This window comes from Anoplopoma fimbria, chromosome 15 (assembly GCF_027596085.1).
Source record: "Anoplopoma fimbria isolate UVic2021 breed Golden Eagle Sablefish chromosome 15, Afim_UVic_2022, whole genome shotgun sequence".
NCBI classification, from domain to species: domain Eukaryota; kingdom Metazoa; phylum Chordata; class Actinopteri; order Perciformes; family Anoplopomatidae; genus Anoplopoma; species Anoplopoma fimbria.
In genome coordinates, this window is record NC_072463.1 from 25,568,188 (window position 1) to 25,627,469 (window position 59,282).

General features: G+C 36.4%; 4 protein-coding genes across 4 annotated transcripts; 3 read left to right on the top strand and 1 right to left on the bottom strand.

The window, feature by feature from the left end:
• The first annotated feature begins 1,059 nt into the window (after window positions 1–1,059).
• On the top strand, window positions 1,060–4,803 carry col10a1a (collagen, type X, alpha 1a). The gene is made up of 2 exons (XM_054614568.1): window positions 1,060–1,204; window positions 2,969–4,803. Exons 1-2 carry the CDS (start codon window positions 1,075–1,077, stop codon window positions 4,801–4,803), a joined length of 1,965 nt encoding a protein of 654 aa, XP_054470543.1. The 5' UTR covers window positions 1,060–1,074.
• A 3,875-nt stretch (window positions 4,804–8,678) lies between these two features.
• Window positions 8,679–11,640, bottom strand: marcksb (myristoylated alanine-rich protein kinase C substrate b). Its single transcript, XM_054614218.1, has 2 exons — window positions 11,215–11,640; window positions 8,679–10,205 (listed from the first exon to the last, which is right to left on the bottom strand). The coding sequence occupies exons 1-2, from the start codon at window positions 11,296–11,298 to the stop codon at window positions 9,627–9,629; spliced, it is 663 nt and encodes a 220-aa protein (XP_054470193.1). The 5' UTR covers window positions 11,299–11,640; the 3' UTR covers window positions 8,679–9,626.
• Window positions 11,641–15,340: 3,700 nt separating this feature from the next.
• On the top strand, window positions 15,341–33,978 carry fyna (FYN proto-oncogene, Src family tyrosine kinase a). The gene is made up of 12 exons (XM_054614639.1): window positions 15,341–15,435; window positions 22,344–22,600; window positions 24,647–24,743; window positions 25,971–26,069; window positions 26,279–26,382; window positions 26,932–27,081; window positions 27,225–27,389; window positions 28,194–28,373; window positions 28,793–28,869; window positions 29,489–29,642; window positions 31,260–31,391; window positions 32,431–33,978. Exons 2-12 carry the CDS (start codon window positions 22,354–22,356, stop codon window positions 32,637–32,639), a joined length of 1,614 nt encoding a protein of 537 aa, XP_054470614.1. The 5' UTR covers window positions 15,341–15,435; window positions 22,344–22,353; the 3' UTR covers window positions 32,640–33,978.
• Window positions 33,979–36,017: 2,039 nt separating this feature from the next.
• Window positions 36,018–38,653, top strand: LOC129103045 (E3 ubiquitin ligase TRAF3IP2-like). Its single transcript, XM_054613291.1, has 7 exons — window positions 36,018–36,230; window positions 36,460–36,656; window positions 37,696–37,784; window positions 37,878–37,946; window positions 38,095–38,199; window positions 38,283–38,357; window positions 38,483–38,653. Exons 1-7 carry the CDS (start codon window positions 36,073–36,075, stop codon window positions 38,651–38,653), a joined length of 864 nt encoding a protein of 287 aa, XP_054469266.1. The 5' UTR covers window positions 36,018–36,072.
• The last annotated feature ends 20,629 nt before the right edge of the window (window positions 38,654–59,282 follow it).

Consider the following 59,282-nt stretch of genomic DNA (forward strand, 5'->3'; position numbering starts at 1 on the left):
TTTGGCCAACCGGCTGGACAAGATGTAAATTTGCAGATGTGGCTAGTACTGTACATCCTCAATGCAAGCTTTGTGCAGCAACACAGGTGCCACTGCAAATCTGGTGTTGTTTTTTATAGATGGTTTGACTATTTTTAAGACGTTGTCATGTTTAAACACAGTGTCTTATAAGCAATCAATAATACAAACATATCCTGAGCATACGAAAAGTAAAATGTTGTTTGAAAAAGTGTATTAAGATGAAAAATAAAAAAAGAAAGGTGTTTAGATTAGATTAAGTTTATTACTCCTTCATAGCTAGTTTGTGTTCTTTGTTTATGCATTTGATTCTTTTTGCTTGGTACATGATTATTTTCTAGTTCAGAAAAAGACTGAAATAAGTGATAATCATGTGTCTGGATATTCAAGACATGGAGGCACGCTGATGTGACATGCCCGCTTTGGGCAGATCTGTCTGCTAATTACAGCCCTAGCTCTGAGGAGGGAGGTACTTGCATGGTGGGGGCTTTTTTTTTTTTTTTTTTTTTAATGATGCGAAGGGTAGATATAGTATAAATACCCGCATCATTGTACTGGAAAGCAGCATATCCTCAGTTGTGCTCCTACCCTAAGGATATACAGCAGTACCAGGAGATCACTGGTGCTGAGGAGATTGTTTTTACCCTCTTTGGAATCTGGTATGTGTATTTTCTGTTCCTCTCTAAACAACTCTATCTCTTTAGGATTTTAGTCAACATCTAGGCTTTGTCTAGGCCTTGAGTTTGTTCCTGGCAGGCTGAGGAAGGGAGGCAGATATTTGGCTGGCTTGGAGCATCCTGGCTGATATTCAAAGAGTCCAGAAGGATGCTCAGGCTAAAAGAAAAAAATTGAATGTACACTCTGTTACTCTAACTTATCCCATTTTATTTGCTGTCCATTAAGTTTCTGTAAAGATGCCCAGCCTGTAAACTTAGCTGAGAAAGTTAAACTCTGTAGCATAACTTAAAACTAGAGAGAAAGCTTGCTGCCACTTTGTACCTCCAGAATTGCTGTGCTGACTGTCTCCTTTCTTCTTTGTAGATTTTACTTTGCAAGATGGACGTCCGAGTAGCAACCATCTTCGTCCTCATCGTGGCCTTTACATCTGCCCATGGCGACCGGTATGTGATGAAGAAGCTGGTGAAGGCCGCCCCCCAGTACCAGCCCTACTCTGTGAAGAGCCATGGTAAGAAAACACAGCCTCTATCCAATGTGTTTTTGACAACACAGCATTCTAGCATTTCCCCTGTTTTTGTCTAGTTTGTCCTTACAAAAGTTGCCTCTAAAGTCAGATCTTCTCCTCTAAAGACAATACTGAGCACAATTTCGTGACAGTCTTCCCTTACCTTTGAATCTTAGCGTTTTTGTTGTGGCAAATATCAGCAGCATAAGCAGCCAGACAGATGCCAGCTGCACTTTACTTTGAAAACTGAACTCGGCCTTGCTCTGGAACTGCCTTGTTCTCTGATTGGCTGCAACAGTGTGCATGCTTCTCCAATCACAGAGTTCATTCAGATGTAGGATTTGAATAACAAGGCTTATTTACACAGTGCAGAACTTTAAGGTTTTTCTTTTTCTAGAAGTCATAGGATTCAATACATGCACCTAGAAGTGGGGCCTTTTTTTACTAGGTTACTTTATCTGTTCTTTTATTCAAAAAATGCTATCACATCAGCAACATTTTCTAAATCAAATGATTTAGGGACTTTATCATAGACACAATTTAAATGCTTTTTTTGAGACTGCCTTTGTTGACTATCTGGTTCAAAATGTTCAATGCATGATCATCAATTCAGAGAAACCACTCATGTACTCTGAAGAAGACCATTATTTTCAATATATGTAGTATGTTAGATTTGACATATATGTTTCTCATTTTAGTCATTTTAGCTGTAAATGTTGCCTGTTCTTTTGCTTTCAGACACTCATGCTAGTCAATGCACATTCCAGTTCATTTCAAACACTAGTTAACTTTGCTTTTTGTAAAGATTCCCCAAATAAGAAAAAAGATCCACATTTCTAGAATATTCAGAGATTTAGTGCACTTTAAATATGGTAATTATGGCATGAGCTTGAGTGTTGGCTAAAATGCAATATACAATGTGAAATGTTGCTTTTGTGTGAAAAGCATACTATTCTTATTTGAGAAAGTAGCTGTTAGTGAATTATTTTTAGTTTGTCACTGTCAATTACAGTCCAGTCACCCAGCAGTGTGGTTTGTTTGGGTGTGCCTGCTTCACACAGAAGTAGAAACATCTGTTTGGCTTTATCCAAACTCAGCTACACTTAGCCAAGGACTGAGCCTTAAACACATGTGACCACATTAAGGCAGCAAATAAAAATAATACTCCTTCTTATTTAGACCAACTGTTTGACAAACAAGTCACAAACTGCCTCTTGAAGCTCTGTGACCTGCACAGTTTGAAAATAGATCAAACATATTATTTAAACAAACTATAAAACATCTAAAAGAAAGCAGAGACATGTTTCAACATCTGCAAGTTCAAGATTTGAAGAAAGGATTTTATAAAACTGTGCCAGTTACTCATTACTGTTGTCAAACCTCAGGACTACAAGATTGGTTCCTGAGATTACAATTTTCCCCGCCTCCAGGAATCAAATATCAATATTTGATAATTATTTTAAAATAGTAGTCCCAATATTTATTTTGACTTTATTATGAAATACTGAAGAGCAATGAATGAGAGCAACATTCATTGGAGCATTTTTCTTAAAGTGTGATTTTTCTTCTCACGTTTGATTGTTATTGTAAATAAAAGGTTTTGTAATGTACTCTTAATGTACTCTTAATGTACTCTTAATGTACTCTTAATGTACTCTTAATGTACTTGGCCCAAGTTCTTACTAGCCAACTGCTAGTTATTTAATTTGAGCACTTTTTGTTTCTTGTATTCGGTGGTACTGATGAACTCCGTTTCCCTCTTCACAGTGGTGTCAGTGGCAGGTGAGCCTGGTGCTCCAGGTGAGCCTGGCCCTGAGGGACCTGCTGGTCCTCCTGGCCCCCAAGGTGAGAGTGCTGAAGGTCTGCCTGGACCCCAAGGACCTGCTGGACCTCCAGGAGCTCCTGGACGCTCCAGCGCTGGCAAACCTGGTTCCCCAGGTGGACCTGGCAAACCTGGCAGCCATGGAGCACATGGTGAGAAGGGAGACACCGGAGCCCCTGGCCTTCAGGGACCAAGGGGAGCCCCTGGATCCTCTGGAAGCCCTGGACCCGCTGGCCTCTCTGCTACTGGCAAGACTGGACCTTCAGGTCATCCTGGACCAATGGGACCTAGAGGAGAGTCTGGTCTGAAAGGACACCCAGGTGTACCTGGACTGCCAGGTGCTAAGGGTGATAGAGGGGTGGGAATTCAGGGACCTCGGGGTGAGACAGGGCCTGAGGGACCCATGGGTGCATCTGGACAACCAGGTGAGTCTGGAGTTGGAAAGCCAGGTAGAGCAGGTATGGCCGGAGAGGCAGGAAAGTCAGGATCCCCAGGTAGGGATGGTGCCGCAGGTCCCATGGGACCACAGGGACCTAAGGGACACACTGGTGCCCCAGGTGTAGGTATGCCAGGTAAATCAGGTGAGAATGGCGCCCCAGGTCTGCCTGGTGCAGCTGGCCCTAAAGGCCACCAGGGACCTGCTGGAGCCACTGGTGCCCCTGGAGTCCCAGGATATGGAAAGCCAGGTGCAAATGGAGAGAAGGGAGAGAGGGGAGCTACAGGTGGCTCAGGTGCTACAGGTGCAAAGGGTGAGCAAGGTCCAACAGGATATACTGGTGCTTCTGGTGCCACTGGTCCCACTGGTCCTTCTGGACCACAGGGGCCAGTAGGTTTCCCAGGTGAAGCCGGCCCTGCTGGCTCTAAAGGTGACACAGGTGCAACTGGAGCTCAGGGATCTAAGGGAAACAAGGGAGATCAGGGAGCACAGGGTTTCGCAGGCAAGCAGGGTTATCCAGGCGCAGCTGGTCCTCCTGGACCCAGAGGAGCCACTGGACCCACAGGTGACAAAGGTCATGGTGGTGCTCCTGGTACCCCAGGTTCCCCAGGTATTCCAGGCCCTGCTGGACCCAAAGGTCATCCCGGCCGTGCAGGTGAGACAGGTGCCTCTGGTTCTGATGGTGCTCCAGGTCCCAGAGGACCTTCAGGGTCTCAGGGTGCTGCTGGTGCTCAAGGCCTTAAAGGTCACCCAGGTCTCCCTGGTCCCTCCGGCCCTGCTGGTATTGCTGCTAAGGGTGTCACCGGACCTCAGGGTCCCACTGGACAGCCCGGTTTGGATGGTGTTGATGGAGCCATTGGCCCACCAGGCTCTCCTGGTGCCCCTGGCCCTCCTGGTGAGGTTGTATTTGAGAAGGGCATGGGAATGGGTGAGGTTATGGTCAAGTCCCCCATGTCTGCTTTCACTGCATCTCTGATCACTCCCTACCCCGCTGACGGCACCCCCATTAAGTTTGATCAGATTGTGTACAATGCTGAGAATCACTATGACCCTGAGTCCGGCATTTTCACTTGCCAAGTTCCTGGAGTCTACTATTTCTCCTACAGCATCCATGTTAATGGAGCTCATGCCCTGGTGGCTTTGTACAAGAACGGCCAGCCTGTTATGTTCACTTATGATGAGTACAGCAAGGGCTTCCTTGACCAGATGTCCGGTAGTGCTGTCCTCTTGCTGGATGAGCAGGACACAGTCTACGTCCAGATCCCTGATGAGGAGGCCAACGGTGTCTTTGCCGCCGAGAATGTCCACTGCTCTTTCTCTGGGTTCCTCATTGCTTCAACGTGATAGGTTGATACAGTAGTTCCCAAAAGCCAACCAACTAAATTTGCAATCTATTTCTCAAACTAAAGTAAACTCCCTGTTCATTTTCCCTCAAACAAACAGACAGGCAGTTCACCCTTTTTTGAGGAATAGTAGCATCTCGACTTGAAAACTACAAGAAATAGGTGCTTAGAAGCAGGAAAACTAATTTATGAAAACAGGTGATCAGGGATGGGGGAAGCAATCCACAAAGTTACCAGTGAGCTTATGTAACAGAGACAGCATGTGAAATTGAGGTGTTATAACTGTGTTGTGTCCTGATTTTTCTTTTTCCACTCTGTTTCTTTAATATTGACTTCAACTGGTGATTCTTAACTCAATGTTTGTCTGTTTTTTTTTTTTTTTTTTACTTGTTTTTGTTTGGGTGACCAATAATCTTATTAAAAGTACACAAATACTTTCTGTGCACCATGTTGTAACTGTTATCCTTGTATGTGACTTGAATATTGTGAAATGGTAATGGTCAAATTGACCGTTATGATGAAACAAGTCACCAGAATACTGTCATACAAACACAAACTACCAGCAACAACGTTATATCCCTGAACATGCATTATGTCATGTAAAGCATAATGACCAAAATAAAAGATGTCTAAAAATATTTTGTCTCAGAAGTACTTTTTTCAATGTTACCTAAATAATTCTGAACATTTAACTTAATATCCTTACATTAACACACTGAATAGTCCTCTTTAATCTAGTTTGACTCTGTATTTTATGTAAGCATTGTACAAAAAACCTGATTAATCTTCTGTAAAAAAATATTTAACCTGCCCTCTAATGCATTGGGGTTAGAGGTCAACTAAAGAGTAATGCCCATTTGGGCAGGTTGGGATTCACTGTCTGGATCAAGAACCCTTGGGTGGATGCTTTCCAGTATGGGAGCCTCAAAATGAGTCTAATTTAGGTATGGCTTGTATGTTTACTTTCCCACCTTGCCATCACTTATGTTTGCAACAGGATACAAACTAAGAGTAAAACCTTTCTACTAGCCTTCCTCTACAGCTGTGATTTAAAGATCCATTAAGACATTAGGGGATTATTATTACATGACTGCCAATATATAAAAAGTAGATAAGATAGTCAAAAACTCTTAATAAGGGATGCTAGCATACAAGCAACACATAGCCTGGACATGGACTAATCACAGTATGATATAACATATACAAACATCTCTTATTAATGAGTCCCAGATGTAGAACAACAATTATTTTGTATAAGTTAAAGTAGCAATAACCCAACAAATTATACTAGAGTTTAAAACGTAACAGTACACCTATCAGGAATCTCCCCTTAATGTCACTAATATAAGCAGAAAAGCTCATGTAAAAGGGTTTGCACTCTTGAATTCAGACTTTTCAGTAGAGCCAGGTGCATGATGCCTAGGTAAACAGTCTCTTTATTTAAACTATAACAAGGCCTCATATTTTATATTTTTGTTCTGTCTGTAGTAAGCTGTCACTTTATCTGTCAAATAAACATGATGCAAAGTACAATATTTCTAATTTAAAGTCTAGTATAAAGTAACATAACATTGAAATAATGACTTATGTACAGTACTTGAGTAAATGTACCTAGTTACTACCACACCACTGGTCCATGTATAGAAGCTGAGATGGATGAGGATCGTAAAGTTTAAATTTCTCCCCACATGATGGCCACTGGCTGCCTGCTTTAGAGCCAAAGTTTACAAGAGCTACTCTACCATGCAAGTCTGAATACGGGTGTGCTGAAAATAGTCAGCGTGTGGGATGAGGGACAGGGATGGTCCTCTGGAAGGGCAGCGGCTGTTTGATCTTCCCTGGTAGAGCGAACGGGATGGTGGTTTGGTGAGGGGCCTCGAGGGACAGAAGAGAGAGGAAGCTGGGTGAGGGAAACCGCCGGGGACTGCCGTCTGAGGGGACGACCATTCAGAGAGACGTCTGCGGTTGGTGCATGAGGTGGGACCGACAGGAACAGAGACGGAGCGCTGCCTCTGGTCTACTCCACAAGCCACACTCCAAAATTATCTGTTGCACTCAAAGGAATATTTTTTACTTTGATATTTATTTTTTTATTTTTTAAGCAGGCACACATGGTTGCATTTATTTGTATATCTCTTTTCTCTACACTGTAATCATTTATCTAAATTTCATTGTCGTTGGTTTTTTTGTGAGTTTTATCTTCATATATATAATTTTGCATTTTATATTTCTGTGTACACAATAGTCGATGTTTATCCTTTTTTCTTCTTGGATCTCCTTGTTTTTTGTTTATCGGTTTGTTTCTGTGTACCAGCGAGCTTAAGTAACCAGAGTCAAATTTATACGCATGCATGGCCAATAAAGCTGATTCTGATTCTGATTTGACTAGAAAGAACCTGAAGACACTTAGGATGGAGGATGAAGAGTGGTGTGTGGCATTATGGGATACTGTATGTGAGGCACACAGGAGGCCAAAATGAGCAGGAAATCCCTCAACGACCTGACCAAGATGGACATGTAGACCAGGACGCAGAAATGGAAATATTATGTGTAAAACACACCCATCTTGCGGTGGTCTGAGCTGCAGTACACTGGGTTAAACTGGGTGCAAAGGAAATAGAGGGTTTTTGAAATGAGCGTTGGTGCAGATGTGGGTGACTAAAAACACCCTGGAGAAGATTGCAGCAATGTACTTTACTCTTAAAAGAGTCTGGTGTTTGTATGGGGTTTGGTGTAAGGAACAACAACACGTCCATGGTTAGGGCAGGCAGCAGTTAGGTATGTGCTGCAGTTGATACTAAAACAAAACCCTAACATTTATGATGCAAAACCAGCAGCTAACAACCTCCCCTGAATCTTATTTTTATAATTATGCTGTGGCTGTTCTTTGAGTTAGTCATTTTAAAATATTACTCACCACCTACAAAGCCCTCAACAACCTGGCCCCTCCCTACCTTTCAGACCTCCTCCCCCTCCACGCCCCCACCCGTTGCCTCAGGTCCGCCGGCGCAAACACTCTGAAGACCATCAGGACCAAGCGCCGGACCTGGGGTGACAGGGCCTTCTCAGTTGCTGCTCCCTCCCTCTGGAACGCCCTCCCCATCCACATCCGTCAGGCTCCCACCCTATCATCATTCAAACACGCCCTCAAAACCCACCTCTTCAAACCCGCCTTCACCTGCTAACCCTGCTCCCTTTCCCTCCCTACCCTCCACTACTTGACTCATTCCGCACAGCTTCTCCAGTTTTCTTTTTTACTAAAATGTTCTGTTTGCTCCTTTGTGTTCTTTTTTGTTTTGTTTGTCTTCGCCCTATGTAAAGCGTCTTTGAGTACCTAGAAAAGCGCTATATAAAATTAAAGTATTATTTCCTAAAAATATTGCAGGGTCAGTGTGCGCATCTCAATTTATCCCTCTGCAAATTAGGCTGGTGAAGAGAAAGAAATGTTTGGGATCATAACATACATTTAAGAATGTGACGACTGGGGTCTGAAGGTAGAGTTCACTTCCATTTTGTCATTGCTTTGACTTAAATTCAAAAACTGAATTTGATTGGTGTCCTCTTTTTATGTGAAAATTCTTGAAAAGGTAGCATTTGTTCTACCTAGAGCTTGTGCAGTATTTTATCTTGATGTGATTATTGCAATTACACAATCTGATTATAATTATTTTGGGGTCTAAAATGCTTCTCTATACACTGTTTTCCTATAATGCACCACACGAGGGCGCTGTAAAGTAAAGAACCAATGTGAGCATTTCTTCCTCCAGGGTCTGATCTCATACACTACCAAACCTCTCAATCCATATTCAGTTACCAGATTAATAGGAGGTACATTTGATGCTTAACATTGTGAATAAATGAGCTCAGGGTGCCACTTAATTCCTTTATTCTTCATCAGTGCTCACAGGAAATTAAACTGAACACCTATAACCAGTTTGTAGGCAATGTGACATTCCACGTTGAATAAATTGAAGCCTCATTATATACAAAAAAAGATGCCGTTCAAATATTTCACCCAAAACCCCAAATTTGTGTGCTTTCTGAAGTCGATTTTCAAGTGGCGTAATCACAGCTTGATGCAAAATTTGCTTAAAACATCTCCCAATTTTATTCAATCTTACAAATGGTGAAAAACAAGAAAAACTTCATTTACAATGGGTAATCTGTTAAAAACTTCAGTCATTTAGGTACATCTCAGTCATAAAACCAGTAATATCAAAGTCTATACAACGTGCATTACTACAGAGTTTTGAAATGGTGGAATCTAATGGGGAGTGATGAGCACCTACTGCTTTGACAGTTAACTAAATCTACTTCATTAAGGAATGCTTGTGTCCACAGGAGCGTTTGAGTTTAAGAGTTGTAAACAACTGTGCACTGCAAAGACAACATTTACGACTTGGTTTAGGACTTTTTTTCCCTTTAAATATCACAATGTGTCAAATCTTGCAGACACAGCTTTAGCTGCTACATCCAATTGCCCAGCACCAAATACTTTGATAAAATATGTCAAATTCAGCAACGTGTCAACACAGTCATGGTTTCATGTAGAGAAAAAAAACATTCACACTCTCATTCATACTTTCACACTCAGCCAATGTCACACATGCAAGCACCGATGGGCAGTGAGGAAGCAGCACACTTTCCAGTACACCTCCTGTCCATCACTGCCAAGGATCTTGCAGTCATTATGGATGAGATGGTTGCAGAATAGTAAACAAACACCAACAAAAAAAAGAAACAAAAAAAATCCCTGGTTTTAGACAAGTCCTCGCATTCCTTCAGACGTGCTCCTCCTTCGTTCCGGTGTCTGGCTCAGCAGGATTACTCAGCGGCGGCGGCGGCCTCTGGACTGGCGGCCGTCTCTGGCTCAGCAGGTGAAGCCTCGGCTGGTTTCTCCTCTCCACCTTCTGCTGCTGCTGCTGGTTCCTCTGCCTTCACCTCCTCCTCAGCCTTTGGCTTCTCAGCTTCAGCCTCCTTGGCTCCCTCTTCAGCGGCCTCAGCTGGTTTGGCCTCCTCGCCGGCTGCCGCCTCCTCTGCTGCCGCTTTCTCTCCTTCGGCCGGCTCTGCTGCTTCTTCCTCGGTTCCCTCCTCAGACTCTTTCTTGGTCTTCTTAAATGAGAAGCCGCTGAGCTTGAAGGAGGGTTTCTTGAAGGAGAAACGCTTCTTCTTTTGCTTGCCGTCCTCGCTGGTGGATGGAGTGCCTTCCTCGGGCTTGGCAGAGGCCTCTCCGTTTGTAGCGGCAGGCTCCTTCTCGCCATTGGCCTCAGCAACCTCTACTTTCTCGCCTTCATCTTTTGGCGCCTCCTCAGTAGGAGTGCTACCGTTGGCCTGCACATCAGCTTTGTTGGCCTCCTCTGTAGCTGGAGAGGTATCCCCATTGGTCTTGGCGTGGCCATTCTCCTGGAAAGAAACGGAATTTAAAAAAAATGTTTCCAAACATGCATATCACGTGCTGTTTAAGGAGTTGAGACTATGTTGATCTGTAATCATGAATCTGAGGCCAACATATGAACATGTGTGTATGAGACAACCCCCTGCCACATCTGGTGCCATGGAGTTTAATCAATGCACTGACTGCTGGTAACCAATAGAAAAATAGATCCAAAACTGCAGCAGCATCTGTTACTAGGAGAGTGACGACAGATCTGTGGCTCTCAGCAGTAGGCCAGTCGGTTAGACTGCAGTACCACCGGGATCCGCCAGGTGGCATAGTGTGGAGACAACATGGGAATTTGGGGATTTTTCCCTTTTTTAACGACCTGTTTTGTAAACCAAAACGTGTTAATATGGTTATAATGTACTCCCATCATCGTGCTCTGTGCTGTGTGTTTATGGTGTGTTGGTTGTGAGGGCTGTGCGTGCAGAACAACGTGGCCCCTTCTTCAATCTCAACAAAGGCGTGGTGTGTTTAAAATGGCCTCAGAGACACACACACACACACACACACACACACACACACACACACACACACACACACACACACACCCAGCAGCCACATGCATGAACCTGCACTGTGCAGGAGATAAACCTCAGAACCACAGCTATAAACCAATCACAAACCTAATCTAAATAAACAGATGTTTAAACTATGCATTGGACAGATGAGCTGTGCAGCCTAATGTTCACATTGAAAAGATCAATTAAAAGCTATTCCTGTTTCATTGTAATGCATCAATACTGAGATTTTAAATAAGATACTTATATTACACATAGAAATGCTATGGGTTAATATAACATTATAACATTATATACAATATAACATCACATGTGGCCACTTTCCCTGCACGCCGGTGGCCGGTGGTGTGTCTGCAGGGAACATGGAGCCATCGAGCCTCTGTGTGATCATTCAGACTCAGATTAAGACTCAGATTAAGACTTATATTCATAGTTAACCCTGCTCCTGACCCACCTGTCCGGCGGACTTCCCGGTTGTCTCCTGGTCTCCTGCGGTTGTCTCCTGCTCTCCTGCGGCTCTGGACGCCTGTGCTCCCATGCTTATGCTTATGCTTGTTGGTGCAACAAAGGAACCCGAGCGATCAGATGAATGAACAAAGAGCGCAACGCTTCCAGCAGAGACTCTTCTTCTGCTACCGGACCGGAGGATCAGCCCGACGTGGGAACGAGGAGAACCAGGAGAACCAGGAGAACCTGAGGAGAACCTGAGGAGACAAATGAGGAAAAGACGCAAAAGAAACGAGAATTCTTCCAATTTTTTGTCGAGCGGAGTTTGGAATGAGGGACTGGAGCACAACGCCCTGATGAATGACTATGACGACACACACACCCGGCTCCACCAATCACAAGTCCGGATCCAAACGAGTGGGGGGGTCCTGGACAATAGGAGAGACAACAACACGGCCAGATACTTCTTTATGTCCATTTACAGTTCCCTACAGAACGACCGAGGGTTAAAAGAGTCTGACAGGAAACCAGATGCTGATTTCCACCAGGGAATATCCCAGAACATATCTGATAATCCAACACTAGAATAAACAATTAGATTCACAAAAACTACAAAAATGGCCAACGTTTCATTTTACACGAAGATGACATCCAGTTTTTATTAAGAGATATTCATTCTCTCCCTGGCACATGTGCTGGCCATGCTACAGTAAGTGTATATATAATATTATAATCATATGTACACACTGCTCCTCCGGGATGGTTAAATGCAGAGAATTGTAATTTCCCCATTGTGGGACTAATAAAGGCTTAATTATTATTACTGTAATGTACAATACATTGTGCAATAATACAGCCTATAACATAATTACTTCTTTTTGTAGATTGTAAAACATAGCTACCTTATTTATAGTTAAATGTATCTGCAACAGATAGGGCCTAAGACGTTGTTTATCACAACTCTTAAATTGATATGCAAGTGCCAAAACAACAGCATGTTTTGAACAGCTGAGCTCAGAAAGAACTGCTCAGCTATCTTGTGTTAAACCTCACACGCTCCCGTCCATGTCTCACTTGGTACGCAGGCGTCCCTGAACTATCCCCCCCGTGCCCACAACCTCCCTCATCCCTCTTCTTGCATAATAGCATCTTGTCTGCTTGCTGCAGCTGGAGCATCCCAGTGACCCACATATAATGAGAGTTTATGGCCCTCTGCTCGAGCAGCCTGCAGTGCTCTGACTCCACCGCCAGCCACGATCATCCCTCTGCCATCGCTGCATGACCCACATCTCCATGGTTACCGGTCCAAAATGGCTCCAAGGATGAAGCTGCACGTCGAGGGGCTTTTGAGAACACGACTCCTGGTTGTGGAAGAAGTAGGGTGAGAGTGAGTTTAAAACAGAAGACAACAGTTGGAGGATTAGGGTGACTTCTTTCACCCACCCTCTCTCCGTCAGGCTAACTAGGCCACGCTCATTGTTGTCTTATTCTGAGTACATGCAAAGCTGTGGTTATTATGGTGAGCTGCCATGAATATGTAAACCTGAGGACAAAGCCAGCCGGCATGAAGTGTTTTCAACAAGCACCAAGCAGCCCAGACATTCAGACAGAAAGACTCACCTGTCATGAAGATACTGCGTCATGTCAGGATCCTATATGAAGGGGGCAGTGTGTGGTGTGTGTGTGTGTGTGTGTGTGTGTGTGTGTGTGTGTGTGTGTGTGTGTGTGTGTGTGTGTGTGTGTGTGTGTGTGTGTGTGTGTGTGTGTGTGTGTGTGTGTGTGTGTGTGTGTGTGTGTGTGTGTGTGTCACCAAATTGACTTATAGAAAGGCCCAAATCAACACAAACTCTTACACATGCCAAAGGTTTCCATTACATTTCTCACTTTAAATCATGTCAGATTTAACCCTTTAATGGCCTCATCTTTAAATAAACACACACAACTGAAAAACATTTTTTTTGCATTTTGTTTTTGTTTCTGTGTGTGCTTAAAACAAAACAAAAGATTTGTCTTTCTATTCAGCACCTTTTTTATTATGAGCCTCTACCACAGTTGAGATGTTCTTTTATATATAAGGGTACACATGTCCATTTGTTATAGATTTTTCCTGTTTTTTAAATTATATATATTTAGGTTTTGGACTGTTTGCAGTGCAAAACCAAACATTTGAACACATCCCCTCGTACTCTGGGAACTGTGATGGACAATCTTCACTATTGTCTGATACTCAATAGATGAAAGATGAATTGATTAATTCAAAAAATTAACTGATCATACAATAATTAAAATGATTGATAACTGGGGCCTGCATAAACCTGCATGTTTGATTTCTTAAAGTCTGGCCACCGTTTAAACTGCTGCAAGACTGAAAGACAAATAACTGAATTGAGGTCAGAGGTCAACTTTGTAATTCATTATGATGATTCCTTTGCTGGTTTAAATTGCTGTAAATCCTTGTGACGTATCCAAAATAACACATTTTATGGTTGGGGAATTGTTTGCCCTAATTGTTGCAACCAGAATCATCCCTCAGAGGCGGCCTGTTGCTGATGCGTTTATTGATACAGAAGGAGACCTCTGGAAGCTTACGGGGAGAGAAGTTTATCACATGAATATTACCTGAAATAAAAAGCTACCAAGAGTTTTTTCCTCCCTAATTCCTCCCTAGTTTTAATTCCATATCAGCAGGTAGTTGCCCTTCATGCTTAGAGGAAATTCACCTGTTGTTGATTTCAGTTTGATTTAAAAAATAAATAAATATAAATCCACTTAGAATGGTTAAATACATTTATTTTGGCTCTAATTAAAAATGTGTTTCTCTCTGTGTGCACGCTGTGTGTTTTATTCCCATTTAAACACATTCATTGAGAATGTGAAGACAGCTCTAACCACAGGAACACAAACGGACAGTTCGCCTATTAACGACTACAGACCTGTGGCCCTGTCTGTGTAGTTGTATAGTATGTGTATTTATTGTCTGTGTAGTTGTATAGTATGTGTATTTATTGTCTGTGTAGTTGTATAGTATGTGTATTTATTGTCTGTGTAGTTGTATAGTATGTGTATTTATTGTCTGTGTAGTTGTATAGTATGTGTATTTATTGTCTGTGTAGTTGTATAGTATGTGTATTTATTGTCTGTGTAGTTGTATAGTATGTGTATTTATTGTCTGTGTAGTTGTATAGTATGTGTATTTATTGTCTGTGTAGTTGTATAGTATGTGTATTTATTGTCTGTGTAGTTGTATAGTATGTGTATTTATTGTCTGTGTAGTTGTATAGTATGTGTATTTATTGTCTGTGTATTTGTATAGTATGTGTATTTATTGTCTGTGTAGTTGTATAGTATGTGTATTTATTGTCTGTGTAGTTGTATAGTATGTGTATTTATTGTCTGTGTAGTTGTATAGTATGTGTATTTATTGTCTGTGTAGTTGTATAGTATGTGTATTTATTGTCTGTGTAGTGTATAGTATGTGTATTTATTGTCTGTGTAGTTGTATAGTATGTATTTATTGTCTGTGTATTTATTGTCTGTGTAGTTGTATAGTATGTGTATTTATTGTCTGTGTAGTTGTATAGTATGTATTTAGTATGTGTATTTATTGTCTGTGTAGTTGTATAGTATGTGTATTTATTGTCTGTGTAGTTGTATAGTATGTGTATTTATTGTCTGTGTAGTTGTATAGTATGTGTATTTCCCCCAATAAAGGAAATATAATAATAATAATAATAATAATATAATATCACACTCTGTGTTCCAGTCCCACCAGCACTGTGGTCTGTTACTGGAGGAGAGAGCTGTCAATCACAGCTCTGTGTCGGTGTGGAACCGCATCACACGTCACAGCTGCGTCATGACGTCAGGAGATAAACCGGAAAGTAAAACGGAACTTGCAGGTCAAAATAAAAGCACAGAAGTTAGTCCTTTAGAAAGCATGCACTGAGCGTGCTCAACATAATCATACTCATGTGGTGAAACCTGCATTATGACAGCATGGGTTATTTATTCTATTGCTGCATAACAATACTCTCATATGAGACTAACAGCTTTATTCTGACAGGGTGAACCGGAAACAGCTCTGTTATTGTTGTGAGCTTGGCTGGTCGTCATCATCTGGAGCAGGACGGACCTCTATTCTCTCCTAATGTGAAGGAAACACACAGAGAGCAGAACACGAAGGGCCTCTGCACACTAATGGATTAATGGATTAATCTGATCTCCTGCGGTAAGAACGCTCTCTCTGTCTCTCTGTCTCTCTGTCTCTCTCCTGTTTCAATGGTGCACAGCCTCGTCCTGTCTGCGTGGATTCATCTCTACAGAGAGAGAGAGAGAGAGAGAGAGAGAGAGAGAGAGAGAGAGAGAGAGAGAGAGAGAGAGAGAGAGAGGAGATACAATAACACCAGTCTGTCGATGCAGTCAGACCAGTCATCCTGCAGGTGGAGGTGGATGTTCTGACGGATGGAGGTCTCTAACAGTGCTGTGGTTGTGGAGAGAGGAGGCTGTTGTGTTGCAGCAGTAACAGGGATGGATGCGCTGCAGAGAAGAGCTGACCACTGAGGACACACACACACACACACACACACACACACACACACACACACACACACACACACACACACACACACACACACACACACACACACACACACACACACACACACACACACACACACACACACAGACACACACACACACACACACACACACACACACACACACACACACACACACACACAGACACAGACACACACACACACACACACACACACACACACACACACACACACACACACACACACACACAGACACACACACACACACACACACACACACACACACACACACACACACACACACACACACAGACACACACACACACACACACAGACACACACACACACACACACACACAGACACACACACACACACACACACACACACACACACACACACACAGACACACACACACACACACAGACACAGACACACACACACAGACACACACACACACACACACACACACACACACACACACACACACACACATGAACGCCACCATGGCCCTGCAGGCATTCACCCCCTAATAATGGTCATATGATTTGAGCTAATTGCATTGCCACGCTGTTAAATATCCAATTAAAGCTGTCCTAATTGGGTTATCTGATGTGTGTGGAGGGGCAGCCATCCATCTTGCTGGCAAACACAGGGGATGATGCAGGCAGTGGATGCTGAAAGCCAAAGCCTCTGTTTTATCCATGTGTAATAAGTTAGGCTAGGCAGTAGTTGTGTATTTGTGTGTTGGTTTGCAGCCTGAAGCTCTGAGTATTCATCCTGTCATTGCTCCATGAATGACTACACCTCTGGCGTGCGTGATGTGTATGAATTCTGAATGAAAGGAGTTGCATATTAAGGTTGATGGACCATATATATTCCCCTTCAGGCTCTTTCTGTCCATACAGTTTAGCCTACTTATATGTCACACTGTCTCATAAGCTGCTACTCGTGACGTTAGGATTTTAGGTTCAATTGATGTCATCACAAAGGTGAAATATTTAGCCCAGGAGGGGGTTAAAAGATTACTTAGGTTAAACTAAAATGTGTTCATTTACACGCTATCTAGTAGTTGTTTTGCTGTTTGTCTGTCAGTCAGCAGACATCACACACACACAACCACAGTAGAGCTGCAACTAATGGTTATTTTCATTTAGAGCTGCAACAATTAGTTAATTGATTTGATTGACATTTCTGAAGTTGATTGTAGCTGAAGCTGAACATAATTGTAAACTGAATATTTTTAGGGTTTGGACTGTTGATCAGACAAAACAAATAATTTGAGGGCATCACCTTGGGCTCTAGTTTCACTGTTTTCTGATATTGATTAATCGAATAATTACTAGGTTACAAAAATATCCATCCTGGAGTGTTATCCCAGAGTCCTACATGACAGATTCAAATGTATTGTTTAGTGCGACCAGCAATCCAAAATACAAACGTATTCAGTTTATAATGCTATAAAACAAAGAAGAGGCGCAAATAATCACATTGGAGAATCTGACACCAGAGTTTTGCTTAGTATTCAGATAACTTCGTCCTCAAAATAGTTGCCAGCTAGCGTTTTCTTCATCTACTTATCGATTTGTTGATGCTCTACATACAGCTCTCAGTTTTCTAACAACTATTCAGTACAACCAGAAAACCTCCACTCTCCAAATCTCCATTGCTGTAGACCCACCACATCATTATTTCCAGTGGATTCGTACATCGACCATTGCCCTCCACTGGCACGAGATCTGGAAAGAACCATTTAATAAAACAGAGTTGAGAGTGACAGGCAGAAGCATCAGGAATATGTTCCTGTTTGTTGGGGGGGAAAGGAGAATCATGTTTTTCTAATATGCCCTTTTCTGCCATTTGGAAAATATTCATCTACTAGTCACACATCTCACTGACTGAATGAGCATTTACAATGGGCTCTGTGATTTAACAACATGACTCAACATACTTAACTGTGAACATTGTGACACTAAAACACAGTTGAGGCTTAAACCCACACGTACATACTGTATGAAGCTCAGCTGTGGGTTTTGTAACCAGCTCTGTTCATTCAGTGCGAGAAGAATGCTTTGAATGCTTTAACACTGTGTCTCATTGTACAGATAATCTTGTAGCAGAGTGAAATGATGCCATTGTCTTGTTGTTGATACACTGAATGAACTCAGTTGTCCAACACAAGCAAATATTGTAACTATTCAGAGAACGGCAGCCATAAGGACGGATTGTCACAGTTGTACCAAATCCAGCAAACACAGAAGTGAGTTTTATACGCATTCAAATGCCACACAACAGAAAAAAATGATCCTCTTTGACGTCTTTTCTTTGCTGAATGAACAGAAAGTTGTATTTCAGAGTTGAAAAAGGTGGTTGCGAGTGCGGCATCAGTAGGCAGGGTGTGGTATGTTTGACCTTGTTTTGTGCCATGTCAATGATCTGAGTGTAAAGGGACCCCCCGCACTTCAAATGGAACAGAGCTTGTCTTGTTAAATGGCTGTGTTGAATTGCAAAATGATTGTACGCTGTGGAGATGTGCGAGTTCATCTGGGTTAGATAAAGAAGGCTCTCTTAGATGTGATTACCCATTGAGCACAATTTGTAAGTCAAATTTCAAAGGTTAAATAGTGTGTTCTCATTGGAGTTATTTTTCAAGCAGAAATGACAAGAATTCCTGGGCTCCTTCTTCTTAAATGTCAGAATTAGCTGCTTATCTTGGTGGTCAGATAAAACAAAGCATTTCATTGAAAAGTATATAATGCCATTTTTTGTTTAGTAGTCTGTTTTGTCTGTTGTCTATTTTTGTTATTATTATTATAGACTATTGCAGCTCTATAATGAATTAACACAGAGCTCTTTATTGTTATAGCAGTCCACATTTCTTGTTTTTTTCAGACCGCACATATGTCTGTTTCTCAGGCCTGACTGCTGTGTAATCCATCAGTCACGCTGTGCGACCCTGACATGTCTGTCCTTTTAATTTACTTTATTGATCTCGCAGACTATAAATGACAGAAAATGTCATTATGGCTCCCAGCTCTCTGTGTTACTGTAGATGATTAACACTTGTGCTAGTTCAGCATCAAAATAAAGGCCGCTGTTTAGGGAAATTAATTTTCAGTTGAGCCCATGAGCTGGGATTGATGTAGTGTCACTAACCCTTTCCTGTTACTTTGTGTTAAGATAATATTGTGTCTTCATGTCTTTCCATTCTTCACTTCCTGATGTGAAGGAATCTTGTGGCAGGTTTGACTAATACCATTCAACAGATTTGGCAAGACATCAAATCAGATTTCAGAGTACATCTTGAACCAATCAAGATGAGGAGTTTTAATATGACAGCTCTGTCTGTACTCCCACTCTTCCACATCTCAGCCTTTTTGCTATTAACTGTTACAACAACAACAACACACCACGTAGCGACAATCCTGTCCCCAGTTCGGTCCTCTACGAGGCAGGCTGTTCATTTAGGTACGGAAATAGTGTGAGGAGTGTTATTGCAGGCTGAGGTGGTCATATGATACCCAGGCAAGGAGCAAGCCCGGTGGCTGCAATGTCATCATCTGAATCTTTCTATTATTTCTAGGGCGGGGATTGGTAATTCGTGCTAAAAGTATTTTTTATAGCCCTTATCCAGAAACTACAGTCCCATCACATATATGATTTCATATGCAAATGTTTACTGAGCAAACACTGTGCAAACAGAAAAAAATCAATACCACAAAGGTAACATAAGTTTATAAACAATACAAGCTGGCCTACAGATATGTTAAAGCCGTGGTAGTCCCTGGTCTTTTAACTTCAAGAGCAGGAAGAATTTCATAATCCCCACAGGCTGAACGACGAGGTGAGATCTCCCTCCAGGAGTAAGATGAAGAGCTATTTTCATTTCAATCACTGCAGTTAAAGTGAAGATCTACCAGAAATCAGACTTTACCTGTTTTCTGGTCAGTTCTGTTAATATTGTGAGTCTCCACCAAAGCGGTTAAAGATTTGAATATGTAGCTATCTGGACTGGATAACTGTGGGTTATCTTTTGCAATTTTGTCTTGACTAATTGATCAATTCTTTGGTAGCTCCAGAAAATGTTGCGTTAATGTTACGATAGTAAACAGACTTCATTTTTCTTATTTCGACTCTTTTTGAATGCCTTTCCCCCTAAATGGAAACTGTAGGCTCAACTTGTGTTTTATTTTTTATTTTAATATACCTGCCATACTGTAGTGACATGTGTTTTAAATACCACAAGATGTAAATATAAATGTCCATGAAGATTGTTTATTTGAAGGATTACCAAAGACTCAGCAGCCCTCCTCCTTTTATTTTAATCTGTATTCTCACAGTTTTGGTCTTTGGGCTAATACTGTAATGCTACCGCCGGGTCGTTTCTTCTTCTTCTGGGTATTTTATGGGGTTTTATTGGCAGTAATGGATCACAGTGATTCTCCTTCTCTCTGCAGTGGCTCTTTTCTTCTGTTAGTTAATGAGTGTGGAGCAAATATAGGTCTGAGAAACTGAAAATGCACAAGAGGTGAATTCTGTATTGGCATGTATTCCATACTGCCATGTACCTGTTGGCTGCATTTAACACATACAGATATACTGTATACTTGCCACATCACAAAATAGTTATTTCTTATTGCTGTAGCCACAAGCATTGAGTCCACAGACGATAACAAAGCATCATGGACTTTTTGATATGACAGATGTGAGCACCCGCAATATTTTCTTCAATTTCAAAGCTAAATACTGATGCAAGATTTTAGTCTTGAACTACATACTTTTCTTAAATTTGCCTGGACCCTGTTGCAGTGCTCGCAGCACGCATCAAGTGACACATCTGTTTGCACTTTTTTCTGATGTAGGCATTCGGGTTTCTGGCTGGTAAATGTTAAACAGGCCTGAAGCAAGTCGGTCATATACTCTGTAGCTTTCCTTGTAACCATTAAGCTCCAGTGTTCTTCAGCAGCTCATGTGATCAGTTCGCTGCACTTATTGAATTCGTATTAGTTTACTGCACTTATCCTATTCGTAGTAGTTTGTAGCACTTATTATATTCGTATTAGTCTGTTGCAATTATTGTTTTCGTAGTAATTTGCCTCTGCACTATACTTTTGCTCTGGTTTATGCTTTAAGATGCTTGTTTAAGAAAGGAGATGCACTTATGACTTCTGGTGACTAGTAGTTCTCTTGAATACCTATGTTGAATACACTTCTTGTCTCTCTTTGGATAAAAGTGTCTGCTACATGACTGTAATGTAATGTAATGTAATGTGATGGCTGCAAACTAGTTTCATAACAAAGGATCATTTTCAAGACATATTGGACATCTTGGTTTGCTATGCTGTCACCTCTTGGTCTATAAAATAACAGTAAATGATCTAAAACATGCCCATCACAAGTTACCAGATCCTGTTTGACATTTTAAAATGTCTGTCCAATAGTCTGACCCACATTAAAAATGATTTAGTTTACTATAGATAACTAAGAAATCCAGGACATTTAAGAAGCTGGAACCGTGAAAGGATTAATTGATGGCGAAATTGTTATTATTCATTTTCTGACTAATTGTTTCAGCTCTATCATTATCACATTTTTTTTTAGTAATATGACCATTCTTCTTATTGTATAAATCTCTCTTGACAGAAAAGAGGCACCACCCAAGAGTCGACTGACTGTATTGTTAATGTGGATCTTAATCTTTTAAGCGTAGGTTAAGAGTGATGTGATAGTTTCCCCTCCTCCTCCTCCTCCTCCTCCTCCTCCTCCTCCGTCTCCTGCCACACTGCCGTTTGCCCCAAGCACCATTTCTCTCCATCCACAGCGACTGTAAACAAGTGTGTTTCCAATTAGCCTTCAGCTGGCCACTAGTGCTGATGAAAGACAACAGTGCTGTCAGCGGTCTCTTCCTAGCCGTGGCTTCATGAGCTTTCAGGGCTTAAAGGGGGGGCACGGTGAGCTGAAATGTGCACCAGTTTAACTGGGTCTTTTAAAGACGGTAAGGCTCTTTTTTTTTTAATTGGCAAAGCCGATCGCCTCACTCATTACAGAAACTGGTTTAGCTTAACTTCAGTGAGGCCGGTCCTCCGTATGAGACTCTGTGTAGAGCCAGGGAGCGGTTTGCCGTTAAGGGCCTCTCTGTGCGTTTTAACTGAATCTGTAGATGGGTGTGTGGCTCCTTGTAAAGAAAACAAAAATAAAGTGCATGCCAGCTTGTAAATGCAATGGCTGGGTGTAAATTCTTAGATGGAAAAGTAAACCATGATAAGTAGTGCTGTTAAATTCTTTTATAGTGTTGGGTAAGTTGAAAGCAGGATATTCTCAGCATAAAATATCCATGCACATATTTACAAAAGTGATACACTGCAGCTCTGTCACATTACGTTCCTAAGTATGATTAGTAATGGAGTTTAAAGTATCGTGTTTAATTTCAGCCTAATTGAAAGAAGACTCTCTGTAACCCTCAGAGGAAGCTCTGAAATAATGGAACATTGTATCATAATTTCCCCAATGGAGACGGCTTTTGAGCTATTATTTCACCCACGTACTAATTTCATCTCTGTCTCTTTCTCTCTCCACCCACAGAGAGTAGAGAATGGGCTGTGTCCAATGTAAGGATAAAGAAGCAGCAAAACTCACTGATGACCGGGAGACCAGCGTCTCACACAACTCGGGGTACCGCTATGGGTCCGACCCCACGCCGCAGCACTACCCCAGCTTCGGGGTCACCACCATCCCCAACTACAACAACTTCCACACAGGCGCCACACAGGGGGTGACTGTGTTCGGAGGAGTCCACACGTCCTCGCAGTCTGGGACGCTTCGGTCACGGGGCGGAACAGGTGAGGTTTAAGGAGATCTTTTAAAAAAATATTTGGAGCATCTGATATGGTTACAATGCAAGACAGCCGTTATGTTACTAGTAGGGTTTGGCAGGTCCATGTTTTTGAAGGGTGTTGCTGTTTTAAAACAAATATTTTGTGATACTTTATTCCATGGCAAGCAATACTTATTTAGCATTATTGCCACAATGTTAAATACTTTCAATGTGTTTAAACTACCATGTAAAACCTAAACTCTCCATGTAGTTATTTTTGGTGAAATAACTTTGGTCACAGCCAGCTATTTCCTCTTGTTTCTATTTTTTATGCTAAGCTAATCTTCATTTTAACCATACAAATATAAGAGTGGTATTGAACTTCTCTTCTAATTCTCGGCAGGAAAGCAAATTAGCTTATTTCCCAAAATGTCGACCCGTTCCTTTAAGACAGGGTGACATTGTTATTCTGAAATATGTTGCTGTCATTAAATGGGGGTCAAATTTCAGACGGAGCAATTAAAAGGGAAATAAATGTCAGTCTAAGTTGTAAAGCTGTAAACTTCTCTGAAGACCACTCACTGTCTGGCCTTCATCCAATATTCAATAAAAAGGCTAATGTCTGCTATGTTAACTGACCCGCATTCATGATTTGTCTGATAGCAAGTTTTCACTCTCAAATGAACTCCATCAAGGTTGTAATCTCAGATGTAAGATCTTTTTTTTTAATTCAGTGATTCTTTTCATGTGCGAGTGTGGTGCAGTGATAAATTCATGCTTCTGCAGAAGATGTATGTCCACTGCCTGGAAATGAATAGAAAACAGATTGACCTTAGTTAACTTCTCTGCTCTGTGAAGCACATTTCTCGACCAGAAAGATCAGTTATTGTGCTGAATTGTGGGGAAATGGACTACATTGGTTACAGTGTCTCACTTAAGATCTTAAAGATACATGTCAAGTGTGATGCATAAATCAACAGCCTTTCTTGCTTTGATGTAAACTACTTAGTTTTGTTTTTTTCCAAGCACAGATAAACACTCATAAGCACCATCAGCTGTATGAATAAGAAATGAAAGTAAACAACATTCACATCTGACTGTAAAAAGAAAAAGAAGACACACCTTCCAAACAACAGCCAAACTAGGACAAAGTCGAGCAGAAACCTCACCTGACTCCCCCTGTGACAGTGAACACTTGTGGTCATTGTAGGGTGCTTCAGAGGTCACTGCACAGGGAAGCAGGACTGTATTGCAGTACTGTGGCTCTGACTGTCCAGGGACGTTTCAGATCAAATCAGAAAATTAAATCATTTTATCGTTTAGGGCTTATTTTTTTAGATTTGGAAACTCCAGGGTCGTTCAGATACATTTGATTGCTGATTGGCAGCATTAACTGTTCCTAAAAGATGCTCTGTCTGATAAGGTTTAGAGTCAGACTTCTTTTTTTTGTGTGCAAAACAAGGAGTTCTGTGTAGGGCTAAAGTCATGGGTGGAATCTGGTCTCAAAAAGGTATGAACGCAAGTCTCCTTCAGAAATATTCAAATGCACTCTGTAGGGCTTCAATAACAATAACAATAATATCATTTAATACACAAGGGGGGAAAAGTCCCCCAAAAAGCATAACAAGCAACTAAATAATGTAAAACAATTATTTACCATACCACAGACGTAAGTTATGAAATAATATATGGTATTATAAATCATGATTAGTTTGAAAATAAGACATAAAAATAAATATCCCGAAGATTTGGAAGATCTGCTAAATGACTGTAATGTAATGTAATGTAATCTGTCTAAATTGTATCTAGTGCATAATATACATGCATGGAATATAAAACAGATCGTGAGAATTTTAATTTAAAATGAAAGAATAGCAGATGGGATGCAGGAAACGATGAATGAAGAGGGCAGTGATTCTTATTACCATTACATAACAAGCAGCACATGTGTGAGACAGATGAACTCACCCAACAATACAACCACAGCTAAAATCAAAAACATAATACTTCATCCATACAGTTCACCTCTCCTAACTCTAACCACCACATGTCACTTTTTGTTTCCCTGCAGGGGTGACTCTGTTTGTTGCTCTCTACGACTATGAAGCCAGGACTGAGGATGACCTCAGCTTCAGAAAGGGGGAGAGGTTCCAGATCCTAAACAGCACGTAAGTGTGGAAACATCTGCATGACAGCATTTAGGGTGGCGGTGTTGATTTCCAACTTTCTGTTTTATGTCTGTCGTGAATGTTTTAATGCTGCATTTGGACAGAAATGACACAGACAGAAGAAACAGGTCTTTTTGTTATGGATCTGACCCGGTTTATGAGGGTTATGTTACATGTTACGCCTGACAGACTTGTCATGTTTTAAAGGATTACTTCACCCACAAAATGACCATTTGTATATAGATTACTCACCCTTTGAATAAAACCTTACTCACGGCGAATGAGTATCAAAAAATGGTGAAAAGTCTCTATGAAGTGAAGTAAATGGGAACAATGTCTAACCACAGCAAAACTATAACAAAACTCTCAAACAACTCGTGCAGTAAGATCCAAGACTCATATATCCAAACGTGTACTAACTACTCCCCAAGTACTCTTCGCTAAAACCTTAAAATACAGCTCTTTCAGTTATTTGATTCAGTGGCACTTCCACAACAGATCACATCGAAGAAAAGAAATATGTATTGTTAGATTTGTTGTGTAGAAATAGTGACAGGATTGCTCTGCTTTTACACAATTCATATGTGGTGTGTCAAATTGTATAGATCCTTACCTTATATTTTAAAGTCAAACTGAAATTTAAATTCTCCTCACTTGCCATGTTGGTTAATATAAACTTCAATGATTCTGCAGTTATTGTGTATATATCCCCCATTTATTTTCAAAAGAGAATAAAACTGTTTTTAAGTATATTTGTGGAAACTGCTCCTAAGCTTCAGGGCTGTGGGTTGGTCATTTCCCATCTGAGAGCCGATGTTGTGATTAAGACTGTTTCCATGTCGATGTGTTTTTCCCCTTACATAAATCTGGATTTAACCATATCCCATTTTTAACATGACCAACCCCAAAGACAAGTTTTCTCCCATTTTTGTAATAAAAAGAAAACTATCAAAGATACATTTTGACTATCATAAGGGATGACTTTTGTACATGTGACTTCAGTTGATGATGATTCACTGAAGCTTCAGGGGCCCACGCACTAGAAAAACAACTTGATTTGTAGTTTGTTTTTCTGTGCTCTCTACCGGCTCTCAGAGACAGGACAGACAATAAATCTGATTCACTACTGAGTGCTTTTTTGTGCCTTTGTGTATAATGTGTAAAAGGTTGCTCTGTTTATTCCAAACTGCCTCCATCCTCCATCTCTCTATATTCTTCTCTCCTCAGTGAGGGTGACTGGTGGGAGGCTCGTTCTCTCACTACAGGTGGAACTGGTTACATTCCCAGCAATTATGTTGCTCCAGTGGACTCAATCCAAGCTGAGGAGTGAGTTGAACTTTTTCTTTATAAATGAGCACACACGGCAGCTTCATCAGCAGAGCCCATATCATAAATATTTTAGAGCTCATCTCACCACCTTTTGTAAACTGTGTCAAAGAGGCGCGTACAGTAAGAATAAAAGTCAGAAAATGGAAAAGATGTTTAAATCAAATATTACACTCCATAGTTTGATTCTTTCTTTTTTCCCACTGCAGCTGGTACTTTGGTAAATTAGGCCGAAAGGATGCAGAGAGGCAACTGCTCTCCAACGGCAACGCCAGAGGCACTTTCCTCATCCGTGAGAGTGAAACAACCAAAGGTACTCTGACCAAGCTGCATCTAACATGCTGACATAAGAAGAAGTTTATTTATAGACACACCTAAAATATAATCATCAGACCAACTTTGCAGTTAGCACTGTCGCCTCACAGCAAGAGGGGCCTGGGTTCAATTCCCGGGCTGGACAACCTTCTGTGTGGAGTTTGCATGTTCTCCCTGTGTCAGCGTGGGTTCTCTCCGGGTTCTCCGGCTTCCTCCCACAGTCCAAAGACATGCAGCTTAGGTGCATTGAAGACTCTAAACTGCCCGTAGGTGTGAATGGTTGTCTGTCTCTATATGTCAGCCCTGTGACAGACTGGAGACCTGTCCAGGTGAACCCTGTCCAGGGTGTTCCCTGTCCAGGGTGAACCCTGCCTTCACCCATTGACAGCTGGGATCGGCTCCAGCACCCCTGCGACCCTTAACTGGATAAGCAGGTTACGGAAAATGGATGGATGGATGGATGGATGTTATTAACTATGCAGTTGCTCCACATTCATCGCCCTAAATCTTTTGCACACAAGCGTAATCGGTGTTGTCTCTGTTCCAGGGGCCTACTCTCTCTCCATCCAGGACTGGGATGATGTCAAGGGAGACCATGTCAAGCACTACAAGATTCGCAAGTTGGACAGTGGAGGCTACTACATCACCACCAGGGCCCAATTTGAGACACTCCAGCAGCTAGTGCAACACTACTCTGGTAAGACTACAGTAATGGGGGATTTGCAAAACGTCCCTGTCATAAAGGATCTGTGTCTGCTTCCCCCTCCCTTAAAATTAAAATGTCATATGGTTTTGTACTACTTTACCATCATTTAAAATCACACTGCGTGGTTAATCCAGCCAGGGCTGCAGGGCTGTGCTGCCGACTGATAGTACCGTGCCACAAAGGCATGCCTCGTCTGACCGACCTGTCCGTCAAAACCAAAGACGTGTGGGAGATCCCGCGGGAGTCACTGCAGCTCATCAAACGTCTCGGCAACGGCCAGTTTGGAGAGGTCTGGATGGGTGCGTATCTTTTTGGCGTCCTCTTTTGGCAAAAATGAAGCTTTGGACAGCTGTGGGCGGTGTTGCTAAACATACTGCATGTGTTGGATCATTTCAAACTAACACCCAGTTAATGTAACCCAGAGGGAGGAGTGTTTGCTTTGAGTGATTTCATTTAGGAATTTTCATCTCTGTTGAATCTCAGTTTCCTTTTGGACTGGAATAAGATTTTTTAACTTCCCATGATTTCAGCTTGGATTCAGGATCTCTAACGACTTTAAGACCAGTTCAAACCTGTATATGGTATTTGTTATGTCCAATTAGGTTCAGACACATGCTGTTATAGTTCAGATGGCTTCAGTAAAACTTAATTCGACAATGGGTAGTGGATGCTAAAATTGCATGTAAGTTTGATACACTCAGATCATAGTTAGTCTCCCATATTCTATGTCATTGATACTTTTATTATTTCATAGAATTTAATTGGATTTGTATGATTGTTGCCCCACACTATGCCTCACTAAGGTCTGTACTTGAGCAACCTTCAGCCACTGTTTGTTGTCAATTATCTGTGTTATACTTTATTTAAACTAACACAAGTGATAAAAAATCACAAAACTGATAGATAACCACAGTAGATTTAAGTTACATATTACTTTCATGTACTTTCATGTCTCTTCAGACCTCTCACATTTCACTTTGTCAAACTATGCCGCATCTTTTTCGAACGGTGAATATCTCCTGTTGAAAATGAAATCCTGATGAAATGCCAGTCACTAACCTCCAGGGAATTACTCTTGAAAACCTTTTTTTTTTTCATGTCAGGCACGTGGAATGGAACCACCAAGGTTGCGGTGAAGACCCTGAAGCCTGGCACCATGTCCCCAGAGTCCTTCCTGGAGGAGGCTCAGATCATGAAGAAGCTCCGACACGACAAGCTGGTGCAGCTCTACGCCGTGGTGTCCGAAGAACCCATCTACATCGTCACTGAGTACATGTGCAAAGGTAGATGCTATTTTAAACTGACACGTAAAAAAGACACTATGAATATTACATACATGGATATGTGCATACACCTACACAGTATGTACATAATTCATGCATCTGCATGGACAGTACAGTTATGTGTCCTACTTCATAGTATGGTCACGTCACTATACTGTAACAAATACAATTTATTACAATGATACAAACACAACTTGTGGTTGTACAGGAGTGACTTCAGAAAAAAGAGATTCTCTGATATATTTAATAACAAATTAATGTGTGAGCCAAGTGTAACATTTGGCAGGTATCCCAGAATTTATGTCACATTAGTTGCAATGTTGTACTTTTCTCGTTTTGAACCCAATTTGGGAAAATCTGTCAGCTGAAGCCAATATGAGACAACATTACCTAACTCATTTTCCTTCATTTTATTTTAGGGAGTTTGCTTGACTTCCTCAAAGATGGAGAAGGACGAAGCCTCAAACTGCCAAATCTAGTGGACATGGCAGCTCAGGTACGCTGCTCAAAATGATGTCAATTCTTGATGCTGTACACTTTGGATGTGTTACCAGAGCACTCTGAAAGAGATTTTAGGGTTAGGAGCTTTATTCCCTTTAATCATCTCCAGCCGTTAAGTATTTATTTATATAAGCTTTTTGTCACATAATTTCAACCGTTTCCATCTTGATTTTAAGCAAGGGTTTACAGTTTCATCAGGCAACCCCTCATTTTAGCAGGCCAAAATGTTAGTATTTCAAAAGTTTAAACTCACCAGTTTGGCTGGTCTGTGATGAATTTATTTGAAGACAAAATGGAAAACAAATAATCTAAAATTAGTGATTTAGAATTACAATTGCAGCAGTCAATCACTGCAGTTATTTTGTTCCAAGCTGTAATTCATCACTTCCTGTGAGTCGATAAGTAATCCTACCTGAAGCTGGAGTTTATTTTGCAGACATGACAGATCTATGGGGCTTTCAGTGAAGAGATTATCCTCTCTATTGCAGAGCCGTTTTTGCGGCTCATAAAATGGTTGTTAGACTACTAACACATCTTGCCTAGCACAGAGTTATTCACTTTGACACTGTTAAGTGATACGATGTTCACTGGAAAAAAATAACTCAATTTCCCAGGTGGCAGCAGGCATGGCATACATTGAGAGGATGAACTACATCCACAGAGACCTGCGCTCTGCCAACATCCTAGTCGGAGAAAGTCTGGTGTGTAAGATAGCTGACTTTGGTCTGGCCAGGCTCATTGAGGACAATGAATACACAGCAAGACAAGGTATGACTGCTTGGTTGGGTTGCACCAGCTTTTCATAAATACATCTTAGTTTTTTTGAAAAACCTTTTCCATGTTTTTCCTATACAACTACTTGCCAGTTTCAAACTACTGATTTACTAAATGGAACTTGTAAAGACTTAGGTAATTGTTTGCTAGGAAACGTCTCTAGCACGGTCCAATCAAACGCAATCAACTATGTAAATACACAGTCACTGTAGCATCACAAGCTGTGACATAACTTCCATAATAACATATTTTGTACATGTAGGCATGACTTTGTTTCATTTATAAATGCATATATAGATGAATTTGCTTCTTAGGACGTTAGCATGGTGTCAGTTAAGGTACTTTAAAACCCATAGAACCAATTTGCATCAAAATCCAACCCCTTTTAGGAGTCATAACTCTGAATCTGAAAACACAGACACAATACACAATTAAATTCTGTGTGACTTGCACTTCCTGTGGATATTATTATCTGCATTGTGAATAGATGTATATAGATGCTGTTAAACATCATTCTAATCAAGTGTCATGACAAAATTTGCCAACCACATTATGCAACACTTTTACTCATATATTAGCAAGCTTACAGCTAACGTTCGTTTTGCCACTTGGTTAATCTAGTACCTTGTGTAACATGTAACATTGAGTGACTAAATTATAACTTGTGTAGCATTTTAAACGAATTAGTATTGTGTAAATTTCCATTTAATAAGTACTTATCTTATAGCTAGGCTAATTTTGAACCTAAAAAAAGCTGCAGCAACCGGCAGCCGCCTTTTTAAAGAGAAAACGTTTAATCTATTGGTCCCAGTCTGGACATTTCTTAGCAGGACTTTGCTGTAATAGAGATTCTTTTGTGACTTGTGTATCTGTTTTGTAGTACTCTCTTTGTCCCCTTCTGAAAACCTCAACATCAGTGTAATAAGTTAGCGGCCTGGCAGACGACTTATTCCATTTATTTAATTCCAAGATGCATTCTAAACACACATGTGCACACACACACACTACTCTCAGAATAAGAGCAGAAAATGAGCAGGAATGCTTTTTTTCTTGACACCAGTGGAAAACAGAAGCACATGTGGTTGTAGCATGGCACAAAGACAACAGAGTATCAAATGTGTACAAGGGTGCCCTGCAGGATTTAAGACAGATGAGCACATGTTCTATCAAAAACTGAATCTGTTGCTGTGTATCTCATTGGAAGGATGAGGAATAAGTGTACTTGAGCAATAAGCCCTGCCCTGAAACACTCAAACACTTTTGTTCCCCTGATTGTTTTGGCAGATGTGAACTACACCAGGAGGACTTCCAGACTCCGTTAGTCACTCTGTCAACATGTTCAGTCACTCATTTGTTAGCAATTTAAATATTTACTTGTTCATCTTGGGCCAAGTGCAAACTGACGCTGAGAGAGATAATGGAATTGTTCCGGTTTCTTTCCCTATTGGGATGTTATTACGTCCTCATGTCTCTGTACTAATGAAATCACAGATGAAGGAAGATATTCACACAGAGAAGACTGACCTACTTACTCCTTCAGTTTTGGTAAATGTTGTAGCTTTATTTCTATTTATTTGAAAAATAAAAATCACATATTTTTATTTCTTATAGGTGCAAAGTTTCCGATAAAGTGGACTGCTCCTGAGGCTGCTCTCTACGGGAAATTCACCATCAAGTCAGACGTGTGGTCATTTGGCATACTGCTGACAGAGCTGGTGACCAAGGGCAGAGTGCCCTATCCAGGTGAGTGAGTAGCTATGTGGATCTTTTGATTATATAATCACTCCTCAACTCCAGAGGATTGCTTATATTTCATTAATGCAGAGTGCGTGAGAGTGTTTGAGTCTGCTGTGACACTAGCCAGCTAAAAAAAGAGCAGCATGTTGCATAACGTATATTACATTTTGCATAATGCATAATGCAGAGCAACGTTCCCAGAGGACTGCATGAACTTGTGAAATGAATTTGTTCTTATCTGCTATACACATTTTGATATCATATATTAGGCTTTAAAAGGAGGTTCAGAATATCAGTGAAGAAGAAAAAGCTTACTTATTTAACTAGTACAATGATTTTAAATCTGTTTGTGCCTGGCTCCAGAAAGCAACTAACAAATAAAAAAACAGATCAGAATACTATTGAATGAAAGATATACTAGAGAAACAATATAACAGTACGTTTCAGAGAAATGAAACATTGTAAAAATGAAACATCATAATGGTGAACTTCAGAACATTTTAAAAACATAACCGGTACATACATCAAATGCAATGTATGGCAGGTGGAGTCAGGGGTTTGTTTTTAATGTGTTTGTAAGAAACACTTTTTCAACTCTTATCTATCTATTTCAGAATCTGTCTCAAAAATCTAGTCTTAGTTGGTCTCTACTTACTTCTTAATAGAGTCATTTTGAGTCCATTCTATTATCAAGCATGAAAGTTAATTGTTGACCTTTTGGAACAGTATACATTTTGTTACCAAAATAATCTAAACTCAAAGGTCCACTTTAGCTTTTAGAGCTTTCAGCAGTATTTTTGGTCTTCATTCTTTTCACTAAATTTGTGTTTGTATTGTTTTCTTTAAATGCATTCAGTTATTCTTTCTGCTGTTAAATGTCCTGACATTGTTTCTGTGAAGGCAAAAACCTCATCCATTTTTTTTTTTTTTAAATGAAACAGCTCATGAAGAAGGCAATTAAACTGAGACAGTGATGTGAGGTTCTTATTAGAAAGATGAGTTTTCAGCCACATTGGCCTTCATTTCTCTGTGTTCCTCTCTCCAGGTATGAACAACCGTGAGGTGCTGGAGCAGGTGGAGCGAGGCTACCGGATGCCGTGCCCGCAGGACTGCCCCTCATCCCTGCACGAGCTGATGGTGCAGTGCTGGAAGAAAGACCCGGAGGAGAGGCCCACCTTTGAGTACCTACAGGCCTTTTTGGAGGACTACTTCACTGCCACTGAGCCTCAGTACCAGCCGGGGGATAATCTCTGAGCGCCGCTGACCTCATCTCATGTCATTTCACCGGCTTCCCACCAGAGGGAGCCGAACTCCACCTTTTCTCTCTCGATTCAAAGCTCATTGACTGACTTCTTGACTTCCAAGCTTCACTGGGACAGCTGCTGTTTTGACAGCATAGTGACTATCAAATCAAAGGATGTTTTGGAGGTGGGAGGGGGTGCTGAGATGAACGAGGAGTTAAATATGACTGCGAGTCATGTTATGTAACTTGTATGTAGTGTAAATACAATTGCTTGTTTACTTATCTCTTTTTTTGTTTCCTTTTATATTACTTTTGATATTTTGGAAATGTGTGGATTTTTTTTTTTTAATTGAAGGTCAAAGTTAATTCAGATTTACGACTCGTAGAAAAACGTGTGAGGCTCACAAATAATCGTGACATAATAATTGTAGGAATGGTAATAGTTAAATACATCGTGAACCGAAGCATCTCAGAAACTTTCTGGGAGTCCACTGACCTTTTTTACAAGGTGAACATAAGGATACTGCTCTCCTCTTCTCAAGGAACTTAGATGTACTATAACACCTGTTTTTGCCTTTTCATGTTTAGTAATATTCTTATAATGTAAGAGAATGCCTTCATGCTTTCTACACACTAACTTAGTGCATCATGGACTCTTCCACCCAAACTTGTATGGCATCTGCCCTAATATTAAGTGCATTCATCCCATTTCAGCTTCTGCCAATGAGTTCTAGATCGGCTTAAAGTGACTTTTAGTTCAGCGTCTTGTAGTTGAAAAGGAGGCTGACTTCCTCTTCAATTGCAACTATTCTTGGGCTGATTGCTTATTGTACTGGCAATATTTTAAAATGTATGTTGCATTAATGTATGGCAGCCGGCTGTGTAAGAATTTGTGTCTTTTCGCTTCAGCAGCCAAACAACAAACAAACTGCCACTTGACGGGAATAAAGGAAGTGATCTGTGTTTGTCCCTCCATAATGTGTATCCGGAAATAACATGTTTACGAGACCAAACGTATTATTTTGCTCAACATTTCAGCAGTTGTATGTGTTAAGATTACAGAATTCTGTGTGGGGGGGGGGTTTTCTCCAGGGAAATCTGCTATTCTGTATGACATTTAATCATCCTCAAGTGTCAAACCTCTCACTGTGTGCATTCCAGGACAATACACCATTTCTGTCCGTATTTAAGTTGCTTTTTAAAGATGGAAAGGTGAGCAAAAAACTGTTTTTATATCACTTTGTTTGCCTTGATTCAGTAGATATACAGAACATGTTTTGGTCTCTACATTATTTATTGTCTCTGTCTGTTACTTGTACACATCTTGGTTTTGAAATAAAAAAATCTTGCCCCCACCGTCCTGTGGACTCACCACTTGTCAGTGACTGGTTTTAAAGCTGACGGCTAACTGTCTTCAGGGAACATGCAGCAACACGAGAAACTTAACCGAACAAATCTTAAAGTTATTTAAGTGTAGCTGAAACGACTGACTGTTGACTTGTCACAAGGACAACATGATTTTAACATGAATTTATTACCTATTCAATTTGTGTTCATTGTACATTTTTCATCATGACTTCAGCTTTTTAATTGTTTGGAATTCAGTTCTGATTAAACATTCACTTTCTTTGTGGAATTGTATGTGAATATAGTATGTTAGTCATTCAAGTAGTATAGCTTTAATGTATCAAAGCTCCTGTTTCCTTGTTATTCCTATAACCGAGCAATATTTCTAGGGAATCATTTTAACAAATCAATTCCAGGACTAAGACTCTACTTTTGAATAGTATCTTCAGATAATCTTTCTAGGCCAATCTGGATGAGCAACATAAACACTACATTCTTGTCTCTGATTGGATGCAGCTGAGCCGTGAAGAATTTGCATATAGCAGGCTGTGCACACACATGCCTGTGCACTCGCAGGAGTGTAAAGAATCCAGCAGAGAACAGGTATATCAATGCTACTCTTTCTTTTCAGACTCCTGGTACGTACAAAAGACCATTTAGGTATATTGATAACTGCATGTGAAATCATTTCAATGTCCTAGTTTAACTATCTTTTAATCAAACTGCCAATTTACCTGTAATTCTGTGTTTATTCTTCTAACTTATGATGATAACTCATAATATTTTTCTGCTTCTGTCTGTTACTTGCAGGACTTCAAGTTATGCTGAGGTAACCTGGTTAAGATGGAGAAATCTGAAAAAGTACCAGAACTAAAGGTGTTTTCCACCACAACTCATTTAGAAAATTCCAATCAACTTTTAAGCCCTGAAGTCTCAGTAAACCAAATATGTTATGCTAATCCACAACATGATAGATTCCTACCGACCTGTTACACGGATGCAGATTTTTTCTGCCAAAAAGGACCACATAGAGTCGGACAAGTGAACCAAGAGTTTAGGAGTCAGCCAGCTTGTGATGCACTGCAGGTAGAGTGGATGCAGCACAGACAGCCAGGAGACGGAGGAGCTACTTCTGCCATGATGGATCTCAACCATCGCCCTCGTCCTGCAGAGACCACAGAGGGCGACACTAGAAGAGAGAGCTTATGTTGGGACTGTGGACCTGAGCAGAGTGTAACAACAGAGCCTGAAAACAGAGACACAACTCGGTGAAAAAAGTATTATTTTGGAGTTAGGAAATCAGTCAAAGAATAGAGTATAATCGGAATTAATTAAATAAATTATATATTTTTTGTATTTTAAGGGATGAGGAATATCTTGAGCCTCCCTTGCCGCTAAGATCTGTTGATGAGTGGCCCCACTACAGACCCCTCCTACCTCCTCACCACTACATGAACAACTGCGGTAAGAACACATTTATTAAGTATATTTAATTCATTTTCATTGAAAAGGGCTAAATGGTTAATATGCAGTCTGCTTGAAGAAGAAGAAGAAAAAAGATGACGCTATTAGCAAGTATTATGATCTCTGACTTAAGTAAAAGTAGCCAAACAACAGTGTATAAATGCTTTACTACAAGAAAAATTCATGAATTCAAAATACTGCAAGTAAAAATAGAGAAGTATTATCTGCGAAATGTACTTGTAGTGTTAAAGTATACTCATTATGCATCAGAATGGTACTTTTCAGCATTGGAGTATAAGATATTAATGACTTATTAATTCTGATGTAAAAACATTGAGGCAGTACTTTAATGTTGTAGTTGAATTAGGTAAAGAAACTTTTACTACTTAATATACTTCTAGATTTTTCAATCCATAACAATGCTGTCCATTTCAAATCTGTAAAGTAACTTTTCTTTCAGATAATGTAAAAAGTTTAATATTTCACTCTGAACTAGAGTGTGGGGTGTGCTCACTTCCCACCACTTTCTTTTGCAGCAGTTGTATGATTTTTTCATTTAGCTGAGTGTACATGTATTTGAGCTGGCAACCTCCTTCTCCAGCCCGTTTTCTGCCTTCATCATGTGCATAAACTATGTCGACAGACGTTCATCATACTATGGATGTCAGGTATTATCACTCTGCAGGAGAAGGCCAGTACAACCTCAGTCCACTCAACACATACCCTCCTCAGCAATGTCACCACTTTGCTTCCTGCCTGCCCAGAAGACACTGGGATGACACACAAAACTGGTAAAAAAAACAAAAGAAACTTGAAATACAGACTAGGTGCATTCCCTTTGCAACCTTACTCATTAGAACACAAATCCACACAGTTCCTTAAAGCTCACCGGTAATGTTTGTGAAAAATGCAGTGAACCAGGTACTGCAACTACTTTGCATATTACACAGACTATAACATGTCAGCACAATTCAAACTATGATCCTTTTTTTTCTATTTATTTATTTGACACTGAATTAGGCTCAGACATGGTGGTAACTCTGTGAATGACAGCGCGGCTGAGGGAAGTGTCTCAGTTAACGTGCCCCAGTTTAACGTCCCCCCCATGGAGGGCGTGTCACAGGTCAGCGTGATGAACCTGAGCTCAGCAGGAGCAGAGGCATCTGTCTCACATCCACATGAGAAAAGAAGAACCATCAGTCTGCCTGATGAGTGCCGTGAGTCACTTTTATTCTATTCTATTCAGCCATCCTACTAAAATATTTAACATACAAGGACTACCAACTGATAAAAGAGAATAAGAAACTGTAAGAAACAACCATCTTTTCAAAACTGAAAATGCAGGAAGAGATTATTTTTAGTTTAGGAAAGTTACCGGGCAATATTTGCATATTGTGTAAAATGAAAACAGACTGAGCACGTGAGAAAAAAGGAAACAAAAAAAATCAAAAAAAGTCATAGTATAGTATGCCCTAAAAAGCTGATCATGATTAATGGCTGTGGAGCAATAATTGTGCAGGGCTAATTATGAGGAAGTAACAACAGGTAGTAAGGTGTGTTATTGGTTTTATGATCATAAACCTGTCATGTCTGTTTTGAGCCTCGGTAAAAAAGATCAGAAATAATTGTTAAATACAGGATACACTCAATTGTTACCTCTGTTGTTAATGCATGAGGTGAGCAAAATTAGACTTTGGTTTATTTTCTCAAAGGTGATTAATTATGTGCTGAACATGTGCTGAAATATATATTGTAGTCAAATGTTTATGTTTACCTTTGTTCAGTTTGTTGTCAGTATATCTTTTTCTGTGTATGTACACTGAAAGCAACAAAACCCGGAGTCGGATTCCTTGTGCACAATTACTTGGCCATTGAAGCTGATTCTAATACCCCACTCGTCATGACATTTATTTTTTATTTTTACAGGACATAGCACAATAGAAGTTGAGTAAAATGAAAATAAAGTTTTTGATTTGCATTGTTGAAAGATATTATTTCCATACATAATATTTCTGGGTAACACCAGAGGGACAAACACCAGCAGAGTCAGTGGAATGTTTTAAATGGACATCCAGAGCACCCATTCTCAGCAAAATACTATCATATTGAAACTTTTTTATGGAGAGTTGTATTGATTCAATTTCATGTTTATTTGTGAGGCTGTACTTTGTTTAAATTGTATAAATTGTAAGATGTTTATTGCACAGTAAATTGTTCTGACATTTATTTGGATTTTAAGATCTCTTCTCTTCTCAGGAAACGTTTTTATAACTTATTCTTCGGACATTTCTTCAGAGATTGTCCTTTTTGGAGACATCCTCACAAAGCAGGGTTTTCGACTAGCTGTGAGCTAATATCTCTTCTCTCAAAAGTCAGATAAAAAATAAAAAATAAAAACACTCAACAGTTAACTTAAAGCCCTAAATTTAATTTCACAGATTGACATTTTTGACAACCCCATCAGACGCATGGATATCAACAAGTGGAAGGACAGTTACCTGAAAGATGTAAGTTTAAGTAATGACTTAGAATACAAAATCTGACAAAAATGTTTTGTGTCCTTTTTAACTCTTTTTTTTAAATTCTAAATGTTGTGTTAAATTTGTCTTTTCAGACAGTGAATGTGTCCAAAATGTGTTTGTGTGTTTTTAACAGCCATCAACCATGATTATCATTGCCATCAGTCCAAAGTATAAGGCGGACATTGAAGGATCTGTACTGGATAGCCATGGTCTACACACTAAATATATTCACTCCATGGTGAGAACATATTTCTTTAAATTAGACATGATTCTGAGACTAATTGCTTATAGGTACTAAAATGTTTAATCAAATTGTTCCAGATGCAGAATGAATTCTTCCAACAAGGCAGCTTGAATTTCAGATTTATACCGCTTCTCTTCCTTAATGCGTCCCAGGTCAGAAAAGGATTTTTGTTTTAATAACTTCAAGTTAAGCAGTTACGCAGTTTGTCCACCATTTCTACTTAAATCTTTCTCTACTACAACACAAAAAATAACGCTGTTATGCATACTCCTCACAGAAACATGTCCCATGTTGGCTTCAGAACACACGTGTTTACCGCTGGCCACAGGACACTGAGGATTTGTTACTGCGGCTACTCAGGGAGGAGAGATACATTCCTCCTCCTGTACCTCTGGAGCTCACCCTCATCATCAGGCCTGTGACCCCCAGTGCCGCAGCTACGCTGTAAAGATACAAAAAGAAAATGTTAAAATATCTCAAAATGTATGTAAAAAGTGTAGTATATGATCAAAAATGTTATTACAAATCTGATAGTATAGTATTTAATCAAACATTATAAAATTACAAGTGATAAAAAAGTCATATTATAGTCTGTCTTCAAAAATGTCATAAAAAAGTCATAGTATAGTATGTCATGAAAAATATAATTAAAAAGTCAAAGTATACTGTGTCAAAAAAAATGATGCAAAAGGTAATAGTATTGAATCTCATGAAAATTGTGATAAAAAAGTCATTGTATAGTATTTTATCAAAAATGCCTTAAAAAAGTAATATCATAGTATGCCATGAAAATGTCATAGTGAGGTGTGTCGTAAAAGTATATGATCAAAAATTGTCGCAAAAAAGTCATAGTAGTGTATGTAAAAGAAGACTCATACTATTTTATTTCACGAAAACTGTTATAAAACTAGTCATAGCATAGTTTGCTATTAAAATGTCATGAAAAAAGTCATAGTAAATGATGTCATAAATATCATGAAAAATAATAGTGTAGTTTGTCATGAAAATGTGATTAAAAAGTAATTGGATACAAAAAAAATGTTGCAAAAGGTACTAGTATAGTGTGTCATAAAAATGTCATGAAAAAATTTAGAGTATAGTATATATCGTAAAAAAAATGGCATGAAAAAAGTCATAGTATAGTGTGTAATTAAAATATCAAGAAGGAAACATTGTTTAGTATGTCATCAAAAACTTAGCATGTCGAAAAAAGTAATATTATAGTTTGTTAAAAAATAAGCTATAGTGTAGAAAGTTGAAAAAGGTCATAAAAAAAGTCAGAGGATAGCAAGTCGAAAAAAGTCATGAAAAAAAGTCATTCTGTAGAATGTTGAAAAGGTAATTATAATGTCATAGTATAGTATGTTGAAAGAAATCATGAAAAAAGTAATTGTGTAAAATGTCGAAAAAAGTCATTAAAAAAGTCATAGTATAGTATGTCGAAAAAAGTCACGAAAAAAGTCATAAAAAAAGTCATAGTATAGTATGTCGAAAAAAGTCATTGTATAATATGTTGAAAGAAATCATGAAAAAAGTAATTGTGTAAAATGTTGAAAAAAGTCAAAGAAAACATTTTTAGAAAATAAGGCCATGAAAGTCATGTTATAGTTTGTTTAATAAAATTATAGTGGAGAAAGTTGAAAAAGGTCATAAAAAAAGTCAGAGGATAGCATGTCGAAAAAAGTCATAGTATAGTATGTTGAAAAAAGTCATAAAAAAAATCATACTGTAGAATGTTGAAAAGGTAATTATAATGTCATAGTATAGTATGTTGAAAGAAATCATGAAAAAAGTCATTGTGTAAAATGTTGAAAAAAGTCATAAAAAAGTCATAGTATGTTGAATGTCGAAAAAAAAGTCACGAAAAAAGTCATGAAAAAAAAAATCATACTGTAGAATGTTGAAAAGGTAATTATAATGTCATAGAATAGTATGTTGAAAGAAATCATGAAAAAAGTAATTGTGTAAAATGTTGAAAAAAGTCATAAAAAAGTCATAGTATAGTATGTCGAAAAAAGTCACGTCAAAAAAGTCATGAAAATAAAAAAATCATACTAGAATGTTGAAAAGGTAATTATAATGTCATAGTATAGTATGTTGAAAGAAATCATGAATAAAGTCATTGTGTAAAATGTTGAAAAAAGTCATTAAAAAAGTCATAGTATTGTATGTCGAAAAAAGTCACGAAAAAAGTCATGAAAAAAAATCATACTGTAGAATGTTGAAATGGTAATTATAATGTCATAGTATAGTATGTTGAAAGAAATCATGAATAAAGTCATTGTGTAAAATGTCGAAAAAAGTCATAAAAAAAGTCATAGTATAGTATGTCGAAAAAAAAGTCGAAAAAAGTCATGAAAAAAAAAAAATCATACTGTAGAATATTGAAAAGGTAATTATAATGTCATAGAATAGTATGTTGAAAGAAATCATGAAAAAAGTAATCGTGTAAAATGTTGAAAAAAGTCATAAAAAAAAGTCATAGTATAGTATGTCGAAAAAAGTCACGAAAAAAGTCATGAAAAAAAATCATACTGTAGAATGTTGAAAAGGTAATTATAATGTCATAGTATAGTATGTTGAAAGAAATCATGAATAAAGTCATTGTGTAAAATGTTGAAAAAAGTCATAAAAAAAGTCATAGTATTGTATGTCGAAAAAAGTCATAGTATAAATGTCGAAAAAAGTCACGAAAAAAGTCATGAAAAAAAATCATACTAGAATGTTGAAAAGGTAATTATAATGTCATAGTATAGTATGTTGAAAGAAATCATGAATAAAGTCATTGTATAATATGTTGAAAGAAATCATGAAAAAAGTCATTGTGTAAAATGTCATTGTGTAAAAAAAAGTCATAAAAAAAAAAGTCATACTGTAGAATATTGAAATGGTAATTATAATGTCATAGTATAGTATGTTGAAAGAAATCATGAAAAAAGTAATTGTGTAAAATGTTGAAAAAAGTCATAAAAAAAAGTCATAGTATAGTATGTCGAAAAAAGTCACGAAAAAAGTCATGAAAAAAAATCATACTGTAGAATGTTGAAAAGGTAATTATAATGTCATAGTATAGTATGTTGAAAGAAATCATGAATAAAGTCATTGTGTAAAATGTCGAAAAAAGTCATTAAAAAAGTCATAGTATAGTATGTCGAAAAAAGTCATGAAAAAAAATCATTCTGTAGAATATTGAAATGGTAATTATAATGTCATAGTATAGTATGTTGAAAGAAATCATGAAAAAAGTCATTGTGTAAAATGTTGAAAAAAGTCATAAAAAAAGTCATAGTATTGTATGTCGAAAAAAAAAAAGTATGTCGAAAAAGTCATGAAAAAAAATCATACTGTAGAATGTTGAAAAGGTAATTATAATGTCATAGAATAGTATGTTGAAAGAAATCATGAATAAAGTCATTGTGTAAAATGTTGAAAAAAGTCATTAAAAAAGTCATAGTATAGTATGTTGAAAGAAATCATGAAAAAAGTCATTGTGTAAAATGTCGAAAAATGTCATAAAAAAAATCATACTGTAGAATATTGAAAAGGTAATTATAATGTCATAGTATAGTATGTTGAAAGAAATCATGAAAAAAGAAATTGTGTAAAATGTTGAAAAAAGTCATTAAAAAAGTCATAGTATAGTATGTCGAAAAAAGTCATTGTATAATATGTTGAAAGAAATCATGAAAAAAGTCATTGTGTAAAATGTTGAAAAAAGTCATTAAAAAAGTCATAGTATTGTATGTCGAAAAAAGTCAACAAAAAAGTCAAAGAAAACATTTTTAGAAAATAAGGCCATGAAAGTCATGTTATAGTTTGTTTAATAAAATTATAGTGGAGAAAGTTGAAAAAGGTCATAAAAAAGTCATAGTATAGTATGTCGAAAAAAGTCACGAAAAAAGTCATGAAAAAAAATCATACTGTAGAATGTTGAAAAGGTAATTATAATGTCATAGTATAGTATGTTGAAAGAAATCATGAATAAAGTCATTGTGTAAAATGTCGAAAAAAGTCATAAAAAAAGTCATAGTATAGTATGTCGAAAAAAGTCACGAAAAAAGTCATGAAAAAAAATCATACTGTAGAATGTTGAAAAGGTAATTATAATGTCATAGTATAGTATGTTGAAAGAAATCATGAAAAAAGAAATTGTGTAAAATGTTGAAAAAAGTCATAAAAAAAGTCATAGTATAGTATGTCGAAAAAAGTCATAGTATATGTTGAAAAAATCATGAAAAAAAAGTAAAATGTTGAAAAAAAGTCATAGTATTGTATGTCGAAAAAAGTCAACAAAAAAGTCAAAGAAAACATTTTTAGAAAATAAGGCCATGAAAGTCATGTTATAGTTTGTTTAATAAAATTATAGTGGAGAAAGTTGAAAAAGGTCATAAAAAAGTCATAGTATAGTATGTCGAAAAAAGTCACGAAAAAAGTCATGCAAAAAAAATAATACTGTAGAATGTTGAAAAGGTAATTATAATGTCATAGTATAGTATGTTGAAAGAAATCATGAAAAAAGTAATTGTGTAAAATGTTGAAAAAAGTCATAAAAAAAGTCATAGTATGTATGTCGAAAAAAAGTCAAAAAAAATCATACTGTAGAATGTTGAAAAGGTAATTATAATGTCATAGTATAGTATGTTGAAAGAAATCATGAATAAAGTCATTGTGTAAAATGTTGAAAAAAGTCATTAAAAAAGTCATAGTATAGTATGTCGAAAAAAGTCACGAAAAAAGTCATGAAAAAAAATCATACTGTAGAATGTTGAAAAGGTAATTATAATGTCATAGTATAGTATGTTGAAAGAAATCATGAATAAAGTCATTGTGTAAAATGTTGAAAAAAGTCATAAAAAAGTCATAGTATTGTATGTCGAAAAAAGTCACGAAAAAAGTCATGAAAAAAAATCATACTGTAGAATGTTGAAAAGGTAATTATAATGTCATAGTATAGTATGTTGAAAGAAATCATGAATAAAGTCATTGTGTAAAATGTTGAAAAAAGTAAAATAAAATATCATGGTAAAGTAAAATCATAAAAAAAGTCATAGTATAGTATGTCGAAAAAAGTCACGAAAAAAGTCATGAAAAAAAATCATACTAGAATGTTGAAAAGGTAATTATAATGTCATAGTATAGTATGTTGAAAGAAATCATGAATAAAGTCATTGTGTAAAATGTCGAAAAAAGTCATCATAGTATAATATGTTGAAAAAGTCAAAAAAAGTCATACTGTAGAATATTGAAATGGTAATTATAATGTCATAGTATAGTATGTTGAAAGAAATCATGAAAAAAGTAATTGTGTAAAATGTCGAAAAAAGTCATAAAAAATCATGTTAAAATTGTGTAAAATGTGAAAAAAGTCATTAAAAAAGTCATAGTATTGTATGTCGAAAAAAGTCAATAAAAAAGTCATACTGTAGAATATTGAAATGGTAATTATAATGTCATAGTATAGTATGTTGAAAGAAATCATGAAAAAAGTCATTGTGTAAAATGTTGAAAAAAGTCATTAAAAAAGTCATAGTATAGTATGTCGAAAAAAGTCACGAAAAAAGTCATGCAAAAAAAATAATACTGTAGAATGTTGAAAAGGTAATTATAATGTCATAGTATAGTATGTTGAAAGAAATCATGAATAAAGTCATTGTGTAAAATGTTGAAAAAAGTCATAAAAAAAGTCATAGTATAGTATGTCGTCAAAAAAAGTCACGAAAAAAAAAAAGTCATGAAAAAAAAAAAAATCATACTGTAGAATGTTGAAAAGGTAATTATAATGTCATAGTATAGTATGTTGAAAGAAATCATGAAAAAAGTCATTGTGTAAAATGTCGAAAAAAGTCATAAAAAAAGTCATAGTATTGTATGTCGAAAAAAGTCACGAAAAAAGTCATGAAAAAAAATCATACTGTAGAATGTTGAAAAGGTAATTATAATGTCATAGTATAGTATGTTGAAAGAAATCATGAATAAAGTCATTGTGTAAAATGTCGAAAAAAGTCATAAAAAAAGTCATAGTATAGTATGTCGAAAAAAGTCACGAAAAAAGTCATGAAAAAAAATCATACTGTAGAATGTTGAAAAGGTAATTATAATGTCATAGTATAGTATGTTGAAAGAAATCATGAAAAAAGTAATTGTGTAAAATGTTGAAAAAAAAAAGTCATAGTATAGTATGTCGAAAAAAGTAAAATAAAATATCATGGTAAAGTATATCAAAAAAAGTCATAGTATAGTATGTCGAAAAAAGTAAAATAAAATATCATGGTAAAGTATATCAAAAAAAGTCATTAAAAAAGTCATAGTATTGTATGTTGAAAAAGTCAACAAAAAAGTCAAAGAAAACATTTTTAGAAAAAAGGCCATGAAAGTGAAATTATAGTTTGTTTAATAAAATTATAGTGGAGAAAGTTGAAAAAGGTCATAAAAAAGTCATAGTATAGTATGTCGAAAAAAGTCACGAAAAAAGTCATGAAAAAAAATCATACTGTAGAATGTTGAAAAGGTAATTATAATGTCATAGTATAGTATGTTGAAAGAAATCATGAATAAAGTCATTGTGTAAAATGTTGAAAAAAGTCAAAAAAAAGTCATAGTATAGTCGAAAAAATGTTGTAAAAAAGTCATGAAAAAAATCATACTGTAGAATGTTGAAATGGTAATTAGTATGTGAAAAATGTCATAGTATGTGTAAAATGTTGAAAAAAGTAATTAAAAAAAGTCATAGTATAGTATGTGTAAAATGTTGAAAAAAAAGTCATGAAAAAAAAAGTCATTGTGTAGAATGTTGTCATAAAAAAAATCATACTGTAGGTAATTATAATGTCATAGTATAGTATGTTGAAAGAAATCATGAATAAAGTCATTGTGTAAAATGTTGAAAAAAGTCATAAAAAAAGTCATAGTATAGTATGTCGAAAAAAGTCATGAAAAAAAATCATTCTGTAGAATGTTGAAAAGGTAATTATAATGTCATAGTATAGTATGTTGAAAGAAATCATGAAAAAAGTCATTGTGTAAAATGTTGAAAAAAGTCATAAAAAAAGTCATAGTATAGTATGTCGAAAAAAGTCACGAAAAAAAAAGTCATGAAAAAAAATCATACTGTAGAATGTTGAAAAGGTAATTATAATGTCATAGTATAGTATGTCGAAAAAAGTCACGAAAAAAGTCATTGTGTAAAATGTTGAAAAAAGTAAAATAAAATATCATGGTAAAGTATATCGAAAAAAGTCATAGTATAATATGTTGAAAGAAATCATGAAAAAAGTCATTGTGTAAAATGTCGAAAAATGTCATAAAAAAAGTAAAATGTTGAAAAATGTCATAAAAAAAAGTCATACTGTAGAATATTGAAATGGTAATTATAATGTCATAGTATAGTATGTTGAAAGAAATCATGAAAAAAGAAATTGTGTAAAATGTTGAAAAAAGTCATTAAAAAAGTCATAGTATAGTATGTCGAAAAAAGTCATTGTATAATATGTTGAAAGAAATCATGAAAAAAGAAATCATTGTGTAAAATGTCGAAAAAAGTCATAAAAAAAGTCATAGTATAGTATGTCGAAAAAAGTCACGAAAAAAGTCATGAAAAAAAATCATACTGTAGAATGTTGAAAAGGTAATTATAATGTCATAGTATAGTATGTTGAAAGAAATCATGAAAAAAAGAAAAAAAAATGTAGAAAAAATGTCATTAAAAAAGTCATAGTATAGTATGTTGAAAAAAGTCATGAAAAAAAATATGTCTGTAGAAATTGAAAAATGGTAATTAAAAAATGTCATAGTATAGTATGTTGAAAAAATCATGAAAAAAGTCATTGTGTAAAATGTGAAAAAAGTGAAAAATAAAAAAAGTCATAGTATTGTATGTCGAAAAAGTCAATAAAAAAGTCAAAGAAAACATTTTTAGAAAATAAGGCCATGAAAGTCATGTTATAGTTTGTTTAATAAAATTATAGTGGAGAAATGAAAAAGGTCATAAAAAAGTCATAGTATAGTATGTCGAAAAAAGTCACGAAAAAAGTCATGAAAAAAAATCATACTGTAGAATGTTGAAAAGGTAATTATAATGTCATAGTATAGTATGTTGAAAGAAATCATGAAAAAAGTCATTGTGTAAAATGTTGAAAAAAGTCATAAAAAAGTCATAGTATGTATGTCGAAAAAAGTCACGAAAAAAGTCATGAAAAAAAATCATACTGTAGAATGTTGAAAAGGTAATTATAATGTCATAGTATAGTATGTTGAAAGAAATCATGAATAAAGTCATTGTGTAAAATGTTGAAAAAAGTCATAAAAAAAAGTCATAGTATAGTATGTCGAAAAAAGTCATTGTATAATAAAAGAAATCATGAAAAAAGTCATTGTGTAAAATGTCGAAAAAAGTCATAAAAAAAGTCATACTGTAGAATATTGAAATGGTAATTATAATGTCATAGTATAGTATGTTGAAAGAAATCATGATGAAAAAAGAAATTGTGTAAAATGTTGAAAAAAGTCATAAAAAAAGTCATAGTATAGTATGTCGAAAAAAGTCATTGTATAATATGTTGAAAAAATCATTGTGTAAAATGTTGAAAAAAGTCATTAAAAAAGTCATAGTATTGTATGTCGAAAAAAGTCAACAAAAAAGTCAAAGAAAACATTTTTAGAAAATAAGGCCATGAAAGTCATGTTATAGTTTGTTTAATAAAATTATAGTGGAGAAAGTTGAAAAAGGTCATAAAAAAGTCATAGTATAGTATGTCGAAAAAAGTCACGAAAAAAGTCATGAAAAAAAATCATACTGTAGAATGTTGAAAAGGTAATTATAATGTCATAGAATAGTATGTTGAAAGAAATCATGAATAAAGTCATTGTGTAAAATGTGAAAAAAGTGAAAAAAGTCATAGTAAGTATAAAATATCATATCGAAAAAAAAGTCATAGTATAATATGTTGAAAAGAAATCATGAATAAAGTCATTGTGTAAAATGTCGAAAAAAGTCATAAAAAAAGTCATACTGTAGAATATTGAAATGGTAATTATAATGTCATAGTATAGTATGTTGAAAGAAATCATGAATAAAGTCATTGTGTAAAATGTTGAAAAAAGTCATAAAAAAAGTCATAGTATAGTATGTCGAAAAAAAAGTCATTGTATGAAAAAATATGTAAAATGTTGAAAGAAATCATCATAAAAAAAAAGTCATTGTGTAAAATGTTGAAAAAGTCATTAAAAATGTCATAGTATAGTATGTTGAAAAAAGTCAAAAAAAAAATTTTTGAAAAAAATAATTAAAGTCATGTTATAGTTTGTTTGTGTAAAATGTTGAAAAAAGTCATAAAAAAGTCATAGTATAGTATGTCGAAAAAAGTCGAAAAAAGTCATGAAAAAAAAATCATACTGTAGAATGTTGAAAAGGTAATTATAATGTCATAGTATAGTATGTTGAAAGAAATCATGAATAAAGTCATTGTGTAAAATGTTGAAAAAAGTCATTATAAAAGTCATAGTATAGTATGTCGAAAAAAGTAAAATAAAATATCATGGTAAAGTATATCGAAAAAAGTCATAGTATTGTATGTCGAAAAAAGTCAACAAAAAAGTCAAAGAAAACATTTTTAGAAAATAAGGCCATGAAAGTCATGTTATAGTTTGTTTAATAAAATTATAGTGGAGAAAGTTGAAAAAGGTCATAAAAAAGTCATAGTATAGTATGTCGAAAAAAGTCACGAAAAAAGTCATGAAAAAAAATCATACTGTAGAATGTTGAAAAGGTAATTATAATGTCATAGTATAGTATGTTGAAAGAAATCATGAATAAAGTCATTGTGTAAAATGTCGAAAAAAGTCATTAAAAAGTCAAAGGAAAGTTTGTTAGAAAATAAGGAATACTATAGTATGTTGAAAAAAGTCATGTTATAGTTTGTTAAATAAAATTATAAAAGAAGAAAGTCATTATATATACAATCTCATAGTATAGTGTGTCTTCAAAGTTTTCATGAAAAAAGTCTCAGTATAGAATGTTATTAAAAATGTTTGGAAAAAGTACTCAAATAGATTTTCATTCAAAATGCTGTATAAAAGTCTTTGTATCGTCTTAGTCTTAGATAGTCTTAGTCTATATATGTCATCACAAATTTCACGAAAAAAGTCATAGAATAATATGTTGTAAAAATGTCACTAAAAATTCATAGTACAGTATCTCATAAAACACGTCGAAAACAATCATAGTATAGTCCTTCATAAAAAACTCATTAATAGTCTAATTAAATTCATAGTATAATGTGTTATTTAAAAAATTGTCAGAAATAAATTGTGAAAAAGTATGTCTTTTTAAAAAAAAAAAATTAAATAATGGTACAGTGTATCATCAAAAAAAGAATTAAAAAAAGTCTTAGTATAGAAAGTCATAGTATATAGTATGTAAATTAATGCACAAGAAATATTTTAATAATTCAGTCATTACAATCAGAATCACGATTATTTACTTAATATGTGTCTGCTCACAAGAAATTTGACTCAGGGTTTGTTTGCACTTCTTTTACTGTACGTATGCAGAAACAGAAATAAAAGCAAGGTCTAAAAACTAGGACAAAAAAATGTAAGAATGGAAAGCTGTACAGTGTACACAATTAATTATCAAACAGGTCTATATATACATAATAAATAAATAAGTATATATAAAAGCACCAATGACCAACAATAAATGAAAAAATAAAACGTCGATATACAAGTCAAGTGTTCGGTAAGTTGTCAACAACACAAAGAGTGCACAGAAATAAATGCTGGATGGATATACATGGACTGGATGACTTTGTAAAGTATGAACATTTAAATATGTCTATACATTGTTTTCACAGCATGTAGGATTTTAATTGATAGTGACAGATGATGAATACATGTTACTGTAAAATGATAAAAAATTAAAATATTATAGTCTAAAACAGCAGCAGGGGATGTTTTGCTGTTAAAGGACACAACTTGACAGTACATGACTGATTTAACTGTTCATCAGAGTGGAACCCTGCAGGAAGAAACTGTACTTGTGTCTGGTTGTTTTGGTGTACAGTATTCTGAGGCGACTACCAGATTGGAGAAGTTCAAACAGGTTGTGTCCAAGGTGTAAAGGATCAGCAATGATGTTATGAGTCCGTTTCCTCATTCCAGAGAAGTATAAATCCTGGATGGAGGGTAGGCTGGCACCGATTTTCTCTGCATCACTGACTGTCCGTTGTATTCTTCTCTTGATCTGTTTAGTGGCTGATCCAAATCACACACTGAAGGACAGAAAGAAAAACGACTGAATGAGTGTTGTGTAGAATTGCGTCCTACCTGAACAATTTAACTTCCTGTACTGTTGCAGGTAGGGCATCCCTGCTAGGCCTTTTTCTCTCTCTACAGAAGGTCTTATTATATAAAATACAAATATTTATATCAGGTTGAAGTATATCCTGAAAAAGAAATATTAAAGTCATCACAATGTCAGGAAAAATAATAGCAGAGTTTGTCAAAAAGAAATGATCACAATATCATTACAGAGGGTAAAAAAGTAATAGCATTATATGCCATGAAAACTGTTATAAAAAGTATTAGTAAAGTATACTGTCATTTTCTTTTTAAATAAGTCATAGTATAATCTATCATGAAAATAATCATAAAACAACATTGTATAGTATGTCATAAAAAAAGTCATAGTATAGTATGTTGAAAGAAATCATGAAAAGAAAAATTGTGTAAAATGTAGAAAAAAGTCATTAAAAAAGTCATAGTATAGTATGTCGAAAAAAGTCATGAAAAAGTCAAAGGAAAGTTTGTTAGAAAATAAGGAATACTATAGTATGTTGAAAAAAGTCATGTTATAGTTTGTTAAATAAAATTATAGTGTAGAAAGTTGAAAAAAGGTCATAAAAAAAGTCAGAGGATAGCATGTCGAAAAAAGTCATGAAAAAAAGTCATTCTGTAGAATGTTGAAAAGGTAATTATAATGTCATAGTATAGTATGTTGAAAGAAATCATGAAAAAAGTAATTGTGTAAAATGTCGAAAAAAGTCATTAAAAAAGTCATAGTATAGTATGTCGAAAAAAGTAAAATAAAATATCATGGTAAAGTATATCAAAAAAAGTCATAGTATTGTATGTCGAAAAAAGTCAATAAAAAAGTCAAAGAAAACATTTTTAGAAAATAAGGCCATGAAAGTCATGTTATAGTTTGTTTAATAAAATTATAGTGGAGAAAGTTGAAAAAGGTCATAAAAAAAGTCAGAGGATAGCATGTCGAAAAAAGTCATAGTATAGTATGTTGAAAGAAATCATGAATAAAGTCATTGTGTAAAATGTTGAAAAAAGTCATTAAAAAAGTCATAGTATAGTATGTCGAAAAAAGTAAAATAAAATATCATGGTAAAGTATATCGAAAAAAGTCATAGTATAGTATGTCGAAAAAAGTCATTGTATAATATGTTGAAAGAAATCATGAAAAAAGTCATTGTGTAAAATGTCGAAAAAAGTCATAAAAAAAAGTCATACTGTAGAATATTGAAATGGTAATTATAATGTCATAGTATAGTATGTTGAAAGAAATCATGAAAAAAGTAATTGTGTAAAATGTTGAAAAAAGTCATTAAAAAAGTCATAGTATTGTATGTCGAAAAAAGTCAATAAAAAAGTCAAAGAAAACATTTTTAGAAAATAAGGCCATAAAAAAAGTCAGAGGATAGCATGTCGAAAAAATAGTATAGTATGTTGAAAGAAATCATGAAAAAAGTAATCGTGTAAAATGTTGAAAAAAGTCATTAAAAAAGTCATAGTATAGTATGTCGTAAAATAAAAAATGGAAAAAGAAAAGTCATAGTATAGTATGTTGAAAGAAATCATGAAAAAAGTAATTGTGTAAAATGTCGAAAAAAGTCATAAAAAAAAAGTTATGAAAAAAAAGTCATAGTATAGTATGTCGAAAAAAGTAAAATAAAATATCATGGTAAAGTATATCAAAAAAAGTCATGAAAAAAGTCATACTGTAGAATATTGAAATGGTAATTATAATGTCATAGTATAGTATGTTGAAAGAAATCATGAAAAAGTCAAAGGAAAGTTTGTTAGAAAATAAGGAATACTATAGTATGTTGAAAAAAGTCATGTTATAGTTTGTTAAATGAAAAAAGGTTATAGTCATAGTATAATGTTGAAAAAAGGTCAAAAAAAAGTCATAGTAAAGTATGTCGAAAAAAGTCATGAAAAAAAATCATTCTGTAGAATGTTGAAAAGGTAATTATAATGTCATAGTATAGTATGTTGAAAGAAATCATGTAAAATGTTGAAAAAAAAAGAAATTGTGTAAAATGTCAATAAAAAAAAAGTCATTAAAAAAGTCATAGTATAGTATGTTTCATAAAAAAGTGGAGAAAGTTGAAAAAAGTCATGAAAAAAAATCATACTGTAGAATGTTGAAAAGGTAATTATAATGTCATAGTATAGTATGTTGAAAGAAATCATGAATAAAGTCATTGTGTAAAATGTTGAAAAAAGTCATAAAAAAAGTCATAGTATAGTATGTCAGAAAAAGTAAAATAAAATATCATGGTAAAGTATATTGAAAAAAGTCATAGTATTGTATGTCGAAAAAAGTCAATAAAAAAGTCAAAGAAAACATTTTTAGAAAATAAGGCCATGAAAGTCATGTTATAGTTTGTTTCATAAAATTATAGTGGAGAAAGTTGAAAAAGGTCATAAAAAAAGTCAGAGGATAGCATGTCGAAAAAAGTCATAGTATAGTATGTTGAAAGAAATCATGAATAAAGTCATTGTGTAAAATGTTGAAAAAAGTCATTAAAAAAGTCATTGTATAGTATGTCAATTCAATTCAATTTAATTATTTTTTTATAGCCCAAAATCACAAATTACAAATTTGCCTGAGAGAGCTTTACAATCAGTACACATGTGACATCCTCTGTCCCGGAACCCATGAAAAAAGTTATAGTATAGGATGTCATCAAAATTCTATGACAGGTCAATTAATAGTATGACATACCTTTTTTAGACAAAGGGTCATATGGTATAACATTCCAAAATGTGTTAAAAGAGTCTAGGTATAGTATGTCATCAAAAATATCATAAAAAAGTCATAGCACTGTATGCCTTTAAAAATGTCAAAAAAAAAGAATATATTAGGTCATGAAGAAAGTCATACTATAGTGGGTCATTACAAATGTTGTAAAAAACCCATAGTTTAGTACGTTTTCAAAAATGTCACAAAATGTTGTATAAAAATATTTAATAAAAAATGATCATAAAAAAGTCATTGTCTGGTATGTCATAAAAAATCTAAGCAGATTGACAAGTAGTGTATGTCAAAAAAGTTTTGCAAAAACTCATAGTATTGATTGTCATGATGGCATTCAAATTTCCCCAAAAACTAATTGTATAATATATTTTTTTAATTGTCAAAAAGTGATAGTATAGTGTGCCATAAAAAAATTTTAAAAGTCATAGAGTACTATGTCATACAAATTCATCTCATTGAAAATCTTAGAATGGTATTGCATAAGAAAGTAAAAAAACAAGTCATATTATAGTGTGTCATAAAAAACGTCATAAAAAAGTAATATTAAAGTATGCCATAAAATACTTAAAATAAATCATTGAATAGAATCTCATAAAAATGTGAAAAACAATCATAGTATAGCGTGTCCAAAAGTTGTAGTGAAGTATGTCATTAAAAAGTCATAAAAAGTTATAGTATTGTGTGTCATAGGGGTGCTCATTTGAGCCAGCTGATCTCACACACACCCCTTCAACCGCCAAAAAAGGCTTGCCGGAGCGACTGGTGTGCAGAGCTCCAGCTAAGAATAACCCGGACCTTCTGGTGGATAAAGTTACCCTGAAGCCTCCCTTTGCTGAGCTCTGACCTATACCCTTGTGAGGCACCAATAACACTGGGCGGTATTCTGTCTGTGTCCCTTCACCAGGCCTCTGCTTAGCTTGGCTCTTTCCTTCGCCTGCGTTGCTTTCCTTTGCCCCACCGTCCCCAGACCCCCCTATGCAATGCTGCCACACTGGCAGCTCCAAATTCTGCAACACCTTTAAATCTTACAATTTACACTTCCTTTTTTTTTATCTTCAAGAAGTTCAACTTGGATTACTCAAGCCAGGAAAGAAGACAGGGATCACCAATTGGAAATGGAATAATCTAATTTACATGGACACTTTTTTACATATAAGTGGATGCTGATTGGGTTCCTACTGAAGCTGTGATTTTCCATTCACTTCTGCATGAGGAGGCTTTGCCACCAACTCAAAGGATTATAGCTGAAATTGTCTCCATATTACCATGGCTGAAGGTAGGACTGTAACACCTGCATTAGCACAGAAATTAACAACACTTATTGTTTGCTATAGCACAGAAAGCCTAAGAGATATGCAATAAATATATGTTTTGCTGAGGTCTGTCCTCTTAGGAAAATGTGTTGAAAGTCGGTTGCTATAAATACAGGATATCATGTAGCCAGAGTATTAGCGTTGCTCTCCTGTGACAGACATGACTGCTGCTGGGGCTGACCTCTGGTTTTCAACTTTCTTTTTGCCATTTTGAAAATAGGCTCATACTTCTTATGTAATCAGATCAGACAAGTGGTATTTTCCAACCAATTATTTTGTTCGGTGAAGCTTTGGGGCGTGAATGAATTGAGCAATAACAGGCAGTCTTCTTTTAGAATCGAAGTCAATTTATTGTGAAATACTGACACCACCTGTCCATCCTGAATAATTCTGAAAGGGACTGTTATGAGTTTTTTCATAACAGCATATGAGGAAGTAAATCGGGCTCAGATTTCATTGAGAAGGTCTCTCTGACACCTTGGCACTGTGTCCAAGTTGGAAAGTACAGCAGTGTTGATGATGGCGAGTATGCTATTAAATGCCATCACAATCATTTTTGACTGTGCTTAAGAGGTGGAAATTATGTTCATCATGTGTTTGGGTAACCTGATGAAATGAAAATGACAGGTGACTATTGCCTTTCATAATCTTCATAGACTACCAATTAATTCAATCTCATTCACATAATCCCTCATCATCAGGAAATACGTTTACATCTGATTACAATTCACATGCTAGGGTTGACATTTGATAAATGCAAAGATCAGCCACACTGTCTCCTATATATAAAGTTTTCTTTGATCCCAGAGGACATATTCCACACCTGTCATAGTTAAGCTGAAGTTTGTGGGCAATGAGACTGGAAAGGTGGCTATGGAAGGACGTTATTATACCAAACATGCCACCATGCCACCTCTGGAACTTCCTAGTGAGAGATTTCACAGAATCATCCCAACGAGATGAAGTTATAACTGTTCCTAGCATTCATTTCAAAGTTAGTGGATATGCTCAGTTAGTTGCTTAAAATATTGTATGTTAAAATAGAGTAATATTCAAGGTCAAAAATACACAAGCTTCTCCTATTATGTTTTTTTGGGGGGTTTTCGAGATGGTACATCGCCATTGTTTCTCAATCACTGAACCATATCCTTAATTAAAGTCCCTAAACACCTATTTTCTCAATCAACTTTTTACTATGAGCAATGTGGTTCTACATGCAATTTGTTTCTTTCATACGAGAGATTTCAGTATTTATGTTTCTTTTGTTCTTGCTTTTCTCACCTGAGGTGGGTTGGGCTCAGTTGGGAAAAGGTGAAGTCATATATTTCTGCGCACCTATCAGAGTTCTGAAACATTTGAATACAAATCTGATGACGGTTGTGTGGTTTGTTTGCTGATGTTGCCAGTACTGTCAATCAAATGTGATCATTTTTAGCTGAGTTTTTGAATGTTACACTCTTAATAAATAGTAATAGTGTAAATAATGTTTTTGGAACTTAAAGTATGCTATTTGATTATTTGATTATGAATATTTAATGTTAGGAAAAACCCACATAAAATCCCCCACTTAAAGAGAAATGCAATGAGAAGTTTTTGTCTGATCCGTATTTTCAGTAGCATGACCAAAAATAGTTATTAGAATTTAGATTTTTAAGATACTCATTTCAATGTTAAAGAGTTTTTAAATAATCACATAACACATAATGTCCCTGAGTGGGACATTTTACAGTCAAAAAATAAACATGTCAAAGCTCGCTGTTAGACAAAATATGGGATTTTGACACATATCTGTGCCGTCGTAAATGTCGATTCTGCTGTATTCTTTGCAATTTGGCAGATACATGTTTGCAGATTTTTAAGTCTGGCTCTGGTATTTCCATAAAATGTTTGCTATAAAGGTGTAGGAATGAAAAAACACTAAGAAAGCGCAAATACCTGTGCAGCACTTTCCCAATGCACTTATGAATGTAGCCTCTGGAATTGTGACCAGCTGCATGCAACTGAGAATAAGGTCCAATCCTAAAACGGCAAATCAAATATGTTAGAATACATAAAAAATGTAATAATTACAATTGTTCCTACTTGTTCCAGTGTAGCGGAGGACCAGGCAGCAAAAGTTGTGCTACAGCAGGACTGTCTTGATGATGATGATAGTTCTCAGAGTGTCTTAGGTATCTTTTTGCTTTTTTTCCACATAAAGGAGTCGCATCCTCCTCCTCCACAGCCGGTGGGTCCAATGGAGCAGCTACACCACAGACGGGCTCTCTCAAATCCAAAGGTCTGGGCCTCCTCGGGAAGCTGAAAGTGTCCGCAGAGCTGCTGATTGCCCTGGCTGCTCTCCTGTCCTGGGTGGTGGTTGGGGTGGTCATGTTTGACTTCGTGGAGTACAAGGCAGTCCCTGGTAAGTCACGAATACCTGAAAATGCATCATTTTAGAATTTCAATCATCAAACATGCATATCATCATATTGCTTGTTATTATTCTCAGATATTCAGCAAATCGTTTCGGACCCCATGCAAGCTGTAAACGATGCTGTTGATGAAGTATCCATTCTATTCAATAAGTTTCAAGGTACACAAGAGAGACAGCATGCATGCAACACCTTTTCAGCATTTTTCAGCACTATTGTAATGTTTGACTCTTATATCTCGCCCTAGAATGTGCACCCGATTTAAGTGACCCCATGTCCGCTGCCACCTACGCGGCTGAGGAAATATCTGAAGCAAAAGATGGATTTGTTCGCTATTTTTCAGATGAGGAAGGTATAAAAAACACACTCATACTCAAACAGAACAAAATAAATTGTCAATATTTTTGCATGCATGTGATGTGACAATGGCTCTAATAACCTACCCCAAACCCACAGGGAACTCCTACCTCAGCTATGTTGACCCTGTGATCATCGGTAGACAAGCTTTCCATTCAACTAATGATTTTATGGGTGGAGTTGCGGGCACCATCAGGGACACACTGTGTGCTATTGTGGACACTGCATTAAATACCATATTGGATATAAGTAAAGGTATGTATTCATATTTAATGCTTACTTCTGACTAAGGAATTTGTCTGTCTTCCCTTTTTTATTCACAGCGAATAACATGATATTAAACTAATAATAAATACATTTTTCCCTCACATGTTTTTTTCAGGGAAAGTTGACCTTAGCTACATTGACCCTGTGGTAATAAGCAGAGGTGTCTTCAATGTTATTAATGACTTTGTGTGTGGAGTGGGGGGCTACATCCAGCATGTGCTATGTGCCATTTTGGACACACTTCTGGATGTAGTTCAAGGTATTTGCTCTCCTTATTAAACATCCCTCTAATCTGCAACCTCTTATATAATAAAATGACAATTTAACAAAATAAAATACTGATTATACATATTTGTCCTTTTTTGATTTCTATTTGTTTCTCAGGAACCATGGATATTAGCTTCATGGACCCTGTGGTAGTTGGCAGAAATTTCTTCAGTGTCACTAATGACACCACGAGTGGAATAGTGGGCTACATCAAGGACGTGCTCTGTGCCGTCATAGACAGTGTACTGGATATAACAAAAGGTACCGCTGCTATATTTTAACCTTCTTATTGTTTTATGGTGCAGTATTTACATTAAACATTATGTCTGTATTGTTGAATCCTTATTTGTTGCCATAATTCATTACTAAATCAACACGATAACTGTTAGCTTGTGTTTGTCGTGGGTGTGTTGTACTTTTGTTTTTACATTAAGAATTGTTCATTACTGGCGGACAATATATTTTCCTATTGGTCTTTAGCTGTCTTCCAAAAGTCTATAAAACAAAAAGTGTTGAATGAAGTAACTCACTGGAGCTTTTGTTTGCATGCGCTTTTGTCCTTCTCAGGAACCACTGACATTAGTTCCATTGACCCTGTGGTTGTTGGCAGAAATGTCTTCACTGTTACTAATGACTTTATGAGTGGAATAACAGGATACATTCAAGATGTGCTCTGTGCCATCTTTGATGTAATACTGGACACAGTAAAAGGTACAGTATTTTAACATTTTACCTATGATCTTATAGTCTACAAAATGTGTGTTTACCACTACAATGTACATTCTACTGTAGTCTGCTAACTGCAGTTTTTACTTTGACTTTTCTGTTGATCAGATATCCAGGATGCTATGGGATTCAGCCCCACGTCAGCTCTGAAGAGAACTGCAGAAATCACCACAGAACAGATTAACATGCTCATGAGCTACATCTCTACAATGCTGATTGGTGAACAAGGTCTTTTAACATTTTTAACATATAATGACATAAATACCAAATCACCCACATTACAATCCTATTGCTGGTGTATCACTGTGTTTGCATTCACTATCATTACTCATTCTAAGATATGAATGAGTATAGCAATGAAATTAACGGTAAACAGTCGGAAGTTGTATTTATTTTATTTTATGAACAATAGGTCTAACTGGCTGTGTTGTGCTAATGTTTTAAGGGATCATGCCAGAAGTGTCCATTGACCCCATGAAAGTTGTCGAAGATGCCTTGTTGGATTTCTCAGACAAGAAAGATTTGTTTGTGGGTTACATGTCGAGCATGCTTGTTGCTGATCAAGGTATGTCTGTGTGCATTAGTAATATACTATAATAATAAATACTATCAAAAAATCATATATAGTGATGCAAAATAAAGTGACACCTTGATGCATACTTTATCATATTTTCTTCTCTTTTTTAGGTGAACCTGTCGTAAATGTCGTAACTGAAAAAGGTTTCACTTTTTATTACAGTTTTTATTCATATAAAGCATCTTAGTAGCATATGACTGCATATAACACCCCATTTGAACAACATGTTTGGTCCTTCTCTTTGTTTAGATGAAGCTGTAGCTCTCCCATCTGATATAAATATGGTACACAGGAAAGGTAAGAAATGACAGAAGATATTTCCTTTTTCCTCACTAAATTAATTACTTAGAAATTAAGCTAATTTTCTTGCTCTACCATATTTTCTTTGAAATGTAGGTGAATTTCTGCCACCTTTAGAAAAAGGTAAGAAAACACCACCATATATCACGGAAATACATTATAATGTTGTTTTGGACACGTGCAATGTGTGTTGCCAGAAAATAGTTGCCTTTCATGCATGTTTGCATTGATTTTGGTTTTTCTAAACACTTTTTGTGAACTGGTCTGAAGCTTGCCTAATGTCATGTGCAGTAATGAACTACGATGAAATTGTATGTTGGTCTTGTTTGAATAAAATCCATTTTGCAATTTAACAAATGTGCATCATTGATAACCACTGTACACTTATTGTAATACATGTATATATATATGGTTTTGGTGAATGCATCTCTCCCTCTGTTTGTCACACTGACCGTTTGTTGAATGTTACATTTCATAGAACTCTGCATTGATGTGTTTTGCCCTTAAGTTGATTTTGTTCCAGACATCATGTTTTGTGTCCTAAGATTTCTATTATATGTGGAGCATGAAAATGTGTCTTTATAATGTGTCCTTTGGAGTTGCATTCCTCTGACTTACTGACTAACTGTAACCTTTATTTCAATAATTTAAACATCTGCTATATATTGTATGGAATGTCTGGATTGTTTCTACTGGATGACGTGTTTTCATCTTTTATCTGTCTGTTATCTAAACAACATTTTTCAAAATGTATCATTCAGAATAGTATTTTCATTTTGGGTGGTAATATTTTTGGGAAGTGGTGTGGA

What these genes read in the sequence shown, in the direction of transcription:
- LOC129103045 (XM_054613291.1), top strand. Translation starts at nt 36,073, where the DNA reads ATGTCGACAGACGTTCATCATACTATGGATGTCAGGTATTATCACTCT. An exon ending in CAGTCTGCCTGATGAGTGCC is followed by an intron (nt 36,657 to 37,695) that starts GTGAGTCACTTT and finishes TTCTCTTCTCAG; the next exon opens with GAAACGTTTTTATAACTTAT. An exon ending in TCTTCCTTAATGCGTCCCAG is followed by an intron (nt 38,358 to 38,482) that starts GTCAGAAAAGGA and finishes TACTCCTCACAG; the next exon opens with AAACATGTCCCATGTTGGCT.
- col10a1a (XM_054614568.1), top strand. Translation starts at nt 1,075, where the DNA reads ATGGACGTCCGAGTAGCAACCATCTTCGTCCTCATCGTGGCCTTTACA. An exon ending in CTACTCTGTGAAGAGCCATG is followed by an intron (nt 1,205 to 2,968) that starts GTAAGAAAACAC and finishes CCCTCTTCACAG; the next exon opens with TGGTGTCAGTGGCAGGTGAG.
- fyna (XM_054614639.1), top strand. Translation starts at nt 22,354, where the DNA reads ATGGGCTGTGTCCAATGTAAGGATAAAGAAGCAGCAAAACTCACTGAT. An exon ending in TTCCAGATCCTAAACAGCAC is followed by an intron (nt 24,744 to 25,970) that starts GTAAGTGTGGAA and finishes TTCTCTCCTCAG; the next exon opens with TGAGGGTGACTGGTGGGAGG. An exon ending in GCTAGTGCAACACTACTCTG is followed by an intron (nt 27,082 to 27,224) that starts GTAAGACTACAG and finishes TGGTTAATCCAG; the next exon opens with CCAGGGCTGCAGGGCTGTGC.
- marcksb (XM_054614218.1), bottom strand. Translation starts at nt 11,298, where the DNA reads ATGGGAGCACAGGCGTCCAGAGCCGCAGGAGAGCAGGAGACAACCGCA. An exon ending in CCGGGAAGTCCGCCGGACAG is followed by an intron (nt 10,206 to 11,214) that starts GTGGGTCAGGAG and finishes GTTTCTTTCCAG; the next exon opens with GAGAATGGCCACGCCAAGAC.